A 72,089-nucleotide genomic window follows, 5' to 3' on the forward strand; every position below is an offset into this window, starting at 1 on the left:
TATGTCTCAAGACAAAGGGAAGTGGAAGGAGGTGGTAGAGTCAACGTATGGGGTGGAACTAGTATGTCCCCATCTACCAGTAAAATATCAATCTTGGTGGTGGAGAGATCTAGTAAAGGTGTGTAGGGAGGGAGGTGGAGAAGGATAGTTCTAGAAGGACGTACATTGGAAATTAGGTAGGGGAGACAAGGTTAGATTTTGGGAGGATGTGTGGATTGGTGACACAAGCCTCAAATTCTTGTTACAGAGACTGTATTCCTTGTCGGTTAATCAGGAGTACAAAGTTGAAGATGTAGGGGTGTGGGAAGGTTCGGAATGGAAGTGGAGGCTAGAATGGAGACGTGATAGATTTGAGTGGGAATCGGAGTTGGAAGCAAATCTACTTGAATATCTTGTAAGGGCTGATGTAAAGAGAACCAAGAATGATATTCGAGTATGGGGGACAGAGGAACTGGAGACGTACTCAATCAATGTAGCTTATAAAAACCTATCTAATGGAACCGGAGGAACATACCATGCAACTTTTGAGTCACTTTGGAAAGCTAAAGCGTTTCCCACTATCTTGTCAACAACTTGGAGGGTGTTTGTAAATAGGATCCCAACTAGGGAGGCGTTGAGTAGAAGAGGAGTTCAGATGAGTTCTGTAGCTTGTGTGCTATGTGAAGTTAAGGAGGAATCCTGTAAGCATTTGTTCTTAGAATGTGTATATGCACAGCAGGTGCGGTCCTTATGCTTGAATGGTTAGGTATTACGTTAGTCCAACACAACGACCTTAAGGACCACTTTGTGAGTTTCCACATAGCTCAAGCCAATAGCAAGCAAAATTTGGTCTTGAAAGGAATTTGGGCTGCTATTGTGAGGTGTATTTGGGATCAGAGAAACTCAACTCTATTTAAACAAGAAGTAGTTGATGCTGAAGAGATTCTGCAGATGGCACAACTAAAGTCGTGGTTGTGGATGAAGCATAAAGCTGCTTTTCATTCTCATTCGTTTGCGGATTGATTGCCGTTTGTTTGCATAAAAAGCATAAAGTAGAGGGGCACCTCTCTGCAGGCTGAGGGCGGTATGGGAACATCTAAAAGGAGAGGAGGTAATTGAGTGTGGGTGAGTATGAATGAGCAAAGAGGTTTCGGAAAATTGGAAAGAGGTCTGCCATAGCTTCTGCAGGTCAGCTGGTCCTTGGATGTAGTTATAAAGAGCAAGTTTAGTGGACTCGTGGGGGCTTGTTTTTAGTATAGATTTTTCTATGATGTTTCAGACCCCTAGGGTGCACCTTGGAGGAGATGGTACGAATGGGATGCACAGTTCTACCAGATGAGTACATCACTTGTTCCTGGAGGGGCCTTGCTTGACATGGGTGGGAGGTGTTCACACCAGGAAGCTTTGAGAGTAGCAGCTGGACGTTGTGGAGGTTAGAGCACATTGTTGCTGCAGATGTGGCTACTGCTGTGATACAAGTATGTTTAGCGGATTCAATGGGGTTGGTAGTTATATGGTGGTCTGCAATTAAATAATGATGAAGTCATAACCCCATTTTTTAAGGCAGATGTTAGTAGAATTAGGGGTAGCAGAAGAAGTACATGGAGAAGTTTCAGTTGTGACTAAGCAGCTTTAAGGGTTTGGTCCAAATAGACCATCAATTGTTCTGTTTAAACAATGCTTGATGAAAGGTATGGAAGTGACTTGGCTGCCAGTAGTGTTGATTCTGGCTGGAGTTAATGGCTGGTATGGTGGTTTGCTGAAGCTAATAACACTGGTTGGCTGGTTCTGTCAGCTGAATATGTTGGAGTTACTGGATGGTTTTAGGGGTGATGGTTACCCTGTGTGCTGGAGGTCCTGGTTAGATGCAAATCAGAGCGTCTAATGAGAGGAAAATGCAGGGCAGATTTCTTATGCCTATGGTGGACTGCTGGTTTGTGTTAGGATCCCTAGATGGTGTTTTCTTGTGATGTTAAAGCTGAGTTGGGAAAGTGTGGTAGGATGTTGCTCCCAGCGTGATCCAATGAAGTGGAACTAGCAATTGTCTCCTTTATGTGGATGTTGTGTTGATGAGACACATATACCTTATATAGGGGTTGTCTTGAAGGAAAGCTAGTGTTGGAGCAAGTCCTAAGAAATTATCAGTAGCCAGAATTTTTTTAGCTAACATTGTTTTGTAGTCTATGCAGGTACAACATAATCCAAATGCTGGAATGTAGGGTGCTATAAACTGAAGTGTTGGTGCTCTCAGATACCTAAGTGGTTGTTGTCGTTAAAAATGACTCTGATGGCAGTTGCGACAGTCCAAGGAAATTTTTATCCAAGGCCAAATCAGAGTGTGCAACAAGTTCTACAATTCTTTATTATCTGGTATATGGTTTGATCTTGCCTTTTGGTTTTAGGCATGTTTTTCGGCTGATATAATTGAAGTTGTGGTTTCCTGGAAATAGACTTAGGATGCAGGAGGAATGTATTTTCTGGGTCGTGTTTGCTTTGGCCAAAGAACCTCATGTCTCACATGCTTAAGGCTATGTTTTAAGGATTTACAAAAGCAAATCGACAAAACCTATAATGGAATTGAAGGTCATCACCCCTGTGCTGTAAAAGAATTATGTAGGAACAAAATAGTGATCATGACATGAAGTAAGAAAACCTGGGAATGGCTTGCAGTAGAGACTGGGGTTACCGTGGGCATTTTCGAATATAATCAAGATGCAGATGGCCTAGTCATGTTGTAAAGGGATGGGAGGGAGTTCTTTTCTCATATTCAAACAGTCTATTTTCTGCTAGTGTATGTGCTAACCAAATTTCCTTGGTTTGGGAATCCTTTATAGTTTAAGTTTTCTAGTGTTAAGTTCTCCCTTAACTCTGCTTTGTATTGTTGTTTGTTTAAACTATGAGGGTCTTATGTATAAGAGTTGGGACACCCCTTAAGTGTCTCTTTTTATTCTATTAATTTATTGCTGATAAAAAAAAGGATAAAATGTGTGTGGAGCTTATTATTCATGATTTTTGGAAAAATACTGTTGTTGGTTGTCTTATGTATATTTTGCAACATAAATTGAAAAAGTTAAAAATTGAGCTCATACGCTAGAATAAAAATTCTTTTGGTAATGTTTAGAAGGAAATGTTTCTTAAATAGAACACCACACAGGTCATTAAAACTCTTATTTCCCACGAGAATACTGTTAAAGAGGAGCTTGATCATGCCCTTCATTGTCAATACTTGTTCTTGAAAGAGAAGGCTTTGGTTTAAAGATGGGGAGAAAAAACACTATTTTTTGACCATTTTTTTCCATGTGGTGGTCAAAAACAAAATAATTCTAGTTGTTAATTGAGGATCCTAAGCTCATTGAGGAGCCTATTTTGGCTTTTTACATAAACCTCTATGCTGATTTTAATCCTAATGATCACATTGATGGTAATATGAGTGATTTTATTGGTACATATGTTCCTTCCATGGTTTCTTCTGTGGAAAATAATATATTGACCAAATGTCGAGATGATTTGGAAATCAAGAATGTTGTTTTTGATCTTAATGGTAATAGTGCCCCTGGTTATAATGGCTTTGGTGGTGTTTTCTATCATTCTTGTTTGGATATTATTAGGACAGATTTTTTAAAAATGTTCAGCAATAGTAATACGGTCTCCCTTATTCCTAAAATTCAAGGTGTTGCTTCCATTAAATATTTTAGACCCATTGATGTGGCTAATTTCAAGTTTAAGATCATTTCCAAAATACTGAAAGATAGACTTGCTATGGTGGCTTCCAAAATCATTTCTTCTAATCAATATGGGTTTGTGAAGGGCAGACAAAGTCAAGATTGTATTGGTATTTTTTTCTCAGGCTATTAACATGCTTTCTAAAAAGGTCAAAGGTGGTAATGTGGCTTATAAAGTTTATATTCATAAAGCCTTGATACTCTAATTTGGAATTTCTTATTGCTGGTATTGAAGCACTTTGGATTCCATCATTCATTTGTCAGTTGGATTAGTACAATTCTTAAATTAGCTATGCTTTTTATTAGGATAAATGGAAGTTTTATGGGTTTTTTTCCTTGTAATAGAGATATGAGAGACAAGGTGATCATTTATCTCCCTTACTTTTCTGTCTTGCGGATGAGGATTTGAGCAAAGGAATTCCTAAGCTTGTGAATGATAAGAAGATTTTGCATATGGCTAGTCCTAAAGGTTATATCACTTCTTCTCATATTTTATATGTTGATGATATATTTGTTTTTTGTAGGACGGATAATAAGTCTCTTAAAAATTTGAGTATTTTTCTTCAAAAATATGGTGATTTTTCTTATCAATATGTGAATAATTCTAAAATTAGATTTTTCTCCACGGATAATTCTGCAAGATTCATTACAAAAGTTCAAAGACATCTCTCTTGCACTCATGGCTCTTTACCCTTAAACTATTTAGGGGTGCTTATAATTGTTGGTACTCCTAAGCTCATATTTCTTCAACTTTTGGTTGATAAAGTCAAATTGAAACTTGGATCTTGGAAAGGGAAATCTCTTAGCATGATGGGTCAGATCTGTCTTGTTAATATTGTGGTTACTGTTTTCCTTGATTATAGCTTTAATGTGTATAAATGGCTTACTTCTCTTCTTAAGCAAGTTGAGCAGCAGAAATTTCATTTGGATTGATGACATTATGAAGAAAAGCATATCTACAATTAACTAGGCTAAGATTTATTCTCCTCTTTAGAATGTAGGATTGAAGATTAATAACCTTCAGTATGAGAATAATGTTTATCTTCTCAAACTTACTTGGAACTTTGCTTATAGTAATAAGTCTTGGCCTCTTCTCCTGAGAGTCAGAGTTCTTAAATCTAAGTATCAGCTCAACTTGGCGTATAAATCCTCTTTTATTTAGATTGGGATTAAACAGTTTTATGGCACTATTCTTGAGCATACCTCTTGGACTGTTGGTACAGGTAATGATATTAATTCCTGGAATGATATATGGTGTTATTTAGTTGTTTATCAACCATTGCAGGGGTACCTAATTGTTCTAAAAGTTCTCAGATGAATACAGATTCCCAAGCCTAGAATGGTAATGATTGGATTATTCCTTTGACTTCTCAACAGGTGGATCATTTTTTTGAAGATATTATTATTAGGAAAGAAGAGGATACTCCCAATTGGACTCTGAAAGACTCTGGTAATTTCACTCTAAAATCTACTATGAAGTTTTTCATGGATCCTGAAGTTCCTTGTGGTTGGGGTAAGATCATTTGGTCTAAATATATTCCTCCTTCCAAAACTCTGGTACTTTGGAAACTTTTTCATGGATGGCTTCCTACTGACCAACACATTCAGCACATAGGTTTGCATATATGTTATATATGTACTCTTTGTGAAAAGTTGGAAGAATCCATTCAGCATTTATTTTTTAATGTCCTCATGCTTTGTATATTTGGAGATGGATTCAACAAATTTTTCTTAATGCTCATTCTCTAATGTATGATGGTAGTCCTTTAGTTAATTTGATTCAACTTAATGTGATTACCTTCTTTTATTTGAATGATATGGCGTATGAAAAATTATGCTAGATTTTAGGTTAAGATTGATCTTTCCAAGGTCATTTTCACGATTAAAGACTTCACTTGCCTAGTGGATAATTCGTCTAAAATCTTCATGAGGAATTATATGTTTGACTTCCTCATGCTTAAGTTCTTTTATATTAATACTCATAGTGGCAAAGCTCTTCATCATCTTCTGATAGATGGGAATTTTCTTCCCCTGGTTGGGTTAAAATTAATATTGATAGTGCTCCTAGGGGTTGTCTTGACCTTGCTGCTTGTGGTAGTATTTTTTGTGGGAGTATGGGGGAATTCATTGGTGGTTTCTCTGCTTTCCTTAATATCCATAATGCTTTGGTTGTTAATATCCATGCCATTGAAGAAGCTAAACAAATGGGTTTTTCTATTTTATGGTTTGAATGTGCTGATTTGTGCTGATTTTACTACTAAGACTATTGTTCCATGGATTCTTCGTAATAGGTGGAACAAATGCCTTAATTATTGTGGAAAAATCAAATTTAAGATTTCTCACATTTTTCGTGAAGGCAATGTTTGTGTTGAAAAACTTACTACCTTAGGTTTTATTCATAGGGAACAATTTCATTGGTATAATAGACTTTCATCTAGTTTATTCTTAGAATTCTTTATTAATAGGTATAGACTACCTAAGTATCACTTCTATTAGGTTTTATTTTATGGGTTTTGGCCTAGTCCCCAATATTTGCTTGTATTTCCTTTCTTTTCTTTTTTATTCTTTTTTTAATAATACTTTCTTTATGTGGTGACATATGTATAATGTTGAAACTTGAGATATCAATCTAGCTGAGATGTGAAGTTTCATAGTGATTCTAACATGATAATTTTATTTTTAAAAATGATAATATTTTTTCAATAACACATAAATGTTAGTATTTATATTTTTCACATCCAATAAATTCTCTATTTAATTTGTATTTATGATAAATTCAAAAAAAAAATCACTTTTTATTATTATGTAGAATTGTCCCAGATCAAATTATTATAGTTATATGTCAATCACACTTCTGGGCAACTTTATATGATAACTTTATAGTTTGGATGTTGTAATCCACCCTTTGATTAAATCTAAAGCATAAGCATCTCAATCTTTGTGAAAGTAAAATGTTTTCAAACTAAGTTAAAACAACCGATTGTTTTGTCGAAAAAATCGATTGTTTATACTTAGGTGTTTTGAGAAAAAGATTGAAAACTGTTTTTAAAATAGTTGAACTGTTAAGTACCAAAACAACCAATTGATTCGAGGAAACAACCGATTGTTTGTTTTGGGACCATAACAGAAAAACTGTTTTATCTTTGACTGAGCTTTAAATGTTTTAACTGTTTACGCTCCATTCATTAAATGCTTTGACCAATCTTTTAATGCAATATAAGAGTTTGTTAAGATTTGATAACAAACTACATCTTTGAATAAATTCAGAAAAACAAATTTGACAATTAATCTTTGACAAGTTTTTGCTAAGATTTTTTGAGATTTTCAAAGAGCTGAGATTGCTAAGAGTTTGTGATTGATCAAAGTGTATAGAATAGGATTCTGCTTGTATTGATTTCATATTATCTTCTGTAACAAGTGTAATCCTTGTACTCTGATAAACAAGTTTTCGTTTATGTGTTTGCTGAGATTGGTTGTGTGTTCTTGAGGGGATCAAGATCAGCAATCTTAGTGTTGGTGTGTTAGCCAAGGAGAGTGTGTTTCTTGAGGTGTTCAAGGTCATTCTCTTGGTTGTTGTGTAAGTGATCAAGGTGTGATTGCTTAGTGGATTTCCTCAGGGTTCTGAGAAGACTGGATGTAGCTCTGGGTTTGGAGTGAACCAGTATAAACAATTGTGTACAATCTCTCTATCTCTAACTCTTTAAATTCAATTTTATTTTGTTGTTTGCTCGTATAAACAACCGATTGTTTCTGCGAAACAGACGATTGTTTTTCTGGTACTACAGCTTTTGCTTGCTGTTTTGGCAAACTGAATTTCTAAATCAATTGTTTCTTGAGATAATTTCATTCTTGTTTGAAGAGTTTGCGAAAATCCTCTTTAAACAATTCAGCCCCCCTCTAGTTTAAAGCCATCTATTCTAACAATTGGCATCAAGAGCTTAGTTCTTGAAAGTTATTCAAGTTGATCCTAAAAACCTTTTTTAAATGGCTGATAGACTACCTTTTGGGGAAGGTGCTTCAATTAACAGACCACCTTTGTTTTGTGGTTTGAACTACCAATTTTGGAAAGTAAGAATGAAAATATTTATGGAATCTCTTGACAAAGGAATTTGGGATGCAATTGAAAATGGTCCTTTTGTCCCAAAGTTTGAAAAGGATGGATCTGTCATTGAGAAACCATGGTCTCAATGAACTGATGCAGAAAGCAAAAAGGCCAAATTCGATTGCATTGCCAAAAATATTATAACCTCTTCTTTAAATTCTGATGAGTTTTTCAGGGTCTCACAATGCAAATCATCAAAAGAAATGTGGGACACTTTGGAAGTCACTCATGAAGGAACAAATGAGGTGAAAAGAGCTAGAAAGCATGCTCTTATCCAAGAGTATGAAATGTTTAGAATGCTTAAAGGAGAAACAATCTCTGAGGTGCAGAAAAGATTCACGCACATCATCAATCACCTTATGAGCCTTGACAAGACCTTTGATAAAGAAGAGTTGAACATCAAGATCTTGAAATGTCTTGATAGAGCATGGAAACCAAAGGTAACTACTATTTCCGAATCTAAAGATCTAACATCATTAAGTATTGCTTCTTTGTTTAGAAAGCTTAGGGAACATGAGCTAGAGATGAATAAACTCAATGTTCAAGAGAGTGCAGATAAGCACACAAGGAGCATAGCCTTGAAAGCATCCAAGCACAAGGGAAAGCAAGATTCCAGTGATGATAGTGATGAGGAAAACCTTAGCTTGCTGTCAAGAAAGTTCAGCAAATTCCTAAAGAGAAACCGCAACAAAGACAACAACAAAGATAGATATGGAAACAAAAAATCCAATGATTTTAATTCAAATAACTATACTTGTTTTGGTTGTGGTGAGCAAGGTCATATAAAGGCAGATTGTTTAAACAAGAGCAAAGAGAAAAAGTCTAACTACAAAGAGAAGAAGGGCAAGACAAAAAGAGCCTACATAGCTTGGGATGAAAATGAGGTGTCATCATCAAGTTCTTCATCAAGTGAAGATGAGAAAGCAAACATATGCTTGGTAGCTGAAAATGATGATGAATCTTGCAGCTCAAGTGAGGTAAGTTCATGTGCTTCCTTAAATGAACAAAACTACAGTGAATTGTTTGAAGCTTTTCAAGAAACACATGATGAAGCTAATAGATTGGTTCTTTCAAACAACTGATTGAAAGATCTTAACAGTTGGCTTGAAAAGAGAGTTAAATCACTTGAAGAAGATCTGGAAAAAGCAAAAAGTGATTTTGAAAAATTGGAAAACCATTTCAAAAATGCTTCTTGCAAGTGTGATACTCCCATTTGTGAAAATTGTGAAAATCTTGAGAAAAAGGTTCACTATCTTGTTGAAACTGTGGACAAGCTTTCAAAGGGGAAATCTAACTTTGAGAATGTCTTGGCATCTCAAAGCTATGTTTTTGGAAAGGCTGGTTTAGGCTTTAATCCATAGAACAAGCAAGATAATTTTTCAAAAAGTTTTTCAAGAAAATCAGAAAAACAATCGATTGTTAAGACGAAACAATCGATTGTTACATGCTTTTACTGCATGAAGAAAGGTCACTCTGTTAGGTTCTGTAAAATAAGGAAATATTCTGTTCCAAGAGGTTTTATGAAATGGATTCCAAAGGGATATGAAGTTTCTAACTGCAAAGAGAAGTCAAACGGACCCAAATTTGTAAGGGGACAAAATCTTGCTACTTGAAATCTTTTATGCAGGAAAACTAAAGAAAAAGAAGGGACTGAGTCATCTGATCAAGTTCTTGAAGAAAAAGACAGTCATTGAAACTGAATCAATGTTGTGTAAAAGACCTCAACAGTGAAAAGAGGCTTCTTGATCATAAAGCACATGGCTCATTGAAGAATCAAAATAAGGATAAGACATTCCTTTATTTGTTCTTAATTTATGTTTCAAAGTTCTTTCTCATGGTTAAACAATCTTTTTATGATCAATGTCATCTGCTTTGAACTCCTTCTGCTCATAGTTAAAATTCAAAAACAGTTTTAACTGCTGCAGAAAAACAACCGATTGTTTTGTGTCTGACAACACTATGAAGAAATTGCTTTAATTGCTAATTTAAATTTCTATCCGTTGCAGATCAATTCAAAGAGAGAATCTTGGTCAAAGAATCTGTGTTGAAAGTTGAACATGTTCAAAGAGAAGTCACAACAGTCATAAAGGAAAATATTCCAAAATCTTGGAAATTCAAGAGCCTTAATGACTAGTCAAAGATCACATGTGAAGACCATGTGATTCTCAGCTTTTTCTGACATTTTCTGTGCAGAGTAGAGTCAAGTCCTCTCTCTCTGAAAATCAGGTACCCACTAATGAAATTAAATTCAAATTGATTCCTTTTTCTGCTATAAAATCTGGTGCAGATCTCTTCAACAAGAACAACCAATTGCAACATCTCTTGCAAAAACCTGTGAAGTAAGTTCTTCTCTGTTTTCGTCTCTGCCATCATGGAATCAACTCCTCCCACTTCAAAGAGAGTCAAATCCAGAGTTGTAAGGTCTGGAGGAAGACTAGAAGGCTGGTTTTCTGGAGACAATGATCTCATTGAGAAGTATAGGTATGAAACAAGTATCGAGAAGATAAACAACCCCAAGGTTGTATGCTTTGATTGGCTGAAAAGTCAAAAGCTTGATAATGTGAGAAGACTGCTCAAGGATCAATCTCTTAGAAAGTTCCTGGAGATGAAGGGAAACATATATCCATATTTGGTGAGGGTGTTCTACACAAACCTAAAGTTTGAGGGAAACAATCTAGTTTCTCATGTGAAGGGTGTAGAAATGGAGATAACTCATGAAGTGTGGATTGCTGTTGTTGGTCTCAAGTTCTCTGGTCTTAGAATCAACAAGGGAAACCTTAGAGTGGTGGAGGATTTTAACAAAATCCAATTCTACAAGAGTTGCTTGAAGAATCAACATGCTCAAGTAAGTACATGTTCGGTTGGAGGTCTAAAGCTTGATGAGAGATTGCTTGCTCTCATTGTAACTTGGATTCTAACTCCAAGGGGGAGTAATCATTTTGTGCTAACTGAAGAAGATTTGGTATATATCTTCTGCATCACCAAGAAAATCAAAATCAATTGGATCCATATCATCAAAGAACACATGCAAAAAGCCATGAGGTTAGGTGATTATCATTATCCATATGTTGTTTTGATATCTAAATTTCTACTCTATTTTGAAGTTAACCTTGAAGATGAAACTTTTGAGTTGGTCAAGTCAACTCAAGAGTTGAACAATGGATCACTCAGCAAGATGGGTTTTACCAAAGTAGGTGGAAAATGGATTAGTAAGGATGGTGATCATGGTGCCTCATCTAGTGGTGCTGCTAATCTTGAACAAGATGAACCTGCTGATATGGATGTTCAACATGAAGATCCACCTGAAGATTATCAAGATGCTGGACCTAGTGCTGGTGCTAGAGATCAGGAAGATGGAATGCCAACCATGTCTTCTTTTGAAAGATACATGATCAATAGGCTTGATACTTTTGGGGAGAATCAAAGGAATCTTCATGATCTGTGTGTTAGCAACTTCCAGAACATTGATAACAGATTCAACAACATGGATGCAAGGTTCATGTCACTGGATGAACAGATTGAAGCTGTCCAGAATCAAATCTTTGATCTTCAGTTTGCTGATGAAGAAGAATGAAGGAAAAACAACTGATTGGTTATCAAAACAATCGATTGTTTTCTTGATGTTATATCTAGTTTTTAAATTTCTTTCTTTCTGTTGTTGCTGCTTTAATTCTGATGTAATCAAAACAATATCTTGTTTTATCTCTTATCTTTGTCTATTTGTGAAGACAAATAAGGGGAGATATATGCTGTGTTTAAGTTTCTGTTTTTGTTTGTTAAAACAAGTTGGGATGTGTAATATTTTCTGATATTTAACTCTGAAGTTTATTACTGTTTATCTGTGCTAACCAAATATCAGAAGTTTTATGCTTTGTTCAAAACTGTATTTTGCAGGAACTGCTTCAGATTCAATCAGGTACAACACAAGCATCAGGGATTTGTCTTCATCAAATAGGGGGAGATTGTTGAACCAAGTGGTGTTCAAGTTTTGAAGAATCCAAACCCTTTGAAGGATGTTGAAGCCTCTATTGTGCTTGATGTTGTTGTGCTAGTTTAGCTTAGTTCTAGGGTAGTTTGGATGTTGTAATCCACCCTTTGATTAAATCTAAAGCATAAGCATCTCAATCTTTGTGAAAGTAAAATGTTTTCAAACTAAGTTAAAACAACCGATTGTTTTGTCGAAACAACCGATTGTTTATACTTAGGTGTTTTGAGAAAAAGATTGAAAACTGTTTTTAAAATGGTTGAACTGTTAAGTACCAAAACAACCGATTGATTCGAGGAAACAACCGATTGTTTGTTTTGGGACCATAACAGAAAAACTATTTTATCTTTGACTGAGCTTTAAATGTTTTAACTGCTTACGCTCCCGTCATTAAATGTTTTGACCAATCTTTTAATGCAATTTAAGAGTTTGTTAAGATTTGATAACAAACTACATCTTTGAATAAATTTAGAAAACAGATTTGACAATTAATCTTTGACAAGTTTTTGCTAAGAGTTTTTGAGTTTTTCAAAGAGCTGAGATTGCTAAGAGTTTGTGATTGATCAAAGTGTATGGAATAGGATTCTGCTTGTATTGATTTCAGATTATCTTTTGTAACAAGTGTAATCCTTGTACTCTGTTAAACAAGTTTTCGTTTATGTGTTTGCTGAGATTGGCTGTGTGTTCTTGAGGGGATCAAGATCAGCAATCTTAGTGTTGGTGTGTTGGCCAAGGAGAGTGTGTTTCTTGAGGTGTTCAAGGTCATTCTCTTGGTTGTTGTGTAAGTGATTAAGGTGTGATTGCTTAATGGATTTCCTCAGGGTTCTAAGAAGACTGGATGTAGCTCTGGGTTTGGAGTGAACCAGTATAAACAATTGTGTACAATCTCTCTATCTCTAACTCTTTAAATAAAGTTTTATTTTGCTGTTTGCTGATATAAACAATCAATTGTTTTTGCGAAACAACCGATTGTTTTTCTGGTACTGCAGCTTTTGCTTGCTGTTTTGGCAAACTGAATTTCTGAATCAATTGTTTCTTGAGATAATTTCATTCTTGTTTGAAAAGTTTGCGAAAATCCTCTTTAAACAATTCACCCCCCTCTAGTTTAAAGCCATCTATTCTAACAATGTTGATGTTGTTGAAGAGTTATTAGCTAAAGAAAAAAAAAAGAACAAGTGGTGATATTGTTGAAGTAAATTTGAACCAATTGACATCTATTAATTTGTCACAATTTAAATCAAAAGATGATTATGTGAAAATCCAATCAAGGAAAGTAACCAAATACTTAAATCTTAGTATTAATAATATATCTAAATTAGAAATAAGTTTTTGAAAAGTGATTTAATGTTAGCTGAGACAAATTAATTTATGTTGCGAATAGTCTTGGGGTTAACAAGGAATTGTTTCTTGGTTCAAGAATTGATACAGACGGGTTAAAGAAAATAGTTTTTTATTTCCTAAAAGTGTTAGGATGCAGGAGAAATGTACTAATTATGTTTGCACATTGCATACGTTTGCACATGTTTTGGAACTGTGAAAAAGGACCCTGTTCCATTTGTTAAATCATTAGTATACTAATTTTATGGAAATGTTGTTTTGTTTTAAGCAAGTCTTTTTGGTTGATTGTTTTTAAGCTTATTATGTTGGTTTTTTAGTGTGAAGTTCTTTACAAGCTTTATATTCACATATCCTGGTTACCAAAAATACCCTTAGTTCTTAGAGCAAATTTACTACTTCACAGAACTAAAATTGTTGAGCTAGAGTTAAATTAGCCCAATCTTGCAAATAATTTGATGCCTTATCCCGGACCAGGCCAGAAGGACTGCAAAAACACACCTGAACTCACGGCCATAAGAAAATAATCTCATTCCGATCACTGCATGCCTTTTCCAGGTGAAGTCTTCATAACCTTTCATTCAGTATATTGAGAAAGAGTTTAAAGAGGCGTATTAGTAACATTTCTCAAAAGTTAAATACTCTAAACACTTGGAAGATTACATCAACTGTTATAATTTGACTGAGAATTTTGTGGAAGGTATATACAGGGAGACATCAGAAGAAAGACCTTTAGATACTTCAAATCAAATCTACCATATATATAACCAAGACCTTGTCACAAACCTAGAAGTATATTACGCAGAGCGAAAATTTTAGAATGATTGAAGTGGCTTGCAAATGACCCTACACAAAAGTCTAAGTTGGTTCAGGGATGCATATTGGCAAAGCTTTTAATTCTTATTTACCAACCATTTATTCCATTCGCACTAGATAAAGCAAGTATTTGCTTTTGATGCAATTAGGTTTCTTGTTCCAGCCAATATTGTTGGCTAAAGAATCAAGATATTCTGAGTAACTCTTTAGATCCCAAAAAGAAAGCAATTCGAGTAGCAGGGAAGCAATAGCACGCTGTCTTCCACGGCTATGGGCTGCCTGAAAGGATTTAACTGAACCTACATAATAGTGCAATGGATTATTAGAGGATTATGCTGATAAACAAGGTTAAAATAACCACTATAGGCCTTTATTAATACACATTGGTCCCAGCTAAGCGGATAGGAACTAAAACCTTAGAAACACAGTAACAACAAAAACCAATTGGTACATAAACAAGAACAGGTACCTAAATGAATGTCAATTAAATGATTAATTTAACTTCTAAACAATTATTTTCTGAGAAAGCATAGTATGAATAAAAAGCTTACTGGCAATTTAAGAGGACGGTCAGATATAGTCTTAATGCAACTTGCTGCAAGATGACATGCTTCCTCGCAATAATCAGTAAAAACAGCTGGGACGTCAATCTTTTCAACTAACTCCTGAAATTTTGCAAGAAACAAAGAAAATGAAGAAAAACCATCTAGTAATGTTACCTTTTTAAAGGCAGTATAAAAAATAAAATAATGCCTAAGTCAAGGATAAGCACAAGGTGGGAGACATACAATACTTGGTAACCAACTGGAATAGGCAGCAATGCCTCCATTTGGAGCAATTATTAGGTGAGGGGAGGAATCCTGTAAGTGAAACATTACTTAAAGTAAATTGTAGATTGGGACTGCACAGAAAAAGATTAAATCAAGCTTAGATTAAATGACTATAACATACGAGAACCCTTTCAAATGTTGCAGCATACCTTAACAATATCTCTATATCGGTCATGATAGAATCCAGGCCAAAGCTGCAATGTCACTGATGAACCAGACTCTGTTCCTAAAACTGTATTTTTAATTGCTATTTTGCACTCACACTCATCTTCATTGCAACAAGCATACTTGGAAATGTGAATTTTCTCGCCATCCCTGTTCATTGGGAAGCAACAAGGACAGATAGTTAGACAAAATAGGATCAGTATCAGATGATAATTCAATCACTTATGAGAATGGATCAGACCTTTCAGGAGGAATTGCAGGTCCAACAAGTTCTATATGAATATCTACACCAGGGAAGAGTGCCAGTAATTCTCCAAACACAACAAGTTGTAGCAGCTCTTTCTCGGGTCCTTCCATAAATAATCATGAAGCCAAGTTATATGTCGATAAATCAATAGTAAGAAAATGCATAACCAAGCCTTTTTAAATAAAACATTTGTATTTTTCAAAAGTAAACATTGTATTCATGATCAATAAAAGATAAAAACTGATAAAGATGAGTAAAAAAACAGTTTCATAATCATAACTAATCTTGAGTAGTGTGAGAATGTTTAAACAAACTTTTAACAGCAGAAAGAAACCTGAAAACTGCATTTTACTTTTAAACAAAAAGTAAAAAAAAAGGCTTATAAAACCTTACTTCTACTTTTACATCTTTAGAGGAAATATAGAACATACATGCATTATGTCTAATGAAGGAGAAGCAGCGTATATGGTCATTACTCATCAGACAACACTAGGTTATTTGAACTAACTACAATATGAAATAAAGACATTTCCCATATAAGTGAAAACATGACAGCTTGGAAAATCTATAGTAGCTAATATTAAGGCCTTTAACCCAAAGTCAGCAATAAAGTATCAGTGTTGTACCTACAGTCTACAAGGAAAAAAAAGTAAGATGATTCTAACTTAATCATGTATGTAAGGGTATTTATCAAGTTAAAGTGCAATTATTTCGTCTTAAAGCAAAAGCAATGTAAAAGCTACAAATGAGCCAATCAACTCCATGTTTGCATCTTTTACTTTGAGTAGCTTCTGTGAGAGTAAACAAGCACCATTGTAGAATCTTTTTCTTCAAGTAGCTTTTTAAAAATTTTAACTGAATAACAAATATCCCTTGGCCCTCAGATACATTCATATACTAAATATGTATATAATGGTCAAAGTATTTTAGAGAAAACTTACACAATTCAGGTCCCATTCCTAACATATAGCATAAAAGATAACTAATGAAAAATACTCCAAATTTGAAATTAAAATGCTTAGAGAAAATTTATAAGTGATGATATACCAAGGTAATGTATGTACAACTTTTCACTGATTTCAGGTTTCACGGCTGTAATTCCAACAAGATGAGCAGCATGATATATTGTAAGCGGCTGAAAAAGAGGCAATCCTTTAATTCTGTAAAAGCCGAATAATTAAAACAAATGTAATGATGAAAATATCTGTAACTACATGTCTATGCTTATGATTGTATTGAGGCAGTAAATTTAGTAGGCCGTTCTCTTCTATCATAGTAACCAATGGGACAAAGATACATTCCCCTACAGATTTAACAGGTGAAAGCAGACACTTTTTTATGGTACTGAGAAGGGAGTGGAAGGACTAAGCTTCCCACTCCTTGTATTTTGACTGCAAACAAAATAAGAGCCAAGCCAACTCCACATATCATTACTGCTGATTACATACAAAATGAGATAACAGATTCCCAGTCAAAAAATTGAAACGAGAATAAAAGTATGGAATTTCCTAGAGCTAATTTTAACAAAAATTTACACAACCATACCCAATGAAGAACCAAAGCAACAGGCGAGTCTAGTGGGATGCTTCTCCACCTATAGTAGTCTCTCCAACTATGCAATTGTTCTAATACCAGAGAGTTTGGCCCTGACCAATTATAACATTGCATATAATTCTGAATCTAATTAAAAAAGAGGAAAGGGAAGTTGAAGAAGATGAAGCTAGACAAACAAACCTACCACATGGACATAAAACACTTGGGAGATCCCAACCATTATTTAACCTGCAAAAAATAAAATTCAAAACCTGAAGTGCAGACGTTGTAACTACATTATAATCATAAGTTGGAATATTCTTCAACTCCAAAAGGAACTCATCTTGATATGAATTGAAATTTAATTAAATGAAGTTTCAGGATATGAAGGAAATAAGAGGAAACCCTAAACAATCAAATGAAGCAGATGATGCCCCACAACCGCATTCATGCATCCACATTCCCACTTTATGAAGACCTCTGTGGCTCAAAAATGAACACCTACCTTCCTGCTTCACACAAACCTGTTAAAACTACATGAACATCGTTAAACAACAAAAATTTAAAAATAAATAAGAAATTATATAGTTCAAAAAAGCGGTATCGAAAAGGAAGAAGATGAGTGATGACCTGAAACGTGGCTTCGCGAGAGAAAGTGAAGGGAAAATCGTTGAGTACTTCAACACTCTTCATCTGTTGTTGCAACCTATCACACTCGTGTTTGTGACGACTCCAGTGTGCAATCTAAGAGACCAAATGCGAAAGCAGTGAAGCTATGTGTGAATTTACAACCTAATGGAGAAGATACGCAAAAGAAGTTGATGCAAACCTGGTGAGCGAGAGAGCAATAAGCGACGGCTTCGCAGCGAGCGCAGAGACGCGTGGCGGCACCGCCGCACCGTGCTCCGCTCCCTTTCGCCGCGCACTCCATCCCGTTCATCTCTCCGACCACCGCAAGCAATTAAGTGCGGGCAATTTCTCCGTGGCATCATTTAACTGATGCCACAACCCAAAATTTAAAACTCAACATTTTCTTTCCCTTTATATATTTTAAATTTCAATATTTGGAAGATATTTTCGTATTTTATTTAAGTTTTTGAAAATAATTGTTAAAGGAGAAAATTAGATAGTCCCTTGTGTCTACAATTTTTAATTATATATGTCTTGCAAGGTTCTTTGAAAGGAGAGACATCCTTGGCACATGCATAATGGCTCCTCAAAAGAGAAACTTCAAGAATAAAGAGAGTATGTGTGTTTCTCAACTTATCTTTTTCTACTTATATATGTGTGGTTTCAAAGGAAGGAGAAAGAATATGTGTGATGTTTTAAGAGAAGAAATTTAGAAGGAATGGCACGTTGATGATTCAAAAGATTTTGGTGTACTTATGGTTGGGAATGTGCTAAAAGTGAAAAAAAAAACATTTTTTCCTAGCTGATTTGCTTTTATTGTCATCGAGTTATGAGGATGGGATATGTTGTGTGGAGACTATGAATTTAGATGGTGAGACCAACTTGAAGATGGTCTTTTTGAAGTGCTCTTTTGCTGGTATTGCATATGTTGTGTGCTCCACTGAAGTTGAACTTATTGCAGCAAAGCAGAAGGCTTCTGATATTAGGGACCAGGATCTAAGGTTTTATAAAGAAGTGTCAATGTAGGTCAACTTGTCATTATTGGGTCATTCATGTACGATACTATGTTGTGGTGGGTTAGTAGAAAACATGGGTCATGTTCATGATGGAGGTTTGGACTTGTACGCTCGCAATATGGAATTGAAAATATCCAAGAAAGTTGTTCCCAACAGCTACCCTACCCTACAAGTGTCAAAAAGAAGTGTCACTCACTGACAGTGCTAGTGTTGTTAGCATTACTAATACCTTTGGTCTTCAATATTGGGTAAGGCAAAAGAGTTAGCATTTAAGATGGGTAACACAATTAAGTTGTATGGATTTCCTACTTCCGTGACAACGCTTGATGTGAAGGCATTTGTAGAGAATTTCACTGATAAAGGAACTATTTCAATGATGAAGGTAAGTCATGGCAAAAGTCGAGTTCCAAGAGCATTTACTATTATTCAAATTCATCATAGAAGAGTGTGCTACATCTATGATGTCGATAGCTAATAAATTTGATAACATTGTGGTATGGAATGACCTTTTTAAAAACTCGGGTACTGGAAAACGATATTGATATTGATGCAGATAGGAATGGAAAACGATATTTAAGGTGTGAAAGTGTATTCTGACTGTCAGACCTCGAAAGAAGGATTTTCTGTTTTGATATTTTTGTATAACCATGTGCAATATAAATTTGAGCTTTCATATATTTGAGTTTGCTCGACCACAAAATAAAACTGCATGTTAGCTCCTTGTTCAGTTCTTGGTTCTCCCCGGATATAGTTGTATTGGGCAGTCCTCTGTCATATGTTTGGACACAGGGTTGGTATATACTCGCAGGGTTCATATCACACCTTGCAAAGTTTACTTTCGTGACCAGTGTGAGAAGGAGTATCATGTTGGTTGCTTGTGGGTCATTGATTCTCTTAGTCTATTTGTGAAGACAAATAGGGGGAGAAATTTGTGGTTTCTTTGTTGTAATTTTTATACTTTATGGTGTGTTAATTCTCTGATTAAACTATTGCTACCATAAGCTTTGATACTCCACAGGTTTTACACACTGATTCTGCACTTGCACATGCTGTCAAAACTAGTTTTTTTTCTACTCATGGGTTATGTAGAAAACTAATTATGTGTGTGTGCCTTCTGAAATTGTTTTAAACCTGTTGTTATGCTTGCCTTGTATGTGCACAAACTATGTTTTGCAGGATATATCAAGTCAAAAACTACAACACAAGCAAACCAGGGATTAGTCTTTATCAAATAGGGAAAGATTGTTGAACAAGGTGCTTTGATGTCTCCAAATCCAAGTAGAAAGCTTGAAAACCTTGTTGTTGGTTGTGTGTGTATTGTCTAGTAGTCTTTGAATTATTAATTCACTCTTTAAGATAATCTAAGGTTAATTGAATCTTAATCTTAATCTTTTTGAAAAGATGAGTTTTCTAAAAGAGTGTGAAATTTCAACTTGTTGTTTGACACTTAGCGTGTGTTTGTAGCCAATTTACTCTTATCGACGACGAAAAGTGAGAAACAATTACATTTGGATCTATTAATTTGATGAGAAATGAGAGCGAGTGGGTGCATAAATATGTACTGTTCACATCTTCAGCAAGATGCAACGAAAAATGAGGGAACCACGTCAGCTTCTAACAAAATACAATTATGTCCTTTTTATTTCTATACATGACAATAAATTTTAATAAAAATCATCAAATTATAATCTAAATATAAAGTATTATTAATACTAATAATAAAATTATTAAAATAATAATAATATTTAAAATTAATTTATAAAATAATAATAAAATTATAAATAATAATATTAACTGAAATAAATTTTTAAAATAATGATAATAAATGTAAATAAAATAATTTTAATAAATAATAATATTATTATTATTACTAATTTTTTTTATTTTGTTTTATTTATATTAAATATTATTAATGTTATTAATAATAATAAAAATAAATATAATTATTTATAAATGAAACTTAAAATTATTTTAATTAACTAAAATATGCACACAAAAAAAGATTAATCATTATTTATTCTTCTTTTATATACAAGGGTAAATTTGTAATCTTACAACTTTTACTATTCAAAATAATTTATAATATTCTTACAATCATCACATCACTCACCAATTTCAATAAACTTTCCTAACACATCCACTCTACCATACCCTAATCCAAACAACCTCAAATTTCTTCACACTTCCACTTTCTCACACCCTCAACTTTCCACCCCCACACCCTCTAATCCAAACAAAGCCTTAGACTCTGTTTGGATTAGGGGGAGGATGTGTGAGGATTTGAGGGAGTGGATGTGTGAAGAAAGTGATGGTATTTGGATTATGGTATGTTATTGTGGATGTGTGAGGAAAATTTATAGGAGTTTGTGAGTGATGTGATGATTGTGAGAGATTTTTTTTTTTAAAAGGTGTGAAATGTTACTTTACAGATTTACTCTTGTCTATTAAAACAATTAATAATAAAATGAGTTGTTTTTGTTTAAAAATAAACAACTTTCACATATTTCATAGATTTAAAAATTATAAATAGAAAAAAATATATGTTAAATATAAATATGTATAATATAAAAATTATAATTATAAAAAAAATATGTATTCAACAAATTAAATAAAAACAGAACTTCAAGTAATTTCTTTAAAATATTAAACATGTAAAATTGAAAAATAAATCAAATCTTATAAATAAATAAAATATTATTTTTTAAAATTAAAAACCCTGTAGTAGTGAAAAATAAAAATACTAAAAAAATATAACTTAATTAACAATAGAAAAACAATTATAAAAAATTATAATAAATAAATTATAACTTATAAACCTAATAACATTACATAGAAATATATTAATATAAACACAACAACAAATTAAATAGAAACATAACTTCAAATAATTTCTTTAAATATTAAACATATACTATAAAATTAGAAAATAAATCACATTTTATATAAATAGAAAATTACTATTTTTTAATATTAAAAAACCTCACAATAAACAAAAATATACCTTAATTAACCATAGAAAAGAATTTCATAAAAAATTATAATAAAAAATAAGGATAAAATAAAATGAAAAATGTTTAGTATTGGTGATGCCCGTGATCCAACCCAGGTAATATTTTCAATGTTAATTAGATATAGTATATTCATTTCTTTAAACAAAACTAAATCCAACCACATTTAATAAAATATCTTATTAGAACTTGAAAAATAGGTATAATCTGATTTACTCTAATAACTAATATATAAATGGAAGATTTTATTTAACTATATTTTTTTTACACTGGTTTATCATTATTTACATAATTAATATTTTATAAAATAATAAACAAACTTAAAACTTTCTTAAAATTTATGATGATTTGTTTTTTTATTTTAAATATTACACACACACACATATATATATATATATATATATATATATATATATATTTTAAACATTGTACAACAAAAAAATTTAAATACTAATACATTCAAATGAAGCATTGTGACACATTTAAATGAGGGTAAATTTGAAAATAAGGGATGCTGACATGACTTTTCCTCTACATCTCTTCATTTTGATAGGAGAGGATATTTACTTTTCACAGGTATATCCTCTCCCTTTCTTCCTCACAAAATCATAGATCCAAATAGTTGATATCCCCTCATTTTTTTGCCTGTGTGAACAGTACATTCATAGAAGCAAACAGGGGGTTAGTGTTTTTAAAATGGCTTGAAAAAAGCTTAGCTTTATTTTAGACTTTGTTGTCAAACAGATTCAACCGGTTGTTTCATTTTTATAATATGTTAAAACTAATTCAAACTTCATGTTGAGATTGGTTCCTAATTAGCTTTCTCTTCTCCTCTAGTGAAATGACTATATCTGCTTTATATATATATATATATATATATATATATATATATATATATATATATATATTAACATAAAAATAAATAAGAAATAATAATAATATGATTCTTTTATTATGTTATTAAAATGAAACAATCTCAAAAGTATTTTTTAAAGTTATTTTTTTTTCTTTTCTCACTTACATTTCTACTTTTCCTTTTTTGTGTTTCTCTCTATTATTGAACAAACTTTAAAAGAATGTAAACTGTACACTATTTTGGATCTTATAGTTAAAACCTGGTAGCTAATTAGATACTAATTTAAAAGCTATTTATTAATAATAGAAATTAATTTAGATATCAATAATTTTGTTTTCTCTAAAATAATATCAAATTTAGTCATATCAAATTGTCTCTAAATATATTATTTGTCTTTTATGTATTATCTTTCTCTACTCACTCTTTTATTATTTTTTCTTGCGTTTTATTTCTTTGCAATATTTTGAATTTTTTTTCTAGAGATTTTTTGGATTGTATAATTTTGGCATGACTTTCAAATGGCAAAATTTAGAAATGATTTTCTGGAACGTTGATTTTTAGAGTGTCTAATCTGAAAGTTGCTTCTAATTTTCAAGTCTCTTTTAGATTGAATAATTCAAAAGTCAAAATTAACGTTAAAATTATGTTATGGATGGTACCATTTGAAAATCAATCTTGATATCCATAACTATAATGCAAAAGTTAAAATTGTGTTTTGAATTGTGCAATCGAAAAGTCATTTTTTTCTTTTTGAATTATACATTTTGAAAGTCAAAATTGATTGATAGATTGCACGGTCAAAAAAATCAAATTGACTTCTTTTACATTCAAGAAGTAATCACTTTTTGGTTTCCAATTGTATAATCCAAAATAAACTCTAACACAAAAACACACCGATTAAATAAAAAAACAAAACTTAAATAACTACTTTTATTCAGATTTAATGATCTTCACGTTAGTTAAAATATTGTGTAAAGATCTACCTATCAACACCAACTTTAGCAAAAACCTAACAATGGTATGTAATAGAAGAAGGATAAGCTACAATAACTACCGTTACTAACAAGTACTACCTTAAAAATTTTCCCTACCTGTATTTTCAAAATATCTCATATATATATATATATATATATATATATATATATATATATATATATATTTTAGGTTAACAGACATTGGACTAATAGAAGCCCATTTACTAACTGCACTGCCCTTATTACATTGTTTAATCCTTCATCCATGAAGGTTGTTTCTGTTGTCTATTGGGCCTCCCTATAATGTTGGGCCCTTCTCTGTCAACTATCAATATGTGCCTACGCCATTGCCATATAATATAAGAAAGGTAAGTGTTTATAGGATGCAAGTTGAAGCTATGGGGTTGAAAAAGAAACACCCTAATATTTGATGAGAATGAGCTTTAAAGATATTGGGCTAACGGTTGAAGATTATTTGGGTCAAAATACTTCAGCAATTGGGCTTTTCTTTGGTGGGATGGGACGATCCAAGTATTCTCCTTTCTTCCTAATGCTCAATATACATTGTTATAATGTAAAGAAGCAAGTCGTAGAAAATTGGGTGAATAATAAAGAGTGTATATTCAATGTGTGTGACTATAACATGTTGGAGAGCAATAGATTGTATCCAAAATAATTTTTCGTAAAATAGAAAATTCAATTAAAATGACTAATTAATTTTTCGGTCAAAAATAATCATTCAAAATATGTCAAATATTTATATCAATAATAAATGTACATATAATTATAAAATAATTATACGTTTTACATATAGGGGGAGAGAAACTCTGTTGTAGAGAACATAGAAAATATCAAAAAAATGAAGATATGTGCATTTTGTTAATATTTATTAGTTTACGAGATACCACATAAATTGCTAGTTCAACTAATATATTATGTGTTTTGTTATTTGATAAAATGTTATTGTATATTTTTAAATAATGCTTACATGAATACAATGTAGTTTGAGTAATATAATAGTATTAATTGCTAAATAAATAAATAAATCCAACCTAATTAAGTTTAATATGACTGGATGAAAAATAGAGAAAAATTTGATGCAATTCAAACCATTTACATTATACTTTTCATCTTTTCTTTTTTCTTTTTTCTTTTTTTACATGGTTGTCTTTCCTATACTTAATAGTTTTTAGATAACATCACTTTTTTATATCCATATTTAAATAGACTTTACATTTTTAATCGCTATATTTTAAAACTAATATTTTTTGTCTTTATACGTATAAGTTTAAATTTAGTTTCTCTGATTTTTTTTCTCATTCAGAATAAAGTTTCTACGACTATAGACAGTAGAATTAAAAGATATTAATATATATATATATATATTATATATATATATATATGAACATAAAGGGATCAAAAGTATATCTATACGAACTAAAATAACACCCCTAAGAATTAAAATTGATAATTTTGAAATATAGGGGTAAAAAAAAGATAAAACATTTATAGCTACATATACCAAATAAGTAATTCATCTTAATTTTAAAAATGTATCAAACTTTTTTTTTAGCATGTCATTTTCTCCTTAAAGTTCACCTAAAAAAGGGTTCAACTCTTTTCCTTAACAGAAAAAAAAAAAAGATTTTACATATATGTATGTATATATTTGTGCTTTTATTTAAAGTTTGAACAAGTTCGAGGGCACTATAACTTTATTAAACACCAAAGAAGGCTTTTAACCATTGAATTTGGAAAGGTGATTTAGGTGAGCCATTAAAATTGAAAACCCTAGGAAACATTGGTATTCCTATAATATTATAGCATATCCTTCAACTCCACTTTGTTTGTTTGTTTTGTTATTCTGCTTGACAGAAAAATGCTTTCTGCTTTTATTACCTGTTTGGTAAAGTGAGATCCAAAGTTCCTATGATATTGCCATAGTACAAGCAAATAAAAAAGATACCCCAAAATCACACCCAATATTGAAAAAAAAAAGATGCCAAATCTTGATCAATCAAATAAAATACCAACTATTCGGTGGGTTCCTTTTTTTCCCCTCTAAACCCTTTACAAAAGGTAGCTGCCATTTGTTATTATATAAGAGTCCTTGATTCTATTGAATATTTCAACCTCAAATTATATTCATCACATCTAATCCAAACAGTTTGTTCAGTTGGTCGGGCATAATATGCATTAATTCCATTACTCAATCAACATAATATTTTATGTAAATTCCAAACACCTCTTAATCAAACTCTCTAATCTTTCCAAATATTCAAATCCATATTCATGTAGCAAGAATTTGTGTAATTTTTATTGAGTAAAAGTAAAGTTATTTTTCACTTGTACAATACATATATAATATGCAAATGAGCTATGATACATGTTAGCCAATTGACCCCAATGTTGCTTTCACCAACAAACCTCTTTCACAAAATTATGTTCCCAAGGGACAAAAGAAGATGAACTTCACCTATTCAACTATACAAGAACGGATGAAAATAAAATTATAAAAAGAGGGAGCCGTAAACTTTTGGGGTATGAGATTTTGTTTGTGTTTAACCAATAACAAAGTGTAACATTAAATTTTGATCAATTTGCACCAATGTTAACTAGTTCTTTTGGACTTTGTTTATAACTCTTGTTTGAAAAGGTTAACCAAAGTAGCTAGGATTTGGAGATTACCAAGAAATTACACTTAGGCTTGCTCTAATTTGTATCTATTTATAATTTCTGATGTCTACATATATTATTTGCTTCAGTGCATTAAGCCACTGTACAAGTCATTTCATTGCATTGCTCCAACATAAAATAATAAATAAAAGGTGTAAGTTGTATGATATATATTAAATAAATTTTTTTAAGAAAAAAAATAATTTAATGACTATATTAATTAAATTAAATATTGTTTTAGATAAAAAAAAAATTATGAATATTTAAATTAGTCTTTTTAATAAAATTTATAAATTAATATTTAATTAGTTATAAGACATTAAATTTTAAAATTAATGATTGAAACCTTGATAAGTAATTCAATATAAATTGAGAAATTAATTTATAAATTTTATTAATAATGAAAATTATTTTAATATTAATGATTTTTGTAGTATTTAAAATATTATTTAATTTAGTTAATAAATAAATTATTTTAATTTTTAAAATTATTTTTTATTTAATATTTTCTTTGTAGTGGTAGTTGAGATTCTAAGTTTGAAGAACCTGGAAAAGCATATTATAGATTTGGAGTCACTAATAGTTCAGAATAGATTGGTTTCTTCAAATTTTTATCCCTTTTAAAATCGATTTTGATAATTAAAAAAAGGGGAAATCATGAATATAACATGCTAGAAAATGGCATGTAAACCGACTCGCGATTCTTGATTTCAGTCGGTGCTAGTTTATTAGTAAATTCGGTGGTTGGTTTCTTTCTTGATTCCTGTATTATATGATTTTACTTTTCTTAATATAATTTTTAAAACTTAAGTCAATTTGTAGTTGAGTTTGGTGATTTTGAGGACATATAAATTTACTTGTGACAATTTTAATTGAGTTTGGGAGAAGTAAGATGGTTTTATCACTAAAAAAAATGTTTATAAAAGTATTTTTGAATTACTTATAAATAAGCTATTTTTAGTTGAAAGTATAACATTTTTAAATAATTTATTAATAATACTTTGTAAGAGCAATTTTGGATTTTCACGAGGAAATGGTTCAAACATAAAGTTGTTCAAGCCCTTAATGAACAATTACTTGTAAATAATTATCTTACTATTAAATCAGTAAGGGTAAAAGATATATATGATAGTAAAGAGAATAATGACTATATAGGTTAAAATGAGACGTAATATATAGATATTTAAAGCCTTTATTTTTAGGATTAAATATATGAAGAATGATATAATCAATATTATTTAATAGGATTTATTACAATTAACATTCCATCGGAAATCGGGATATTAATTTGTTAAATTTTATTTTTTTTATGGTTAACAAATGCTTTATTAAAAAAAATGTTTTATAAGATATTCGAATTAGATTTTGAATTGGTCTTCGAGTTGAGTTTCGCTTTGATTTGTCTCTACTTGGTGCTTCAAAACTTTGTTCCACTGGAATAAAGAGAACTCTACCTATTGATTACACTCCGACGACCCAGTCAGTGAGAACATTCAAACTATAAAATTGTTTCAGTCTAGAGTATTTAGAAAAGCTTAAGTTATATTTATTTTTTTTCAATAAAAAATTAATATGAACAATTATAAAATAAGTAACTTATTATAAAAAGTATTTTAAAAAATTAAATTAATTTTTTTAAAACTTAAAATATACAACAATGTAGAGTGAACCATGGGAGTCAACCTACAACCTTTTAGAAAAAAAGTGTAGCACAAACTAGACATTTTAGCTTATTAATGTATAGACTCATCTTGCGTATCTTGTAGCTTGTTTATATCAAAGTGTGGACCGACTCACATTATTCTACTCTCCAACTCACATTATATTTTTAATATTTTATTATTATACAGTATAGTTTGTGTATTGAATATAATAAAATTTTAATTCATCATTTCATTAATATCATATATTCAAAATTTAAAAATATAAATCTATATTTTATTTTATGATTTATTTCAGGCTGATTCTTCTTGCACCAATCAATTTAGACACACCCAATTGTGTATGTAAAAATACTAAAATGCCCTTAATGAAATTGAAATTAGGTTAAGTGAAATCTACACCAATCACAACACCCAACCCCCTTCATTTCGTAGGCAATGCAGCAGTCGCCATCGCTTCGTTTTCGTTTTCGCACTCAACCCAGCAGCCACTGACGTTTTCCCATTCTCCCATTTGCATTTCTCCTCTAAGGCAACAGAAGTTTCACTTGAACGAACCCTTCAAAGAACACGAACCTAGGAGCGAAGGACGTCCATTGTTGTGGTCACTAAGGCATCATCTATGAGGAAGTTCGACAGCGACCGAGAATGAAGGCACGAAGAAGACAAAGTGAGTTTTAACATGCCCTGTGCGTTCCAGATACTTTTATGCGGAAATAATTTTTTACTTCCAGATTTTCTTATCCAGAAGTGATTTATGTGCTGCGGATGGCTTCGTCTGAAAGGTTGTGTGTATACTTCCGCATCCCCATATCCGAAACACATTTAACTCTACTGGATATATACATCCATATTCCATCCATAAGCCATTTTCCTTCTATGGACATGGGCGTCCAGAAACTTCAACTGCAAATATTAAAAAGGATAAGGACAAAATGAGGTTTTAAAAAGTTCGGTGCATGAAACAATTGATTGGGTGCAAATTGCCTTTATTTCAATATAAAATTTTCATATGTTTTCTTATTTACTTGTAGAAATTTTAAATCTAAACTTTAAATATTTAATCTTATAATTATCAAGCTATAAAACACTTAAATTTTAAATTAAAAAATTATAAAGATTTTTGTTGATTTTTTTTATATTTAATATAGATTGACCAGGAGACCCACAACTCCATAGTTATGTGAGGTGGACCAGTATTAGCACACAAATCTTACATATATGAACTCATTTCTACTATTTTTGATGAACAAATATGAAACTGATCAAAACAAGATTGGTCCACATTGTCACTTTTGTAATTTAAAAAGTTAAAAGTAAAATTAAATAAGATAAGAAAGTTTAACTTTAATTTTATTTACCATAAAAGTATATTATATTATTTATCGTATTTTGAAAGTAATTAATAAAAGAAAACCCAAGCGAGTAAAAACTAAAAGAAAGAAGAAAAAGTTGGAGTATGGGTTGTTGGGTATATAAAATAGGGACACCTGATCCTAAGGAAGGAGGCAGAGTGAGTGAGTGAGACATTCTCCAATTACCACAATTGGGTCCTCAGTGTCTCTTGGCATTCAATGGCGGATTCAACTGTATATGTAACTGATCTGACACCAGATATTGATTTATGAATAAAATCAATCTTGGAAAACAACTCCACAAAATAATAAATATCCATATCATTGATTTGATCTCCCACTGCCTCAATCTAAGGGCATTCAATGAATGAATCACTTCTATCATTCACAAAAGCTCCAACACCATTCCAATTTATTTCTTTAACATTTTCCCTTCTTTACTTTTATCAATTCCACTTTTTTTCTACCACTCTTCCTTTATCTTTCTTGCACTATTCTAGGATTAATTCTCATAATGTAAATTTTTATTTTAAAACTTCCATGGCTTTATATTTTTATTGTATCAAACCTTACATGTATTGAATTCAAATATTTCATTTTTAATAAATAAATGTGTTTACTAAATTTAAATCTCTTAATTGCTTTCATTGCATCGTCTCATCAATTTTGCTACAAGTCTAAGTGATGCCTTTTTTCTCCATGCATATTTTGTGGATTATATTTGGATGGTGATGAAAGGAACTTGTGAAAACATGGAGGAAAGAAAACTATGAACCGATAATTGAAGTAGAGAGGTGGAAGAAAGGTTAGACCAATTCACTAGGAAATGTTTTAGGGGAGGCTTAAAGGAAGACTACCCTAGAGACAGAGAAAGCTTAAGACAAGTGTGTGAATTGATTTTTCAGCATAACACTAATCACATATAAGTTGAAAAATACAAGGGTTAAGCTTACTTATTTATAGTGTATTGGTAAGCCAAGAAATGGAGCCAAATTCAAACTAAATGCATACCATGTTATCCAACTCCCTTTGGTGCGCTAAATGCATACCATGACCAACCTAAGGTTTTCTTTGGGCCAAAGGAAGCCCAAATAAAACCTTAGGTAGCTTTAGAACCCTAACTCTAATCTACCTTAGGTCATAATACAAGATAAAAAATTCTACTTTACTTGGCTAAAATACATGACCCAATTTATTTAACAATTACAAACTCAAACAAATCATATTCTACTCTATAGATTTAATAAAACTAAAGTTTGACCAGAAATGATGTTGACTTATCTCCTCTTAAGTCTATTGAGACTCAATCTTCTTATGTTCTCTAACCATCGCTCTACTTGATGTTTTGGATAACTTGGAGGTCTTCTTGGATATGTTTTATTTCTTCTTTCATCCTAGTTGTCCTCTTTAGTTGATCTACAAAAGATAAACAAAAGTCCAATTAGAGGCATATGTGCTAATAAAAGCTTTAGAAAAAAAATCTAGGTTTTCATCCTTCTTATTTTGTGAGGGTTTGTAGTTAGACGGTTTCCATCAACACATTTACCAATATATAATATATAATATATATTACATGTTTTGAAAGTGAAGTTCTAAATATAATACATTATAAAGTATATCACTTCGTATAAATACATCAATGATTACCTAACATTTTAAATTTATTTGCGCCACATAACATTTATTATATATATTATAAAATACATGTATATTATATATATATATATATATATATATATTATAACTCAATCATTTATATTTAATGTTGTTCGCTTGTAATAAGTGAAATAGTCATTTTTTATTATATACCAACATCTAACTTATCAAAAGTATTATGAAAATCTATTAACTTTATTTGCCAAGGTACTCCATACACATCATAATAATTTGATTCATAAACTTTTTTTAACTTCTAACAACATGATATTTTAATCTACGTGATTATATCACTAGTGAAAAATAAAATATTTTCTTTCTTTAATACTAGATCCTTGGAACCATATTATCATCCTTGGTATCCTCAGTACACCCATAAAGGATCACACATCTACAAGGGGGTAACACAGACATAAATGGTCGCACTCATGAATGACAACATATAATAAAAAGATTGCATACAATATGTGTGTGTAATTATCAATACTTGAGACACCATATTGTAATATGAGCATTGACACATAGTTAGTTATATGGTCTCACACATTCCAGAACCCGAGACACCATTGTCAATACTCAACATTTGAACGACCACTTTATCATTTGAGCCTTTCTCTAGAGGAAAACAAATTGTCTTGGTCTCTCTCTCACTCAAGCTTCAAGTTATCACTTGAATGATAAGTTAATCTTGTCTGTGATCCACTATCATTCATCCAACAAGTTTTGTACACAATGAAACACAAAGAAACAAGTTTTGTACTCTATACAAACATAATAATTAACAAGTGTCACATAATAACATAAGGTCAAATATTTCAATTTTTAAGGATAACAAAAATTGTATAACTAAAATTAAATTTGCTTATTTTAGTCATTTAATATTTGAGAAAAATATTTCTATTTTTGCTTTTTAAATTATGAATATGAGATCAGGTGGTTGTGGGACAAATATAGTCCCATGTGATTTATATCATATTTATTATTATCATTAAATATGGAGTTCTTAAATATAAGAAAATTGAGCTGTTATATTATGAAACCCATGAGTTATGCAAAAATTTTGAGCTACGTAGATGAAAAGAGATTTTGAGACGAAAATAGAAATAAATTAATTTTATGGGTAAAATGTAGGAAGCAAATTTTCATTTAATTTTTGTCACTTTGTCGAAATTATGAGGGAGATAGAGTAGGAAACGTGATATTATTATATTTCTGAGACTGATTATTCTTTTTATACGTATAATATGTTAAAAATGATAAATTGTATAGACATATATAGTCTTCTTTGTAACACTCCGAAAAATACATCTAATTATTACAATACAGGTTCTACTTATTTCTATACAAGCATAAAGTTTTTCAAAACATTCCTAATACATGATTAGGACATATAGAAATACAAATATTTACAATATAAGTTTCATAATCAACGCCCTAAAACTCTTCTGATCCGCAGACACCTGTAAGATCATCTGCTCGTGTACGTAGTACAGTCATCGCAGTTCAAACACAACCAGAAAAGCAAGGGTAAGCTAGTGAAAATAGAATTTTATAATATACACAATTAAATCAAAAGAGAAAACCAAGTTACATGATCAATTTCTCAAATTATTCAATCTTCTTCAAATCTCAACAATAAAACAATCACATAGATCTCACATGGATCTACACATCCAAGATATTCAACAAACAACGTCTTCCGGAAGACCCGTATTAAGTAAGTCCTACCAGAGACTAACACCTGATCCAAAGATTATCAGCGAATCCAACAAAAAGGATCAGGGTAAGTTCAATACAACCCAAGCCGTGCATCTCATATGTCGCGGTGTGCATGAACTCCCCCATCAGCTTCTCACCACCTGATATCTTAGTCTATGTGACTTAGATCATCAGTGAAGCTCGGAGATCTCTGTTACCACATAGGCATCAATACTTAATACACAGCAAACATCAGTCCATACATTATCCCGACATCAATACTTAATACACAACAAACATCAGTCTATACATTATCCCAAATGTATGAATCCAATTTTCATACCATTTCGTCATACAATATCATTCAAAAAGTTATCCACAATATTCAAAATTTTATTTGACATAAAAAAAATACACTTTAATACTAAATCATCAAAACCCAATATTTCCACAAATTTAAATAATATATAAACAAACAACCCAATATAAATAAACACACAACATCCCTGCAAGAGAAATTGAATATTGGGACCACGTCCCTTCCGCATTCAGATCTTCTATCCTAGGGTGCTATTAAAAATTAAATTTAGCTTCCCTTACCTCAATTGCTTGCTTTCCAAGCAACTTTTAGAATTTTATTCCCCACCGTTTGGATAAGCTTCAAGATTTATAGGCCTAATGCAAATTATCCAAACAGAACAAAAATTAAGTATATAATAGAATAAGTTGAGAGGATTAAACTTCTCAACTGACCCCACCAAGATTGATGACTAAATAGTAAGGAAAAACAGAGAACAAAGGATATTTAGAGTAAAAATGAACTTATTCTGTTTGAAAATCTGATCGGGTAGAAATGTTCCTTAACTCCTCTGCTACAGCGTGGTATGATCAGATTCTAAAATAAATGAAGATTGGGAGAGAAATTAAGAGAGAGAGAGAAGAGAATTGGAGAGAGAGAGAAAAAAAAAAGAAAATGAAAGGCACTGGTGGTGGGGGGCAAAGCTTCTGTTGGTGTTTTTTTTTTTTAAAACACGCTGTTACATTCTTTGAATTAATGATTTTTTTTTTTGTTTTACAAATTTTTAAGTATTGCTTAATGTAACAGCCAAAAAATTACAGAGAAGTAGTGTGTTGTTAGACTTTTGCTTAATCACATAATATTTAAAAAATTTAAGTTATTAGTCGCAAAATTTAAAACTAATAACTAATATTAGAAATTGAAATAAATTAAAAAAGTATATTTTTTTTTTAAAAATTTTAAAATATTAATTTTTTAGATAGATTATATATCCATTTATAAAATAATTTTTAATGAATAAATTGATTTTTTATTAAATGAATCATATTAAATAATTTTTTTAACTAAAGTAAATCAAAACGAAGTTTTCAAATAAATTATGGAGAGAGAACATGCAAACTAAGTGAAATTAATGTAGTTTTTTAGGACTAAAACTTGAATAAATTGATTTTAAAGTTAAAACTGTAATTTATGAAATTTTATAATTAATATTATGTTATTTTAAGAATAAAAATGGCTAAGAAAATTATTATAAGTATAATTGATAATTTCAATAATTATTCAGAACTTAAATTTATGAGATACTATATATTTTTACTATGTATTCTCTTCAAGAAACTAATATTTTTTTAATAGAAACTAACTTGTTTTGGTGAAGAAAAATATTATTCAGTGTGTTATAGGTTTACGTGCTAGAACTTCTAGATATTTTTCTTATTGACATTATAATTAAATCACAAACAAAATTGTATGTATTTCTTAACAAATTAATAAAAGATTTTGAAATTAAAATTATGTTTTACAATAATTGTTTAATGAGAGTCATGAGATACCGGTCTTTTTAACATTGAAAAATAATTTTCCAAATGTTTTTTAACATGTTTGCATGTTGAGCTACTTATCGACTTGATTTATTCATATTTTTATAAATTTACTGTATTCTCTAAGAATTTTTATTTTTGTTATTTTTTATTTTTTATTATAAAAAAAGAGTTTTAATAAATTTGTATAAAAATTATTTTTTAGCTGAAAATTTTGTATAAATCCTTTAATAAATTAATTCAATGAAGATAACCTTTCAATATAATCTTTATTAAAGTATATTTCTAACTCATGGAGCTTCATTGAAGATAATTGGACTATAAAAATTAGAAGTGATGAATTAAAAGGAGCAAATCATACAAATCTACTTAATAAAGGAAGTATTAAACGATTTAAAAGATGAAAGATAGTTTAGTATAAAATTTCTTTATAATGTAGTTTTTCTTGGACCCACTTCGGTGCAATTGCTTAAACCCATTCGTTTGTGCTTTCAGAACCTTATAAATAGGAAACTATAAACACAATTAATACATACTCATACACTTTAGATACACTAATTTACTTACATTTACGTTTTCACTACAAAAAAATGTGTATATGATGATGGTTATTTTTGTATAAAGTTGCATTTGTAATTGTCACAATATACATGTGTGGTGATCCCGCGTACCGCTAGAAAGTATAATGTGACGGTCTATTGCGAACTGTCGCAACATGCGCTATATAATACCTTGTATAAAGTGACAATTTTAAGCGTGTAATTTATGTTAGTTATAAATGTCGTATATTTTATGCTTTTATAGTTTAATGCAATTCAGTTTTTATGTTTTTACCTTTAATGCAATTCAGTTTTGTCTATTTAAGTTCTTCAACTTTAGTGTCTTCTACTTTTCTTTACAGCTTTCAATTTCGTAACTTTACATTTGGAAGATAATTGAATTCTAAATATGGATAACAATGAATTCAAAATTGTGTTGGACGATGCTCTATTCAACTTGTTTTCTTTGAAACTGTTTTACAATTTTGTTCTTGATTGAAAATTATTTTATTTGAATATACAAACTGATTATATATAATTATATTTTTAGTATTTTGTGAAGTTAAAATGTGTTGCTTTAAATTATAAATTACCATATGTAATAAATTGATAAAGCTTCACTCAAATAAGTGTTTTACTATAATCAAGTTCTTTAATTCAAAGATGCTAAAAGAGTTTACAAAATAGGGTTTTCTTTAAATAAGTATTTCATTAATAGCAGCAGTTTCTTTAGGTTAAAGTCGTTATAAATGTTTTAGTTACACCCTTATTGGAACCAAATATCATAGCTATTTTGTTTTTCTTCATATCAAATTCAGGATTACAATGAAGTCTCTCATTTGATTACTGATATTATTGTTCATCATCCTACCATAGGTCATGGCTGCTTCCTTTTTTTCCACTTTGACTGTGTTTGTAGCTTCTCTTCTACTTGAGTGATTGTGCAGGCTTCCCAATTTCCAGTAAAAATAAAAAATAAGAATAAAATTTGAAAGAAAGGGTTTGTTATGTTGGTTGTAGCCCTATGAGTTTTAAACTGCTTGTATAGTCTTGATTTCTTACTTGTAGCACTTATGCATATTCCCTTCTAAAACTGATCTTAATAAACTTAAGAGGTGTTAGAGAAGATAAATTCCATGACTTTGAAACAATATTGGCAGAAGCACACACAATTTGATGGAGAAACCCATTTGTTTTGTATTAGTTTCAATGTAAAAATAAGAAAAAGTAAAGAAATAAAAACAAAAATGGATTAAGACAAGAGAATAAATATGAACAAGTCACCTTTAATTCAAGAACCAAAGGATAAGTGCAAGAAAATTCAGAACTTGAGAAAATTTCTCAAGATAAAGAACGAAAGCAAGAGTAGAGAACACTCAAGACTTTCAAAGTGAACTCACAAAAGAGAATTTCATTCAATATTCAAAAGTGTATTTACAAATGGAGGAGACTCCTTTTATAATGGAGAAGCTCGTGCAAGAAGTGAAATGGATAAGTAAATAAAGTTAACTTTGTTAATCGGCAATTAACACTAAGCATGATTAGTATATCTTAATCCCTTGAAATTAGGGAACACACATAGGTAGTTCTTTAAATATAGACAGATGTAATGATTACATGTGAAAAGTAATGACGAGTTGAGTAGAATGCACAAGGGTGACAAGAAGACTCTTAAAAGCTTGAAGAGTCAAGTGAAAGAGTTAAATTAACCCAGGTACACATGAAAGTAAGATGTGGTAGTTTAGAAGCTCCAGAAGATACTTCTAATTCTCTAGAATTCGTCCAAGGTTCCCTAAAGTTCCACTTATCAAGTTATACCTTCTCTCAAGTTTCTCCAAAGACTAAGAAATTACCCATGTATAAGGTCTCTAATCTTACCTTCCAAAGCTTTAATTCCTCTAGTTAGTCTTTCTTAAAATGTCATTTTATTTTTTCTTCTTTGTCATGCTTCTTATCTTTATTCCTTTAAATTTTTCTCTTCTTTCTTCAACAAACTCTTTCTTTATCCTTATTTACATCACTACCTCTCTTCCTGTTGTAGCATTAGCATATGGAGTAGGAAAAAGAAAATAACTTTTTGGGAAGAAATATGTGATTATGTTCAATCTTTGGTTAATGTTAAAAACTATGCTTTGTATAATAGTTATTGTTTCTAAAGTGCCATAAATTATTGAATTTTATGAGTAATTTCTATTGGATGGTAGAAAACATGTTATCATATCTCGACTTAATCTCTAAGAATTGAGATGCGTAAGACTAAAGTATACTAACACACCCTTCCTATATGTGTATCAATAGTGAAAGAAAATTCTTAACCTTAGCACATCATCGAGTTAAATCATTAATTTTCTTCAAGAAATTTGACATGTAATTTTTAATAGAGTTTCTTTTCTCAATCACATCTTTTTATCAGGATATTGTATAAGGAGTTCCAATATATTATGCTTAACCTAACACCTTTCTCACATTAGAAGATAAAATTTGAAAAAAATAAAAAAATACTTAAATATATTTTTAATCTTAAATATGACTGATATTACTTCTTGAAAGAAATATTTATTAGTTTTAAATTATTAATACTTTAATCTTTTAATAAAAATACAACTTAAAAATAAGTGATTAAATGAAAATGTAAATATAACATTGATAATTACCTAATTTATATAAAAAAGACAAATATATTAGAGACTAAAAATACATATTTATCTTAATTTAAAGTAATATTTTTATTTTAATTATATTAATTAATATTATTTATTTTAATATTGAACTAAGTATAGTTAACTATAATATTAAAGATGACTATTAGAAAATATCAGGAGTTTAATAGTGTTTGTCACTTAGTTAAACCCTATACAAAGTGAAGATGCAAATCAAAATGACTTGGTGAACCTCCAATTTTTCTTAATGAATATATTTGCTTGTATTTTTCTGTTGGACTACGTTTTCGTGATCTTTTAATTATCTTCTTAAATATATTAGAACGGAGTATGATATCCCGTTTTTGGTAAAAAAAATATTTTTTTTACAAAATGTCTTATGAGAAATTAGAGTTTTACATTTTTATTAGACATATTCATTAAGCAACATTAGAGAATTTTAAACTAGATTTAAAGTGAAGGAATTTAAAATTTTTCATACTCTTAAATTTATTTATAAATGTATAATTTCCGTTTTAATTTTCTGTGTATTATGTCATTATTAGAAAATTATTAAATAAAAATAATTTTTTTAAATTTTTTTTTGTTATTATATAGATTAATTATATACTAATTTAAAAATTATTTATTAATAATAAAAATTAATTTAGATATTAATAATTTTGTATTTTTTAAAATAATATTTAATTTAGTCAATATAATAACTAAATTTTTTATCTTTAAAATTAATTTTTATTTAATATTTTTTTAATAACATGTTTTAACTATATGTGTGTTTGTGTATATACATATTTTTGTTAATGAGACATATTTGATGTTTGATGATTTTAAAATTATTATAATAAAAACAACTAATTATTTGGGTAATCATAGACTTAAAAGCATTTGATTTTCATACACTAGGTGCAACTAGGGATTATTTAAATTAGTATTTTAGAAAGGTTGGAATTTGCATTATCTCAAACTTTGGTATTTTCTTAACTTTATGAAAATTAAAATCATTCCATGTCCTTGAGCCGTACAGGTCATTGATCTTTGCATGTTATGATTATGAATTAGAGATACTCAAAGTGATTAATAAAATGAATTGAATTATTGACATGCATAAAATATAAGTGTTCATTTTAATTTTGAGCTGGCATTGTTTCCGGTCTTTGACCAATCTTCATCAATTATTCTCCACAATAAACAAACAAATCTCTTGTAAATATCACCTCTATGAACACAAGCTTAAACTTAAAGTTCAGAGAATCAATTCAAAAATCCCAATAAAATTTCACTTAATGAACAACAAGCTTTTACCATAAAACATATTTATGGACATAAAAAAATAAAACAACTCACGAGGTTGCACGTGCATGATATCGCTTCCAAAAAGATTAGCATAGATACTCTACACACTTAAATTACAATCCCACAAAAGAAGAAACATAAACACACACAAAATCAGAAAATCATCTTAGCATTAATTAAGGAGTTCTCTTCTTTCACGACTTACTAAACGAGGAACGGTGAAAAAATGACGTCGGAAATTTGACGGCGCTGTTTGGTTCAGCCTTGACTTCGGTCAACGCTGTCACACCGCACCAATCACTGTGCGACGTCGTTCACAAACTCCCAAGATTGACCAAAATCACGCGAGATTTTGTTTGGGACGTGTCATTAATACCTTACTTAGCCATGGATCAGAAAAAAGAAAAAGGAAAAAAAAATTCCGTTTGAGATCACAAACCAAAGTGGATTTCAGAATCTCAGCGCCATCTTCCAAAAAACATAAATAAAAAGAGAAGATTTTAAGATTTGATTTTTCCAAAAGAGACTTTATTATTATTATAGCATTATTATAATTATAATAGCAATAATAATTATTAATAAAAAGCTGTGACAGATGGATATTATGGAACAACAACATAACATGTCACATAGCCACATTCATTAATATAACACTGTATTTAAGATTTGTTCACCCATGTTAAGGAATCCTCTTTCTGTTCTTTTCTTTCTTTCTTTCTCTTTGCTTACAATTCCCTCTGCACTTTTCAATGGACACAGACGGCTTAGTTTCCTTCGATCATATCTCGCCGGAGGATTCCCACGAGGTTCATGTTTTGGCCGTTGATGACAGCCTCGTCGATCGAAAGGTCATTGAACGCTTGCTCAAAATCTCAGCTTGTAAAGGTAATTAACTGTTCTTTAACATATCAAAACAAAACACACTGTTGGGTATTTTCTGTTGTTTTTTTTTTTACTCTTTTATCTGTGTTCTGTTAAGGAGTGTTTTTTTTGGTTGGAAAAATGGCAGTTACAGCTGTTGATAGTGGAATCAGAGCACTGCAATTTCTGGGGTTGGACGAGCAGAGAAGGACCTCTGAATCTGATGGTTTTGTCGTATGTATCATAAGATTTTTCGTTTCATTTTTATGAACTTCCGTTTTATTTTCCATAGCTTATTTTCTGCTCCATGTTTTTGTTTTTTTCCTTAGCCGAGTTTGAAGGTGGATCTAATTATCACAGACTACTGCATGCCCGAGATGACAGGTTATGAATTGCTCAAGAAAATAAAGGTTCATTAATTAATAATTAAATATTCTAATCATAAACCCTTGATTTTTCCGTGTGATCGATCATACTGAGTGAAAACTTTTATTTGATGCAGGAATCGTCCATGTTCAGGGAAATTCCAGTAGTGATTATGTCTTCTGAAAACATTTTGCCTCGCATAGACAGGTATTGTCATTATTGAGTTATTTCCTTCATGCTACATTTTTTCTGATACTAGTTAATTCAATGAACATGTATTAAAGTTTTTTGATGAATTTTAGAAGATTGAAACAAACTGAATTTTTTTTGAAAATATATAGATGCTTGGAGGAAGGTGCAGAGGATTTCATAGTGAAACCAGTGAAATTATCTGATGTGAAACGGTTGAAGGGGTACATGACAACGAGAGAGGTTAAGGTTGGAAGCCATGACAGAGGAAGTGGTGTTGAGATTAACAACAAAAGAAAGCTGGAAGAAGAGGAAGAGACCTCTGACATGTCATCATCGCCACCGTCCATGTCTACACTTTCATCATCACCGTTCCTTTCATCACCATCATCTTCTCCAACATCTTCACCAACCGTGCTCGCTTCACCAATCAGACGGCTTAAAATGAGCACCATCGATTGACTCTCTGCGATGCCATCCACAGCAGTATTTATTTTTTTGCTCTTAAGATTTATTGCTTTGCTCTCTATGGGGTTGAATTGCAATTACCCGTTGTTGTTGTTGTCGTCGTCTGTAACGGTTTTTGTTGCATTGCCCCTCTCTTATCTTTTGCTAATTTGTTTGTACGAAGGTGGGTTAAGGTTATGGAAGCATAATATTATTATGTGGCAAAAGAAAGTGATTGAAATAAATTACTTTTGCAACGTTTTTGTTGGATTAAAAAGATTGTGCCCTTTTACAAGAACGTGCAATGAAAGGTAGGAAATAAAATAATGGATGGTGTGTAGAAGGGGTGAGTGAACATTGAATTTGGGATTGGAAATGATGTGAAACAGATGGAATAATAGTTTGCAAGATCTTGTCTGGTGTAAAGAATAAAGAAATGTGAATTGGAGATGTTGGAAGTGTTCCCTTAAGGAAGAGGGTGGGAAGGTGTCGTGGGGTCTTGGAACTGCTGTACTTGTCTGGTTGTCTCTGATGGAGGAGGTTCGGCTGCAATAAACCTGCAATATCAGAAAGCATTGCCTGTGTCATGTGGAAGAGGAACCAGAATATTTGGTTGTTGATACTGGACCATGCTCATCCACATGTGCCCTCTTCACCATTGCCTTTTTTTTCATCTTTTTTCCACTGCTCGCCCCTTTAGGCCTCAACACGACATTGACTACCACAGGGTTAAGATTTTGTGGTTAGAGTTTAAGAGATAACCATTATCATCAAAACTATAAAAAATCAAGCAAAACAAACAGCTGTTACTTGTAACATGTGTCACATTGACTTGGTTAGTGAACAGATTTCTAGAGATGCCAGATTTCACATCACAACCTCTTGCTCTTCTTCATCTTCTCCTCTTCCAATGTGAGTTGTCTTTGTGTTCTTTAGAGGCTCCAAATACTTTCTTCAAAACACTATTTTATTTTAATGTTTAACCTAGTTGTGTAGGCTAGAAACCAGCTATGAGATAATTGTGGGAGTTATAAAACTCCAGCAACTGCAACAAAAGTTACTGAACTAATGTGGCACCCCATGTGCATAATTGTTAAGTTGACTGGTTTGACCACCTTCCCTTTTGTGTTGTAAAGCATAACAGGAAGCAAACTTCAACTACTGGTAGCCTTGTTAATTTGTCATAGGAGTTCTCTAACCTGCAAACAGGAGAATCACACTTTCCAAAGCACTTGTTTCAAAGATAAAAATTATCAAGGGTTGACTGAACAACCCTTTAGTGAGGGTGCCGTGCCTGCAATGCCAAAACAGATTATTGCAACTTATAACTAAAGCTATCTACTTCCACTCAGACAATGTTTTCCTAATCTCCTATTTCAATTCATATTTGATGTGGTTGCAAAGATTTTGCTGAAACTAAATTCACCATAATTGGATGAAATGCTTTAGAAGATACTCTATGCCAGTTTCAAAGAGTTTCTTCTCTGGAAATGTATGTTTAATAATACTTGAAGAGTGGAAAAAATGGAAATGATGAAAAGAAAAGAGGGTAGATGTGAAGTTGGGCCTATATGATTAAGAGGAAGGGTGGTTTTATTGGGGGTCCATAAAACCCAAATTGCAGGGCATAATAGTAGAAAGATGGAGACAAACTTTCTACTGGCCACCAATTTTGTATCTGTCGGTTGGCCCCATAATCCAAGTGCCCTTTAAGTGATCATTGTGAGAAGTTTGGTTTTAATTATGTCCCTCATGTTTGGCAAAATTCTGATACGTAAAATCACCTTTCTTTTGTTTGATTCTGTCACTGTGCCATATCTAATATCTGGGCCTTATCATATTTGTTGTTACCATTGTAGACAAAGTTCATTATAGATGACACACAGACTCATATCTAAAAGCATTTTTTGTTACCTAATTGGGCTAAATTTAGATGCTTAATGGGGAATCCTCATGAACCAGTTGCCTAAAAAAGAAACTCCATCACATGCACCCACCAATCAACCATTATTCTGCATGGCTAATGGATGTTTCTGGTGGAGTTATATCAGAGAGATAAAACACACCAAAAGTTTTCATATTTTCAACATCATCAAAATTTTAAATTGTCTAACCACTTTCTGAAACAAGTTTTTTATTTATTTAATTCAATAATATCCTTTGCCAATGTTTAAAGTTCTTAATTACAACTGTTTATAGTTCCAAATACTAGTTAAGTTTAAACCTTTTCAGCCCTTCAAGGACTTATTTAATATTTAAAGGTTTGAATTCGTGATAAAATATTTCTGGGAGGCTTAACTTCATTGACAAATCTATGTTAGAAGATGTAGGACAATTGTCCCACTATCATCTTAATTTTTTACTTAAAATATCTGTGGTATTTTCTTTTTCTTCTTAAAAGCACTAGTTATTGTCCCCCAATAAAGTAGACTTATTGATTTTTTTAATGTGAAAATTAAGCAGCGTGTATATTCAACTATAAATTAATTTTGGTATTCATAATACAAAATTGATTCAATATTTTCAAAGTATGAAAATGTGTACAAAGTTATAATAATTTTTACAAAACTTAAATATTTAAGATTTATTTATCATGAAAAGTGACTTAAATGACAAGTGAAAGTTTAGTTAGAAAACTTCTACAGTTATTTAACCGATATAAATAATTACTTTTCTATTTGAGGTATAACCTGTATTATACATAAAATTATTTATAATTAATTTAGTAATAATCTATATACGAAAAAAGTTTCATCTGAAGTTTTCTGATTGCAAGCACGCATGATATTCATGGTTAGTTACTGACCTAAGTTGATTATGTTTTGGACCTCATTAATTATTAGAGAGAGACTCCATTAACATTAAACCACTTCAGTTACTATTTTAATCTTTTATTGCACCGTCCCTTTTTCCTATTGTTAAAGAATTTATCAAAAGTGTGTTTCGATTCAAATAAAAAAGTAAACAAATAATAAAATTAGACAAGCTAAGGTACCAAGTTCATCAACAAACTTATCTAAATTATGTCTTGGACAATTTTTTAAAGAAGACAAATAATATAATTTTTTCTGTAATTTATAATTAGCTTTGAAAAAATAAAATTTTAGAAAAAATATTTAAAATAGTTTCTATAAATTAATTTATTCATGAAATAACTTTAAGTTATGTACTATTTATTTTTTATTTTATTTATACTTAAAAATCCTTATAATTTTTTTTTTCCTAATTAACTATTGAACTTGAGTAATGTTATGGACTATATAATCCTAAATTTCAGTCTAATAGATCTCTCTCTAGATATGTTGTAAATATTAATGTTTTTTTTTTTACTTTCATAGTAGAAGAATATTGGTGTTTATATAAACTTATACTTTTAGGAAAGAAAAACTAAAAATATTTTTTCTATAATAAAATTATTTTATGCATAAATTAGTTTGTAAAATTGATTTAATATAAATTTTCTAAATTTTTATTTTCAGTTTAGTTTAAACTAAATTAGTTTAAACTAATTTTAATTAATAAAAAATTATTTTTTAATTTTTATTTATCTTTCATGTAATAAATTGTTCTTAGAAGATCAAGATGATTTTCACAATACTAATAGTAGGCTTCAAATCCAATATTTTTATTTTCTTATCCAACTTTATCTTCTAGTATCTCTTATCCACTGATCGAGATGTTGGAATGTGTCTGTAAAGATAATCTTATATAATCTTATGTCCAAGTTAACTTTTATATATATATATATATATATATATATATATATATTAGTAATTGTACAACTAAAGAAGAATGTTTATCTTAGAAACATCATTACTTAAATTAAGCTTTTGCTAATATGGACTTTTGAAATGGTCTAATCCGTACTTCGACCATATGATTAGCAATTAGATACCTCCTAACTTATCCTAGTACTTTTGATTAGTAAGTAATTTTATTTAAGTTCTTTAAACGTATTAAAGTAGGAACACCTCAAAATATTTCATACATAAAGAAAAAAGTCTAGTCATACAAACTTTATATATATCCTTTCAATAATCAATATAATAAAGTTATATAAGGAAACTAATTGTCATTGTGATAAGGGATCAACACAAACTCCGTAAGTATGATGATTAGATTGTGTAACCAAATCATAACTATTAAAGCTTTTTTAACAAATTATTCTTATCGTGACCCTATCCAATGTCATGTAGTTGTTTATAAGAGTTACTTAAAATTAAATAAAATTGTCTAATAAAATTTACTATTAGTGTTGGAGATACCACATCGACTAATAATAACGTCAATTTATAATATATAAGTGGGGACAACCCTCACTTTATAGCCGGTTTTGAGAGGATGAGTTAGGCTTAAGCCTACTTCTTAATATAATATCAGAGCTTATCCTAGCAAAGTTTGGTTAGTTTATTGTGTCACCCGCTATTAGACCACCCATTTATCTCAACACACTTCTCCTAATCCTAACTACTGTTGGGTTTTTACCATAACGGGACATACTTGTTTCCGTTTGAGTTGGTCACCAAATCAAACATGACTATGATACGACTATTAGAATTTTTCTACTAGGATAGATTGGGGAGATTCACCACCACTGAGGTTAAGGGTGGGCAAAAAATCCAAATTACAAAATCCAATCCATAATTATCCATATCCATATTAGTTTTAATCCATTTATATAGATTTATTTCAAATCCAAATCCATATTTTTGGATTTTAAATCCAATCCATTTAATTGGATATGGATTAGATATAGATTGGATAAATTTTTAGATTATCCAAATTGCATTTTGGGATAGATTTTGACTTGGCCCGATCCAAATTAAGCCAAGACAATCTAGCCGATGTCGAGCCGAGCGGGCCCAAGCTGATTTCGAGTCGAGCGCGCCCGGGCCGTTGTCGAGCCGAGCATTCCCGAGTCGAGCTGGCCTGGGCTAATGTCAAGCCGAGTTGGCACGGGCCCGCGCCGATGTTGAGCCGAACGGGCCAGGCCAATGTCGAGCTGAGCAAGCCCAGGCCGATGTCAAGCTGAACGGGCTCGGGTCGATGCCGAGCTGAACGGGCCCGGGCCAATATCGAGTCTCCTGGGCCGATGTCGAGTGGAGCGGGCCCAGGTCGATGTCGAGTCGATTGGGCCCGGGCCAATGTCGAGCCGAGTGAGCCCGAGCCAATGTCGAGTTTCCCGGGACCAGGCCAATGTCGAGCTGAGCAAGCCCAGGCTGATGTCGAGCCGAACGGGCCCAGGCAGATGTCAAGTCGATTGGCCCGGGCTTGAGCCAATGTCGAGTCTCTTGGGCTCGGTGTGATGTTAAGCCGAACGGGCCCGGGTCGATGTCGAGTGGAGCGAGCCCGAGTCGATGTCAAGTCGATTGGGCCCTGGTCGATGTCGAGCTAAACAGGCCCGAACCAATGTCGAGTCTCCCGGGCCAGGGTCGATGTTGAGTCGATTGGGCACATGCCAATGTCGAGCCAAGCCGGCTCGAGCCAATGTCAAGTCTCCCGGGCCGATGTCGAGCCAAATGGGTCCGGGCCGATGTCGAGTGGATCGGGCTTGGGTCTACGTCGATTCGATTGGGCCCTGGACAATGTCGATCCGAGCGGGCTCGGGCCGATTTCAAGCCGAGTGGGTCTGGACTGATGTCGAGTTTCTCGGGCCCGGATCAATGTCGAGTCGTTCGGGCCCAGACCGATGTCGAGTCGTTTGGGCCCGGACCGATGTCGAGTCGTCCGGGTCCGGGCCAATGTCGATTCGTCTGGGCTCGAGCCGATGTCGAGTGGAGCGGGCCCGGGCCGATGTCGAGTCGAATGGGCTCGGGCCAATGTCGAATAATTCAGGCCCAAGCGATTGTCGAGTTGTCTGGGCCTGGCATTTGGGCCCGGGCCCATGTTGAATCGCCCGAGCCCGAGATGATGTCGAGTCGATTGGGCCCGGGCCGATGTCAGGCCGAGCCGGCCCGAGCCATTGTTGAGTCTCCCGAACCCGGGCCGATGTCGAGCTGAACGGGCCCCGGCCGATGTTGAGTCGTCCAGGCTCAGGCTGATGTCGAGTCATCCGGGCCCTGGCCGATGTCGAACCGAGTTGGTTCGCGTTCGGGTTGAGTCGTCTTAGGCCCGGTTAATGTAATTGACAAAGTGGATTTAATCTAATTAACAAAATGGATTAAATCTAGATTTAATCCACTTTAAATTGATTCAAAAAAGATCCATTTAAATTTGATCTAGTTAAAATGGATATGAATTTTAAATCCAATCCATTTATTTAGATTCGGATTGGATCTAGATTGGATTTTGAAAAATTCAATCCATGACCACCCCTAACTGAGGTATAAGGTGCATATATAAGATAACATGACACCACTTTCAACTCAAAAAGTGAAGACGATGTGTTTGTGAGTCTTTTTTTCTTATATGTCACTCAACTTTCGTATTTCCATTTAGTGTGGGACTTTCAACTCATACTTGGATTCATAACAAGTTGTCTTATTAGTTCCTTAGAATACTTACGATTTTGTAATATGCCTATTTAAAAAGACTATATCATTCTGATTAAAATGTAGAAAAAGAGAGAAAATTTCTATCAGTGGTATCAGAGCCTATGTTAGCAAGGTTTGTTAAGCCTATTATGTCACCTGCTATCATCCGTACTACTTACAATTATCTAGTTCCACACTCGACATGTATATGCCTCGGTGTGAGGGGGTGTGTTGGAGATCCCACATTGACTAAAGATAATGTAAATTTAAAGTATATAAGTGGGGCAATTTTCACCATGCAAGCCAATTTTGTGAGGTTGAGTTAGGCTTAAAATTATTTTTTACTATGGTATCAGAGAAAATGGTAAGTGAATGATCTTTTGTGTAGCCAACAACCATTCATTTTGATGGTCAATATGACACTTGAAAACAAAAAAAAAACTATATTATTTCAAACCATTGATCAGTCTATTTTGTAAACCATTATCTTCAAAGAATAAGGATATTTGAGATTCAATGAAGAAGAACTATCAAGGATTTGCAAGATTAAGGAGACAACAACTTCAAGCTCTTCGTGGTGAGTTTGAAACAATTTGGATGAAGTTTAGAGAATAATTCTCAAATGAGTTTAATTCTTTTTATAAAGAACATGACATATCAAAGAGCTTATGATTGTTATACACCACAATAAAATTATGTATAAGAGAGCAACAATAGAACAATTCTTAACATTGTGAGAACTTTGTTAGTACAAGGGTGAGTTCCAAAGACATTTTGGCCAAAAGTTGTAAATTGGAGTCTTCAGTGTTAAAGAGAAGTCCAACTTTTATTGTTCAAAATGTGACATCCAATGAGGCTTGGAGTGAAAGGATTTTGATTGTAGCTCATTTCAGAATTTTTGAGTGTGTTGCATAAGCTAATATTTGAGATGAAAAGATAAATAAGCTTGATGACAAAAAAAAAATACATTTAGTTTCTATAAATTAATTTATGCATGAAATAAATTTTAATTTAATAGGATTTTTTTTTTTCATCTTAAAAATCCTTATAAAAAAAGCTTTTCCAAATTAACTATTGAACTTGATTAATGTATATCTTGTTCATAAAGAGTATCCAAAAGTTCAATGTTCTGGACTATATAATTCTAAATTTATTTAAGAGAATATAGGTGTTTATATAAAGCTATAGCTTTTGGAAAGAAAAATTAAAAAAATTAAAAGTAGTTTTTCTATAATAAAATTACTTTATATATAAATTAGTTTGTAAAATGGATTTTATATGATTTTTTCTAAATTTTTATTTTCAATTTATATATAAACTAATTTTAATTAATAAAAAGATTCATTTTTTTTCTTTTCATTTATCTTTTATGTAAATTGTTCTTACAAGATGACTTTCACAATACTATTAGGTTCAAATTCAACATTTTCCTTTTTTCTTATCCAATTTTCCTTTTTTTTTATCCAACGCACACTATCTTCTAGTATTCCATATCTAGTGACCGAGGCATTGGGATGTATCTGCATAGATAATCTAATGTCCAAGTCAGCTTAGATATATATATTACTTGGATTGAGCTTTTGCTAGTATGGACCCTTTGAAATGGTTTAATCCATACTTCAACCTTATAATTAGTAATGAGATATCGTCCTAACCTATCCATATACTTTCGATTAGTAAGTCATCTTTATTTAAAATGCTTAAACGTAGTAATGTGGGAACACCTCTACATATTTCATACATAAAGAAAAAAATTTAGTCATACAAACTTTATATATATCCTTTCAATAATAAATATAGTAAAGTTATTTAAAAAATTTAATTGTCATTATGACTAAGGATCAAAACTCCCTAAATATGATGATTAAAGCTTTTTTTTGAGAAATTATTCTCATTGTTATCCAATCTCACATAGTTGTTTACAAGAGTTATTTAAATTAAATAACATTGTCTAATAAAATTTACTATTGGTATTGAAGATCCTACATCGACCAGAGATAAGGTCAATTTATAATATATAAGTGGGGACATTTCTCACCTTACATGTCAGTTTTAAGAGGAGGCATTAAGCTTAAACTCACCTTCTAGTGTAGTATCAGAGTCTATCCTAACAAAGTTAGTTGGCCATATTGTTTCACCCGCTAACAGACCACTCACAAATATTCAGTCCTACGCTTGAGATGTATATGTCTCGGCGTGAAGGATGTGAGTTGTGTTAGGAATCCAAGTATGAGTTGAAATTCTCATATGTAGTTCCATATTGAACAAAAAACAGAAATTTGAGTGGCACATTAGAAAAAAAGACCCACAAGCACATAACCTTAAGCTTTTGGGTTGAAAGTGGTGTCATGTTATCTTATATAGACAACTCATAACTCAATGGTGATGAATCTTCCTAGTCTATTCCAGTAAGTATCAGGGGTAGGTTTGACATGGTGACCAACATAGACAGAGACAAGTATGTCCCATAATGGTAAAAACCCAATGATTGTTAGGATTCCAAGTATGAATTGAAAGTCCCATATTGAATAGAAATAAAAAGTTAAGTGGAGAAAAAAAAGACCCGCAAACAAATAATCTTAAAGTTTAGGATTGAAAGTGGTGTCATGTTATCTTATATAGGCAATTTGAACCTAAGTGGTGGTTAATCTTCCTAGAAAAATCTAAACATGTATAAGTGGTGATTATCCTCCCCTTACAAATCAGTTGTGAGGATAATTGAAACAAGCAACACAACATTATCTATGTAAGCAACAATATGTTTTAAATGAGAGAGATTAATTGAGAGAATATTTTAAATACTAATATGAAATTAATGGTAAAACTTTTACAAATTAAGTTAAACATTCACTTAAAAAAATTTAATATTAGAGTAAATTTTTTAGTAAAGTGAAGATTCATCAGCATCTCATCCTCATACCTAACGTCTCATCACCATCTCGGTCATGGAATGTGGAATGGGTATACCCATACTCACTCCTTCCTTACTGTTTCAAATATTAATTAAATATTTTTTTATAAAAAATAAAAAACACAAAAAAAGAAATAAGATATTATGAAGTATTCAATGTCAAAAGGATACACATTTTCTTTTTCAATGTCAAATATCAAGAAAGAAATTATAATAGTATAAATATCAAATGAAATTAATAAATAACAATTGGATAAACGTAAAATAATTATAGAAAAAAGTAAAAAATGATTAAGTGTAAGACCTAGAAATAAGTTACGAAACTAAGGAATAAAGAAAAATTAATACAAGATTTTATATTACCTAATAAATTAAAGGTGTTTGAGTAATTTAAAATAAAAACGAGTATAAGGACAAAGATAAATATTGGAGACATAAATATTGGAGACAGGGATGGAAATGACATACTCATCTTCATTTTCATATCTAATTTAAAAAATCAAGTATCATTAGTACTCATACTTATTCTGGGTCAATGTAGGAATTTTTCAAAAAAATAAGATAAATTCGCACAATACTCAGACGAATAAGTTCATTTATCATCCTACATAAAATAAAAAATAAAAAAAATTCAACTAAACAAGAAGGATCTCACCTGTAAATAATGGAAGAAAATCTTTCTCATTACCGAAGGGATGTGTTTTTGTTTGAATTCGTCAATTACAGAAAAATTACAAACAAGTACAGATAAATAAGAAAATAAGTTAAAAATTCTAAACAAGAAATAGTTAAAGTGGTTTAGATATGCTCCTTCAAATATTCAAATTCAATCCTATAACTTGGAAATACATAAATCTTTTTATGTAAAGTGCATTATTAAGATATTATTAAGATGGTTAATTAATAATTTCTGTAAGTAATACCCAACAATGATAATAAAACAGTAATAGCTTTGTACTTAATTAGCAAGACTCACACCATGGAAAATGACACTACTATATAAGATGTAACTTTTTTTCTTATATATCAAGATACTAAAATCTTACTAAATCCAATTTAATTTTAGTATAAATTATAGTAAACTACAATAAAATCATTAAATAATAACCAAATTCATAGAAAAAAATAGTTAGTCATTTTATTAACTAAATTAGACACTATTTTAGAGACTAAAAAATTATTTATATTTAAAGTGATTTTTATTATTAATAAAAATTTATGAATTGGTATCTAAATTAGTTACTTAGATTTTAGCTAAATTTTAAATTAGTCTCTAAAAGATTAATAAAGACTAATTTAGTATATGAAGTAGTAAATAGTTAAAATCTTGGTAGTTGTTAGTTAAATACTAATTTAAAAATTATTTTATAAATTTTTATTAATAATTAAAAATACTTTAAATATCAATAATTTTTTTAATTTATAAAGTAATCTCTATAATTTTTATTTAATAATTTTTTTATAATGTTAGCTTAGGATACTTCCCTAGCATGAGATGCAATACAAAACAAAACTAAGTACCTAATGTAGGTAAAACTAAGTAGCTAATGTAGGTAACAAATGTAAACCATTATTATCTACTAAGCGTTTAGTTTATAACACTTTTATAGTGAGAACCCAATTAAATATGTTAGAAATTGAATTAAACATTAAATTTCAAAGAAAGTTGAATGAATCCCTTAGCCTCAAGTCAATCTATAGCTTTCTCTTTTGTGGGGATATCCATTAATAATATTTTGATGAGCGTATTAACTTGGTGGGGATGCAGAGATCATGAAGGAAAATTTGAATCAAGTTTAATTTGTGATTGAAATTAGCTAAGTCATCACTCACCAACTTGGAACTATTAACCAATTATTGGAATTTGATTTTATTATAATTTTCAATTCTAGGTAATGATTGTGTCTAAAATGCACCTTTAATTTCAGTTTAGATGAGTTAATCCTCGATTAGTCTTACCAATTAAAAACCATTGTTTTTAAAAAAAAAAAATTAATGTACATAAATTAATATATTATTTACTAATAGTGTATAGTTTTATTATACTTTAATTAAAACATCTTTGTTTTATTATTTTAATATCATTTAACGAATTAAATAATTTAAATTACAATCTCTATAAATCAAATGATGATATGTAGGAATGAAAAAAAAAATTCCACATTAATTTTTTTTAACAAATAATAAATAAAATAAAATGAGAGTACACTATGCTATCCAATCTTTATACAGAAACTCTACAAATTACTAAACTAATCTTAAATATGAAAATGAATGGTATCCTATCAGAATCTTTATAACATATTAAATTCTATAAATGACAATAATTTTAAATAAAGAAATCTAGTAAAATAACATTTAGAATTTCAGAATGCAGGAAATATTAACATTAACATTATATTCCTAGTTGAATTGTTTTCAATACAATAAAGTGCGCGATGGGATTTAAGAATTAAAAAACATGCCAAAGTGGGTATTAGAAAGTGAGAAGTCCGAAACAAAATATCTTAATCACTTATTTTATATATGCGTATTTTCATCTTTATATTTTTCTCATTAAATAATTTATTGTTAGCTAGTGTTCCTAAAGGTGACAATAATATTTACATCAACTTAACGTAATAAAATATTATTTATTTGTCTTGATTAAGTCTAAACACATTTAAAAAAAATAATTTAAATTTTAAATTTCATAAAAACCTTAACATAGACTAGACCGACAATTAGTTATGGATTTTACTTTTTATAATTTTGTGTGGCAATATTTTACATTCATTATATATTGTTTTCACGAATGCTATTAACGTTCATTTTATATTTGACACTTTTTTGTGAAAAATAATTTATATTTTTCTTTGTCGTTGTAATGTTTTATGCAAATTTCATTAAATAAACTTATATTAAACTCTCTAATTCATTTTGAATTATGAACTAAAACCTAGCACAATTGAACAATAACTCCTTTCAGTGTTAGAGTACCAAACTCATTTAGTTAGGCGTAATTAAACTTTTCATTGTTTTGCCAAACTTTTAGGCCAACTCCCAATGTTAATTATTTATTATTTATTCATTATATTTCAATACATTTCCCCCATATTTAATAACAAAAATTACGGTTGAAAAACTTAAATCATAGACATGCAAAGTTAATGAACTTTTTCTTTTTCAAGTAAATTTAATGAAGCCCATTCATACTTATATATAGAAAGTGTGTGGCACTTTCACCCTACGAATCACTTTGAAAAAAAAAGTAAAAGATTCATTTTAAATTAATGAAGAAATGAAAAATTGGAAAAGTGACATGTTGAGGGAAATTAAAGCCATGTTCATCTTCTAGAATAAAATTACCTTTGAAAAAAAGTACAATCATACATTATTTGAAATGGTATGACACTTTCAACCAACGATTCAATTTGTAGAAAAAATATGCAAATGAATGATTCCTTGTAAATCTAACCAATCAAAGCAAAACTAAAAGATCGGTTGAGGAAAAAATATATTAATTTCTCTTCTGGTTGTTTGGAGGTCTCCATCAAAAAATAAATAAATATAACTTTTAAAAATGTTTCAAAAATTTGAAGTAGTATATAGTATTAGGTTATTAAATTATTAGTTAATATATATCTTTAATAAAAAAAATTAACTGTCTTATAATAGTTACTATCAAATTATTTTGCTATATAACAAATTAATAAAAAATATTAACATGGTTGTAATGTAATATTGTGTTACCAAATTATTCTTTATAATTTATAGTAAAAAAAGATTGAACATGATTATAATTTATTATTCTACTATTAAATTACCATTTATAATATAAAGTATACAAGAATAGTATAAATAAATTATTCTTAAAAGAATGGATCTCTTATTAAGGTTTTTTGCTCTTCTAGTTTCTAATTATAACATGATAGTAAATGCTTTCATATTCTATCTATACAATACTTTTTCATTTTCTCATTATAATTTGATAACCTTCAATAATTAAATTTAATTAGGTTTAAATATATTAAAACTGATGTTAATTAATATTTTTATAGTATTCTATTAAGTTATCATTTAGTATAAAGATTGTAATCAGCAAAAATTTAACTGTAATTGTAATATAATATTCTTTTATCAAATTATCATTTAATATAAAAAGACTACACAAAATTTAATATAACTATAATATAATATTATTTTATCTTTATAAAAGAAATATAAATATATTAAAATAAAAAATTAAATATAATTTTAATATAATATTTTACTATAAATTACCATTTAATATAAAATATGTACATTCAGAATAATGTAAACAACATTCTTCTAAAACAAATCGCGTATGTTATTAAGATTTTTTATTTATTTTAATTTCAAATTTAAATATGATAGTAAATACTTTCATCAAAATCATTAAATAAAAATTAATTTTAGAGAGAAAATATAATTAGTTGTTATATTAACTAAATTAGATACTATTTTAGAGAATAAAAAAAATTATTGATATCTAAATTAATTTTATTTTTAATAAATAATTTTTAAATTGATATCTAATTAATTACTTAAATTTTAGATATCAATTTAGAAACTATTTATTATTAATATAAACTAATTTAGATACCAATAATTTTTTATTCTCTAAAATAATATTTAATTATGTCAATATAGCAACTAATTATTTTTTTCAAGAAAATTATTTAGATACCAAAAATAATTAGTTACAATATTGGAAATATTATATATTATTTTAGAGACTAAACAAATTATTGGTATCTAAATTAGTTTCTATTATTCATAAATAGTGATAAATAGTTTTAGCTACCAATTATTTAGATTCTAAAGTTGGTATCTACAAACTTAAGTAATTAATTAGATATCAATTTAGAAACTATTTAACATTATTTATCAAAAATATAAACTAATTTAGATATCAATAATTTTTTTAATCTCTAAAAGAATATATAATTTTGTTAATATAACAACTAATAATTTTTTTATCTAAAATTGATTTTTATTTAATGATTTTTTTAGAAGTGAAATAAGTATTATTTTGAAGCATTAAGTGGGTTTTGAAAGATATCATAAGATCCAAAAATCTAAATAGCTTAAAAGAACCTTTTATAGGAGGATTATGGTTGTTTGTGGGAGTATTAGACATAGATGAATTTGCATATATCATGATGACAACAACTTTCTAAGGTACTCCAAATTTTCATGCATAATGAATTTGCAATCCAAACGAAAGAGTCAAAGCATTAAATATGTTGTTAAAATTCAAGATCTCTTAGTCAATACAAGGGATTTTATTCTCCATTTGGGCAACTTTTCCCTACCTTAACTTATATCAAATTTTGACGGATATCACGTTTCTTAAAGAAAGAGTTATTTTTTGCACCAACTTTGGAAGCAGTTAAGAAAAATCAACAAATTTATTTTGTCTACTATACCAACATTAGAAAGAAAGAAAAAAAAAGAATACTTTAGTTCAAATTCTTCAGATCAGTTAAATCAGAACAATGAAATTGAAAGAAAATGACTTTTAAAAGACATAAAATGCTTTGATCTTCCAAATTACAGGCTACTTTTGAAAAGGTTGGGGTTTTAATAAATGTTTATTAGAAACATTGATCAAAATGGGGTTTATGCAATCACATCATGATGATTACTGGACACGAAGAAAAAAAATTAGGAAAATGATATTTGATAACTCTTATAATGGTATATAATGAGTTTAAAAGTAGATATATATAATAAAAAAAAATTTAAAATTAAATGATAAAAGAAATATTAAAATAACTATATTAAGAATTGTAACGTGATTATATAAAAAATTGAGTTGTAAACATATTATTAAAAAAAATAAACTCCAAGAATCTCTTAGCTTCTAATTAAGGGCTGTCCTATAAATTTTAAAGAAGACAATACTCTATTTCTTTAAATTTTAAGGACATCATTATCTCATGTTAGTGTCTTCTAATAACTAAAAAAATCAATAATTAAATTAAAAAATTATTAATGTTTAAAATAATTTTTACTCTTAATAAATAATTTTTAAATAAGTATTTAATTAGCTATTAATTTTTTAATTATTAATTAATTAAATTATAAAATTGATAATTAATTAAATACTATTTATTAACAATAAAAATTATTTTAAATAAAAATAATTTTTTTAATTTTTAAATAGTATCTAATTTAATTAATATAATAATTAATATTTTTAATTTTTAAAATTAGTTTTTATTTAATTATTTCGAATAGTAGTGTTTATTCATAATCAACTGTGTGTAATGTTGTATAGTGTAAAATCAAGAAAAAGTTTTAAGATCCTTATTCTGGATGGAAATGATAAACTATGCAACTTAACAGAAAATACTGAATTTCAAGAAATGTTTAAAAATCTTTAATTTAAATGAGATATTATTAAAATGTTTTGAATTATTTTGTTTGAAGTAGTCATATTTCTCAAGTTCATAATTTTATCATCACTCCATGTCAAGATTAATATGGAGATAAAGTGCAATGTTGGGATCTATTAAGTTCCTAGACTCATTAAAATTTGAATGCTATGAATGTACTTAAAACCATATAATTTATTTATTTTTTGTTTAAATTCTCCAATATAAAATATATTATAAAAACTATTTGTTAGTCTTTATTTAATCAATTTTTTTATTTTATTAATTTTTCTTTCCAAATTCATAAGTAAATGTTTTGTGAATGAAAAACTTAAGTAAAACTAAATTGGGATGGATAAAGAAAATATGTTTTTATAAAGTATTTATAAACTAATTATAATTTCAATGATATGCATAAATTTTTTACAATTTTTTTTTCTTATTATAATATAAAATACATTTAAAATAATTTATTATACTATTAAAATTCAATTAAATTATATAAAAAATTTGGGAAATAATTTGTAACTTTTATTCTTTACACTTCAAATAAATGTATCACTGTGTTCAATGCAAGTACACACTAGTGTATCAAAGGGTGAAAAATGTTTAATGTATATACAATTATTAGTGAATCTTTAAAATTAAAAGTTATTTAATAATAGATTCATGCACTATAATAATTTGTGAATCTTTAACATTAAAATATATTTAATAATTACATAACTACTAAAATGTTATTTAATAATCCTAGATAGAAATAAAAAGAGGATAAATTTATATTATTTAATCCTACATGTATGTATTAAAAGTTATAAGTTATTTACCAATCAGATGAGCAATTAAATAAAATTATTCTTCATTTGTCTTTTGATTTATCCAACAATTATGCACTATTAATTTTTTTATTCTCATTCAACCCATCGAAATGATAAATTCTCGTTTTTTATGCGAATCACATGTTTAAATTTAAGATTTGAATAAATTTAAAAATAAAAGTATATAATTAATAATGGAAATTAAATATTCCATGTTATCTGAAATAAAATAAAAAATATAAAGAAATAAAATCAAGAAATTTCCGAAATTGAAGGTTGACAATGAATTGGTATTTGTTTAAATTGTCATATTCATTATTGTATTTGATCCTTCTTTAAGGTTAAGCATGATAAATAAATTTAAACTCATTAACATTGATTTGACCTAACCTAATTTTGATGACAAAAACATGTTAGAACCATTAATGAAGGACAATGACAAAAATGGTGCAATTGATAAGGCAATTAGAGAAATAGGCAAGTGCAGTAAAATTTACAAAAATAGACATTTTATGGTTAAAATGGCATGAAATTACCAATGAAATATATGAAATTAATTAAATTCATTAACCTACTATTTATTTACCTTTATTTATTTTTAATTAAAGTCATCAGTTGAATTGTCAATTTCAGTTCAAATAAAATGTAAAGAAATCATACAATGAGAGTTGAAAATTTTAGTGTATTTTATTTTAAAAGATGATAATTAATATTTTTATAATAAAAATATATAATAATATTTTTTTAAAAAAATTATATGACTTGAATAAGAAGGTTTTGAAATAATTTATTTTATAGATAATATAAAAAATTAATTGTTTTATTTAAAAGAATCATATATAAAGTTGAAGAATTAAAACAATTTTTTTTCAAAAAAAATAAACTTACCCTAAATCAAGTTTTGATATATTAAAAATGTATATGAAGTATTTTAAATAAACAGGGTTAAAAATAAGTTGTATGATAAATTAAATATATTGACTATTTTTTAAATATTATTAAAGTTTAATTTTTTTTAAATAAATTATGTTTGTGAATTACATTTTAGGATTGATACAATGATAAATAAATGGGATATGATTTATGTATAATTTTTTAGATGATATAATATGAATGTTAATGAAAGTATATATTATATAGATAGTATAATATATAAAAGTAATAGTATACATGTATTTATGCTAAAATAAATGTATTAAAAATAAATTAAATTATTAAATATAAGTCACTAAAAGAAGATGATATTAAAATATTTAATGAAAACAACATTACAAAAGATGATTCTACTGTCTAAATGAATAATTTTCTTTGTTGTGACCTTCATTGTGATAGTAAGAACATTTTTTGGCTTGTTCTAAATTGGTTGATCCATTTCATTATGCAAATGAGTTGTACTTGGTTGTCCCGAATCTTTGTGTCGCATGTGGGGGTCAAGAATGAAATTTGATCTATAAGTATACCAATAATCCTCGTTTCGAACGAGATGAAATTCAACTTGATATGCCTTTTTAATCGTGTGGGGACTGTAAACTGGATCAACAAATGTCGTCATTTGTAAATGACAAGCGAAACAAATGACAATAACGTGACGATAAAGAAGTCGAAGAGCTTGTAAGTGGCCATAATCACATCACCAATCATTTAATCTAACTGTATATGACTGAGGTCATCAACCATATTGGAGGTGGCTAATTCTTGACATCAAATTCAGAATTATCTCCATTAAACATTTCCACAAAACACAACTGAATCTTGTTGATTTTTTTAGTAATGTTGTGCTATCTTCTAAATAATAATCACTAGCGTGTAACATGATGTCTATGTTGAAGCCTCGTTCCACAAACCATGTTTTTTTTCTTCAAAAGTTGCCTTAACCAAAGCGAAAATAGGCAAGGAACGAGTTCCCTTAAGCATGAAGTTAATATATTCCGCTAGATTTGTGGTCATGTGGCCATACATCTTTCCCCCATCGTATGCCTGAGTCCATTTCTCTAATAGTCTGCATTTATCCAAGAAACTATTTGCTTGAATTCAGATCGCATAGTAGATAACTTTGCCTGTACAGTGGGTTGTTTCATCTCATAAGTTGTCATAAAGAAGTAAATAAAATTAGTTGAATGGTAATCGATTGTAATTATGTATGAGGGAAGGTAAATAATGTTATTACCCATGTTAATCAATTGTCGTTTGAGCTCAACATTTTTGAATTTTTTGTTGAAGTTCGTTGTGATATGTCGTATGCAATACACAGGAACGAGGTTGTCTCCTTCCCATCCAACTTCTTCAAATTGTAATGTTGAAATTATATTGGTTCCTCTATCAGTAATCATGCACAAATTCGGTTGAGGTGTCACATATTGTCGTAATAATTGTAAGAACCAGATCAAGGCCTCTTAAGTCTCGCTTTCAATAATTGCAAATGCCAATGGAAATATGTTCTGATTCCCATCTTGAGCAATTGCGGTCAACAATTTTTCACAATATCTTCCAATTCGAAATGTCTCATCAACTTGTACAATGGGCTTGAAATCGTCAATACAAGGCTTAGAAAGACCAAAACACGCGATCCAACGTGTTATAAGATTTGTCTTGAGCACCTTCAATCATATAAGGAGAAACAATATATTGCACAATTATCCGTGGATTGCTTTCTTTTATTGCTTCCAACCATCTAGGAAGATCATTGTAGACTGTTCCCAATTGCCAAACGTCATAGTAAGAGCTTTTTGTTTTCCTAACCATGCTTTTTTATATGTGATAGTAAAGCCATGCAAATATTTTATTTTTGCAATTAAGCTTTTAATTGGGATTGAGGCATTTGCTTTTACTGAAGTAAGCATCATGGACGCAATATCGGTTGAGTCCAAATTAAAATGGTCTTCCGAAAGATTTTTTGACAAACAAGTACATTGTGCATCAATTTTCTTTATCTCTCATTGTCTTCAGAATTTACTAACTGTGTTTGGATTGATGAGAGGATTTGTGGGGAGGGGAGGGAGTGAATTTGTGAGGATGGTTTATTGTAAGTTTACAAATTTATCTTTGTTATTAAAAAATATTTGAATAATGAATTATGATTATTTTGTGTAGGTTTGAATTAATTAAATTTTTCTAATATATAATATCCATAATTACTTATATATATTTTTAAAATATATATAATAGAAAATATTTTTTGTGTTAAATTGAAATAAATTTATTAAATAAATTAAAATTTATGAAAAATAATATTTATTATTATATTCATTTGTTATTTTATGTAATTATATATGTTTAATTGATATTATAATTTTTTTTTATTTTCATTATTTATAATTATATGTTGTTATTAATAGTATAATTAAATATTTTTGAAATTATAAATAAATTTATGTAATATTTAATTTTGTATAAAATGCATGCACAAGAGTATTTGGGTAAAATACAAGAATTCTACATGAATTCCCACAAATCTCTTTATTTGTGTGAAAAATGAAAAAAAAATTCCCCACCCTCTCCCCCATCCACTCCCCCACTCTCAAAACCATTGAAACAAATAAAAAAAACATTCACTCCCTCCTCCCCCCTCCTTCTTCATACTTGAAAACAAACACACAATTTGCACCCTCCATCATGATGTATGCATCGAACCACATATCATAGGGCACGCAATGAAGAAGTTTCACACACTGTTAGCGACTTTTGTGAGACTGTGTGCACCACCTCGTTTCTTTCCTCACATGGCTACAACAATTCCTACTTTGCTGAGATGGGTACAACAATTGAACAATGGTGTTCAAAGATTTCCTGACACACTAAGTTTGAATTCAAACTTAACATTCACTGGTGCAAGTGGAGATTGCAACTTTAGCATTAAGGGTGGTTAGAATGAGGATCCAACAATTCAAATGTGGTTACAATATGTTAAAAAATTTCACTTTAAATAGGCTCATACCTCAACGTTGTGACCACACTGAAATCCTTATTAGGCGTGCCAAAAAATTATGAATTTCTTAGTTGTGCCAAGTTCCATCTTCTTTAAAGTTCATAACTATAAGAAACGTACCATCTCCAATTTACCTTCAATTTTCAATTCCTAGTTATGCCAAGTTAACATACCTCATCCGGTTGAAGTTGAAATTCGTAGTCGTGGTGTTGTGATATTGTCTTGACGCAGTTTTATAGGTTATTTCTTTCTTTGCGTATTTGGTATGATATTGTCATTTAATTTTTTTGCATAAGTTTAAAGTAATGGCTATTGGTGAATGATTTTTGCATGGAGTAAGTGAGCAAAATTTATCATAACGTGTTTATGCTTCAAAATATTTTAATAGACAATTTATATGTTTGTTTTATACATCTAAAAAGTGAATAAGAAATAGTATTTACAATGTTGAAATACATCAAACCTTTAAAAGAGATTTTGTTTTGCAATTTTATGACTATTTTTATATTATGTTATATTATTACATATGAATATTTTTTTATGGTCTTATGAATATCATTAACAAGGTCTTTGTGTGAGCAGTTGCTAGGATTTTATACGACCCGCTACACCAGTGAAAGAAAATGCAATTACATTGTCTTGGCTTAAGGAACTGTCACATCATGCAACCGACGATGTTATTGCTTAACATGCTCAAGCACACATATTAACACTTATTGGAAGCCTATTGATGCTTGATACTTTAGGTAGTAAGGTACATTTAATGTACATATATTGTTTCCTGACTTGAACAATGTTAGAAATTATAGTTGGGGTCAGTTGTATTGGTTTATTTGTACCATGCGCTCGATCACGAAATAAACTTTAATCATGATAACATTGGCTCGTCATTTCATCCAAAATCATTTATTATTCTTTATTGACTCGTCCAAAATTAACACATATTTTCAAAACAATATGATATGCCACCGGAAACTACATATAACCTCACTATCAACATCATGTTGGGTCTTATTCTCATGTTGAATCGTTTCAACAACAGTCTTTTCATCCACCGGGTACCCGATACAGTTGTTCGGATATATGGATCAACCTCACATGTCATTCCAATCGTCATTTCATCAACCACCTTTCAACTACTCAACATTTCCATCTCAACAATAATTTATTATTAGTCCATCAAATCCCTTTGCAACCTCTACCATGACCCCCCAATCTGTCTACAATCGAATGTTATCCATGTAGTATTAGAGACCAAAAATACCTTCACAAGTGTCCAGAAATCAGAATGATGAAAATGAAGTCGAAGACATGATGACATTCCACCTCCTGCCCGTCCTACCATTCCATCCAACAACACCCACAAGGACGACCACGAAGACAACAAAGAAGACCACCCTGTGGCACAACTTCTCATAGATGACAACTTTTCCTACATTTCTATTTTCTAAACATGTATAACTTGTACTTATTTATTATTTTATAGATATTGTTTAAACACTACCCCTTTTATTTATAATCATATCAACCCTAACGTTACTTCACAAACATAATTTCAATTTTTTTTAAAACAACAAAAATATTTTTAACTTTAACAATATTTAGAAAGTACTAAATTTATTGCATAACCTACTTTTAATTAGATTTATTTAAAATACTTCATATATTTTTTTAATATATCAAAACTTGATTTAAGGTAAGTTTATTTTTTTCAAAATAAAATTTAGCTTTAATTCTTCAATTTATATGTGATTTTCTTAAATAAGACAATTTTTTTTTTCATATTATCTATCTATAAAATAAAAAAATTCACAACATTCTTATTCGGTTCATGTAATTTTAAACAATTTCTAAATTATATATATGTGTATACTTATTTATAAAAAGTATTAATTATCATTTTTGAAAAGCAATTTTAGTTTAAATAAAATACACTAAAGTTATCAACCCAGTGTATGATTTCTTTACATTTTATTTGAATTGAAAAGAATAAGTGGCAGATTAACGACTTTGATGTAATTGAAAAGAATAAGTGGCAGATTAATAGGTTTAACTAATTTTGTATATCTCCTTAGAGACTTCATACCATTTTGACCACGAAATGCCCATTTTTGTAAATTTACATGCATTTATCTATTGATGTAATTGCTTTATCAAATTGTCAAATTGCCATTAATGACAAGACATCGACTAATTTGAAGAAAATCCAACAAAATGAAATTAATAAGTTTAAACTTTGAGATACTAAACACACACTTACTTCTCATTCGATCAGAAATATAAATAAAACAAAGGAAAAGATTATTAGAAACACAAAATGTATTTATATATATCAATCCTTGAAAATTGTTGTAAGAGGTAAATGTAATCTCAATGTAAGTTTCTCACACCTATATTATTGTTTCATAATATTTTTCTTCTTCTTATGAAAGTCATCATAATGTGATTGTTTGATAGGTTTCATAGATGGTAATTGTTTGATTAGGATCTCATGTATTTTACAATGGATCTCATGTATATGAATTACTTAAAGTTAAAGAAAAATAAGTTAGAACAAGTTACTCTTAGAGATACTAAGTTACTCTTATTAAACTTAATCCTTGAATCGGATGAATTATTCTAAGAAGATCATTTAACCGTAACAAAAACTCTGAAAATTTGAGTTTTTCTTATCACAAACTTTTTCCTTTACAAGCTTTTTATTTCATAGGTAATATTGTGAAGCTATTAAAAATGTATAAACTTAGAAATGGAGAAAGAACAATTTGACAAAACGACTTTAAAATTTTGTATACTGGTCCAATCGAATTATTTAAGATTAAGAAGTGAAGGAAATAATTTTACCTATAATACCTGCTAAATTGGAGGGCATTAATATATTTTGTTTTTCAATCACAATTTCCTCAAAAGTTGACCTTCATATTCTTAATTTGACAAATGAGAAAACATAAATTAACTATAAATCATTTATAATAAACTATATATTGTTAAAGTTTTTTTTTCCAATTATTTGTTTAGATATTTACATGTCATATTCATATATATATATGAATGAAGAAGGTACTGTCTTAATGTATGCCACCCTATTTACATTGTTCAACCACTGCACCTTATTGTTAGGCCACTCTCTTGAATACTGAATATTGAAGATGGGGTTGGCCTTAGCAAGACCATTAAGTCAACCAAATTTGGTGAGGTTCATGAGTCAACTAATCCTGCAGCTAAAGGCTTTACAATGGAATTGGTAGTTACCCTTATTTTTGAGCTTTTAAATCAATAATTTATGAAAGGCTGCTAGTATTTCATAATCACGTTTGTATAAAAAAGCTAAGTCAGACTTTTAAAATTGCTGTACTGACACATTTATGGCATTTGAAAAACCCTTTGTACCACTTCAAACCTGTACCTTAATAAGAATGTAGAATGTTTGACTTTGTAAATCTGTTTCCACTTGTGCATTTCAAAGCATGACCAAATCTTTAATGCAAGTGCTAAATGACTAAACCATCCTAAACTGCAGCATTTACTCACTTCAGGGTAAGGGTCATGTTGGTCATTGCCATGTCAAATTGGAATGCACCTGGAAGCCTAATAATATTTAACTTGATTACTTCTTTTGAAATTTTCAGCTACCAAAACCAATAGCGCAAGACAATGAAGGACAAAAACTTGCAATGATCATCAAGCACAATATCTAATTTTGTGGAAACCTAATTGTATTTGTAATCTTTGCTCCCCAGTATTCGTGTCTTTGAACATGATGTTTCTTCTTCTTGTGAGCCTTGTTGTTTTGCAAGGCTTTGTAATACCAACCTGCTATTGCCAGATCAATAATCCTCAGAATATTGAAACATTTTATCCATTACAAACTTCAGAACCACCCCTCCCAATCCAACCTCCTGATGCACCGTCAGAGCCTCAGGCATCACCACCGTCATCAGGACCAGTGGCTGCAACAAAAGCCTCTTCATCGAACAGTAAGGTAGGAACAGCAGTAGCTGCAACTGCAGCAAGCACTCTTGTTGTTTCTGGTTTGGTTTTCTTCTTGGTTAGAAGGTGCTTCAGAACAAGGAAGAGAAAGGAGACAATAAAGAACGCCGCTTCTGCTGTAGATAGGCGTGTTGCACCTCAGGTAGAGGTGTTTGAGAGAATGGAAGGAAACGTGAAGGGACTGATCCTTGATGAGGATGGTTTGGATGTTATTTATTGGAGAAAACTTGAAGGTAAAAAAATGCCAGAAAAGGGTTTCCAAAGGGAGGTTTTGGATAGCCCCAAAGATAAAGAAGATGATCATGAGGGAAATCCAGGGAAAAGAACTGAATCCATTCAAGAAACTCCTCTTAGAGAGAGATCTTCAACTTCCCACATGAACATATTTCTTCCAGAAGAGTCCTACACAATCATGAGAATTCCACCTCCTGCTCCTCCTCCCACTGTTCCTTCATCATCAGTTGGAGGCTCTCCTACACAACCATCTTCTCCTTCCTTTACCCCTTCATCACCAAAACCACTCTCCACTTTTTTCTCAACAATTCCGAACATTACAAATTCTGCAACACCAATAGCCCCTCCAAAAGTACCTGATAAAAAGAATGAAGCTCCAATACCAGCATCAGCACCACCACCTCCTCCACCAATCCTAGATAAAAAGAACTCGCCACAACCACCTCCTCCTCCTCCTCCACCAATCCCTCCAAGAAAGAGTCCTGCACCACCACCTCCTCCGCCAAAGGCAAGTGGTTTGAAGTCGTCATCAAAACCGCCACCTAATCCTATTGAAAGAACAGCAGGTACCACAAGTAAGCAAGGAGACACTTCACCTGAGGTAAAACTTAAGCCATTACATTGGGATAAGGTGAATACCAACCTTGATCACTCTATGGTGTGGGACAAAATAGACCGTGGTTCTTTCAGGTAATCCTAGTATACTAGATTTTGTAAATATCTAAATTTTGATTCCTCCATTTTAGCATTGGTTGATGATTTATTAAACTACAGGGTTGATGATGATCTTATGGAATCTCTCTTCGGGTTAATCGCCACCAACCGAAATGATAGTGCCCCCAAAGAAAATAACTCAACGAGTTCTAGCAGGGATGCTTTGGCTCAATCATCAAATGCCTTCCTTCTTGACCCAAGAAAATCACAAAACATTGCTATTGTTTTGAAATCTCTGACAGTTTCTCGTAAAGAGATTATTGACGCGCTCATTGATGGTCAAGGCCTTAACATAGAAACCATTGAAAAGCTTGGTAGGGTAGCCCCAACAGAAGAAGAGCAATCACTTGTACTTGCGTATGAAGGAGACCCTTCAAAACTTGCTGAAGCCGAATCTTTCTTACGTTACATTCTCAAAGCTGTTCCTTCAGCATTTAAGCGATTGAATGCCTTGCTATTCAGGTTGAATTATGACTCTGACATTCAAGAAATAAAGGAGTTTCTGCAGACCCTTGAGATGGGGTGCAAGGAGCTTCGAAACCAAGGAATGTTTGTGAAACTTCTTGAAGCAGTGCTTAAGGCTGGAAATCGCATGAATGCAGGCACTCAGAGGGGTAATGCTCAAGCTTTCAACTTGGATTCTCTAAGAAAGCTCTCTGATGTCAAGAGCACTGATGGAAAAACCACATTGCTTCACTTTGTGGTTGAAGAAGTTGTTCGTTCTGAAGGAAAACGTGCTGTTCTGAACCGCAATAGCAGTTTGAGTCGTAGTAGCAGCATGAATAGTAACAACAGTGGAGCGTCTCAGAACTCTCCTTCTTCAAATGAACAAAGACAAAGGGAATATATAACACTAGGATTGCCAGTTGTGGGAGGGATCAGTTCTGAGTTTTCCAACGTGAAGAAAGCTGCGGTTACAGATTACAAAAGTTTTGTTGGTTCAATCTCATCGCTCTCGGCGAGGATTCTTAAAATTCGAGAACTTGTTTCCGAGTGTGGAAGTGATATGGGAGGGAACTTTGGGAGAGAAATGAACCGTTTTCTTGAAAATGCTGAGGAAGAATTGAGATTAGTGAGGGAAGAGCAAACAAGGGTGATGAAAATTGTGAAAAAAACAACAGATTATTATCAAGGAGGAGCTTCAAATGATAGTGTAGATAATCTTTATCTATTTGTCATAGTTAAGGATTTTCTGGGAATGGTTGATCAAGCATGCATTGAGATTGCTCGTAACATGCAGAAGAGGAAGACACCTAAGGTAAATTAAGTCTAACACTGTAATAGTCTGCAGAGGTACCAGCACAGAGGACTTTGGATAACATTGCATGTCATCGAAATGATAACATCACTCGCTTTGTTTCATTCAAAATAAGAATGAAATAGCTCCCAGTTTGTGGTGAGAGGATCTTGTGCAGCAAAGTGCTAACCATTGGAGGTTTGAAAATACTATGAGGGAGTGTGTGCTTTTGCATTGATACGGCCAGTTTGTCTCTGTCAAATTCGGAAGCTAAAACCATTCTTGTAGTGTTAACAATTTTCCAAATTTTAACCTCTAAATGTACGTGTCACTTGTACAGATAACTATTGTTCTTGAGCATTTTAAGTCTCATGTGTATATATAGATCTTGGATTCTTTTGTTATCAACCAGAAGTCCATAACGTGCTCCGTTTCTTCTCATTTTCTATTGTATTTGAATTGAAAGTTCGACGAATGGATTTTCTTTTATTTATCAGAGATATGACACCAGAGAAGCTGACTTAGCATTGCTCAAAAAGTCACTGACCATGCGCATGAACTAATAGACCAACGTAGATAGGATGGACAAATGAATTTATGTCTTCAATGATTTTTTTTTAACATTATTCATCAAGACAATGAGATTTTCCTCCGCAAAATACACGACAAATTTGACATTACTATCTTGTCTGCATAGTCAGAAGACATTCATAGATTGAATTCCCGCTTACAATTATATCTGCAAGTTTCTTTCAGCAAGTTTCCTCTGTATTATAAAGGTTGTGCGGTTTTATATTTTCAGTGATAATTGTACCTTCCTGTTTATGCATGCATTTGTGTACATGCAAAAGTATTATCCGACAACTCCATAACTGTACGCAGTTATACAGGTTTTTTCTTATAAACTAAAATAAAGGGGAGAAAAAGAAAGGATAATAAAAAAACAAAAGGCAAAAAGTAGGAGAGGGAGCCTATGGTACAAGTTCAAATTTTCAAGTTGCTAGCATAAGAATTCTTCCTCGTATAGGAGCATATCCAGCAATATTTATTTCTAATTAGTGTATATTGGAGAGAACATATGTCAAACTTGATACTGAAATTAATCTGCTTTGTGTATCCCACTTAATTAGTGTTGTTCCTTGGTTCTGAAAATTCTTCAATCATGTTTCCCAATGTAACAAAGTCTTGCATCATTGCATGTGAATGGGGGAGATGGGCGAGTTGAACTTTAGACAACGTTTATATCACCTTAGCTTCTTAGGGATACATGGTCTACAACACGTTAAAAACCATATCAATCACCCACATAGGACGGGTAGAGAAGCAGAATAATAATGCAACCAATGACAACAGATATTTGCATTTCTTACATTACATACATTATACAATACTATTTCCTAATCAACACAGTGCCTAGAGGGCTGCAAGGAAGAAAATTATCATCAATAAATGATGCCTACTCCTTCCTCCTTCTCCTCATAATGTTCATAAGCTCCCATTTAGGTTGATCCACTGTTGCTTACCAAACATGAATATCACAGCATTGAGCTGTTTTCACAAACATTTCCTTTGAACATACAGGTCTACCACCATGGGGTATTTAACCTTTTCTCCTTCTTCACCTTTTTCACTTGTGGGGCCACCGAGGATTCTAACTTTTACTTTTAGCATCACCCTGAAATGACAAATAACAGTTAATGGAATAAGCCTTCCTTTAATCGCATCTTTGGCATTCCCCCACTCTTTTTTTTTTCCTTTGGTACGTATTGATGTGTATAAATAATTGATATAGCACATTAGTAGTATTAATAGAGTTATCAAAAGTAAGGCGCACTACTACATAGCTTCACTTCAAAAAAATTCTACAGTAAAATACAAATCATGCCTCAAAACTCATTTAATTTAACATAATATGCAGTCAACAAATATATTTGAGGAAAAAACCAGAAGCCATCTTCAATGCCTAGATTTTGTCTGAATGTCTCTGTGTTGTTGAGTTTAGGAACCTAAGAACATTATTTATATGGCTTGACAGGAAATAGTTGAGGTTAATTGACAAAATATACCAGCGAACATTGGTATCATTCATTCTTAATGATACTGTAATCCTAGAAATGATGTAAACAAGAACTTTTATTATCATCTCTAGTATGACCATCAACCACATTGCTCATTTGTCAAGAAACAGGTTCATTCTTACAGCAAAACAAAACAACTAGGTCACATTGATCTCCCTTGTCAACAATCACCGGACCAAGTTGAGGAACACAAGTTTCAGCTTACTTCAATTAAAATTTAAGTTTTATTATTTTAATAATTTACAGTTGTATTTGTGTCTCTAGAAACAGAATGCAATCAATAGTAGCTGTTTTACATATTGCTTTACAGCATTAAATATAAAGAAAAGAAATAATCAATCATTACCCCAAAGTGAAAAAGAAGGTAAGAATTTAAGAAACAGTTTGCAGACAAACATAAACTACAAATTTATTTAGGGTACATATATCAGATCAAATGTACAACTTGTACCTTTTCTGAACGACTTTTTACTACTTTTTGACCACGGTAAGAAGCTGGTGTGGATGTCCCTTTGACATTATGTTTTGACCTTGTCATCTCTGCCTCTTTTCTTTCCTCCTGTGTTTGATGCACACAGAGTTCAGGCAAGCCATTTATGGATCAAAATAGCAATGCCCATTTTTTATTAGTACCTTAGCATCATGAGTGTTGGAGTACATTGTTTAACAAATACTTTATTATTGGTTAAATTTTCTTAAAAACTATTAACTCATAACATAAGCGAAGTTTCTTTAATAAGTAGCACTCACAAGGTTTTGTGATTTCCAATAAATATCAGTTGACAGCAGGGAATATATTCAAAAGAGGGTGTTTCTGGCATTTTTCCTAGTACACTAGATATATGCAGATACACTTAAGTGAAACCAAAGGCAAGATGGAATGTAGGATACAAAGAGTGCATTTTTACCTTTACTTTTGATTGAAGACGCATTCTTTCTACTTCTTTTGCATTAGATTTTTCCTCTATTTTTCTTGAAGACTGATTAAGAAATAGAAAGTCGAAAGGCATAAGTTGGTTGGTTGAACTCTCATATCATAATCTTATGAATATTCCCTGTTAAATGTAATACTCAAATATCAAGAGCTTGTCCTACCTCTTTTCCTCTCTCTGCTCTGATGTCACTTTTTGGGCCAAAAGTAGTTCGTACAACATTTCCACTTTTATCCGCACTCCCAACCTTAGTTGACCTATTCAAAAACAACTTCGCGAGGGTCATATACAGAAAATTTCAACTTAAGGAGAAATTTCAATTGAAACTACAATAGATGTGTTAGACAAAATCACAAGTTATAAAATATATTTGAATCAATTTGCATAACAATAACTCTCTACGTTTCCTCCTCTTTTCTACAATATCCGTAGTTTTCTTGCTAAAAATTCTCCCAAAGAAAGCTACCAACAAAAAAATACCTCATCAAATGGTAATCTTAAGCGCACCAGTAGGATGAAAGCGACAAAGAGAAAAGGACTACGAAATATACATAAAGGAAAAGAAACTAGTGCAATGAAAACTCATTATCAGAGCAGATTAAAAAATTTACCGTCCATTTTCTTTCCTCAAAGGCGTAGGTGTTGGAACCTTTGACACGATCCCTCTTGAAGGAACCTGCCCAGCAAATAAAGAAGAAAACATTTTTAAATCAATATGATTTTGTACAGTTATATAGTACTATTTGCACTGTATAAAAAAACATTTGTCAATGATGAACAGTAGTTCATAAAGATTTTTCAATTACCTGCTTCTTAATCAAAGATTTGTCTTCACCAGGAGTTTTTGGCTGGTTGAAGCTGTTCTGGAATGTCTTAAATGCTCGTTTGACTATGTCCTTATCCCCCATTTTCTCCATGATTAAAGATCTCCTCATGGTAGCTTGAGGAGCTGGATCAGGATTACTTGGAGCCAAGCTCAGAGACATGTGCAAAGGTTTGTTAGCAAATTTTCTGCTCTCCCCACTAGAAGTAATTTGCCTCCTTGACAAAGATGGAGAACTTCCCTTTTTAGTTGAAGAAGCAGGTGTTACTGTTTTGGTAGGAGTTGATGCAGGCTTTGAACTTCTTGGTGTGGAAATCTGGGATGCCTTAGAAGTGGATAGCATTGGTTTCTTCTTTGTCTTGGCTGCATTGCTGCCCTTGTTCACAGAGGTAACCTGTCCAAATAAGAGGGAGAGAAATTAAAATCAGGCTAACCAGATTGCCAACCCTTAAAAAGAACATGAATCTGATGGATATATGAGTTAAATCAAACCTTAGATTCCTTTGGATGAACCAATTTCACATCGTTTGCTTCGACTTCTGAAGCCTTTCCTGTCTCCTTGTACACGACGTGGGAAATTTCTTTCACATCTTCAGCTTCAATGTTAGGACTTTCTTCATGTTTCATGCATACATCTTCAGGTTCATCCATCTGGAACGAACTATGTGATCTACTTTCCAGTTCCTTGTTCTCCATCTCAACTGGTGAACCATGGTAACCTGTTGAAACTGCAACTTCCTCCTCAGAATCATTATCATGGGTCCTATGGATCTCACCAACAGAACTGGTTTCTTGCGTAACCCCTTCATTGAAATCTTGAGTGTCGGATTTATCAAGCTCTGCATCAGTATTACCACCCAGATCTACTTCAACTTGATCTTCTGATCTGAAAGAATCTTTTTCCCTTTGCTTCTCCTGAGCCAGCAATTCGGCTTTCCGGGCAGCAATCTTCTTGTAATGGGCTTCAAAGTAAGCTTTTTTCTGAGCCACTGATCCAGGTGTGGCACACTTCTCGACTTCTTCTAAGTACTTGTTAGGAGAGAAAGAGGACCATCTCTCCCAAGACAAGGAATCGTTCTCAAATCTCCCAAATGAAACAGACACTTGCAGAGGAGGACTGGAAGCAGCACTTT

The 72,089-nt window shown here is 30.8% G+C and overlaps 5 protein-coding genes across 8 annotated transcripts in view; 3 read left to right on the forward strand and 2 right to left on the reverse strand.

Moving 5' to 3' along the window:
• Positions 1 to 1,002, forward strand: part of LOC137809050 (uncharacterized) — a 1,011-nt gene extending 9 nt beyond the window's left edge. The window contains exons 1-3 of the mRNA XM_068610192.1: positions 1 to 118; positions 177 to 680; positions 746 to 1,002. The exon at positions 1 to 118 is cut by the window's left edge and continues 9 nt beyond it. Of these exons, the coding sequence (XP_068466293.1) occupies positions 1 to 118; positions 177 to 680; positions 746 to 1,002 (879 nt within the window). The remainder of the gene's footprint in view (positions 119 to 176; positions 681 to 745) is intronic.
• A 12,735-nt stretch (positions 1,003 to 13,737) lies between these two features.
• On the reverse strand, positions 13,738 to 17,837 carry LOC137810681 (zinc ion binding protein). Of its 3 annotated transcripts, none has more exons than XR_016518449.1 (11): positions 17,544 to 17,756; positions 17,345 to 17,458; positions 17,120 to 17,238; positions 16,920 to 16,963; positions 16,727 to 16,827; positions 16,229 to 16,316; positions 15,176 to 15,284; positions 14,919 to 15,084; positions 14,728 to 14,840; positions 14,491 to 14,604; positions 13,738 to 14,238 (listed from the first exon to the last, which is right to left on the reverse strand). XR_016518449.1 is itself a non-coding variant. In XM_068612067.2 (11 exons), exons 1-11 carry the CDS (start codon positions 17,652 to 17,654, stop codon positions 14,146 to 14,148), a joined length of 1,131 nt encoding a protein of 376 aa, XP_068468168.1. In that variant the 5' UTR covers positions 17,655 to 17,837; the 3' UTR covers positions 13,738 to 14,145. The 3 variants fall into 3 exon arrangements, 2 of the variants coding, with proteins under 2 accessions (XP_068468168.1, XP_068468169.1); XM_068612067.2 differs by having other exon boundaries at positions 14,728 to 14,799; positions 17,544 to 17,837; XM_068612068.2 differs by having other exon boundaries at positions 14,728 to 14,799; positions 17,120 to 17,223.
• Positions 17,838 to 38,983: 21,146 nt separating this feature from the next.
• Positions 38,984 to 40,715, forward strand: LOC137810682 (two-component response regulator ORR3). Its single transcript, XM_068612070.2, has 5 exons — positions 38,984 to 39,460; positions 39,585 to 39,670; positions 39,766 to 39,846; positions 39,939 to 40,009; positions 40,144 to 40,715. The coding sequence occupies exons 1-5, from the start codon at positions 39,325 to 39,327 to the stop codon at positions 40,451 to 40,453; spliced, it is 684 nt and encodes a 227-aa protein (XP_068468171.1). The 5' UTR covers positions 38,984 to 39,324; the 3' UTR covers positions 40,454 to 40,715.
• Positions 40,716 to 64,575: 23,860 nt separating this feature from the next.
• LOC137810683 (formin-like protein 4) lies at positions 64,576 to 67,531 on the forward strand. The gene is made up of 2 exons (XM_068612071.1): positions 64,576 to 65,862; positions 65,947 to 67,531. Exons 1-2 carry the CDS (start codon positions 64,706 to 64,708, stop codon positions 67,151 to 67,153), a joined length of 2,364 nt encoding a protein of 787 aa, XP_068468172.1. The 5' UTR covers positions 64,576 to 64,705; the 3' UTR covers positions 67,154 to 67,531.
• Positions 67,532 to 68,344: 813 nt separating this feature from the next.
• The window catches only part of LOC137810684 (neurofilament heavy protein), a 5,332-nt gene continuing 1,587 nt past the window's right edge, over positions 68,345 to 72,089 (reverse strand). For both annotated transcript variants that reach the window (XM_068612072.2, XM_090298281.1), the window contains 7 exons: positions 71,449 to 72,089; positions 70,940 to 71,350; positions 70,745 to 70,809; positions 70,297 to 70,390; positions 70,110 to 70,181; positions 69,653 to 69,760; positions 68,345 to 68,798 (listed from right to left, as the gene is read on the reverse strand). The exon at positions 71,449 to 72,089 is cut by the window's right edge and continues 7 nt beyond it. In XM_068612072.2, coding sequence (XP_068468173.1) covers positions 68,775 to 68,798; positions 69,653 to 69,760; positions 70,110 to 70,181; positions 70,297 to 70,390; positions 70,745 to 70,809; positions 70,940 to 71,350; positions 71,449 to 72,089 — 1,415 coding nt within the window. In that variant the 3' untranslated portion in view covers positions 68,345 to 68,774. The remainder of the gene's footprint in view (positions 68,799 to 69,652; positions 69,761 to 70,109; positions 70,182 to 70,296; positions 70,391 to 70,744; positions 70,810 to 70,939; positions 71,351 to 71,448) is intronic.

Source organism: Phaseolus vulgaris, chromosome 2 (assembly GCF_051622355.1).
Source record: "Phaseolus vulgaris cultivar YP4 chromosome 2, ASM5162235v1, whole genome shotgun sequence".
NCBI lineage: Eukaryota > Viridiplantae > Streptophyta > Magnoliopsida > Fabales > Fabaceae > Phaseolus > Phaseolus vulgaris.

What these genes read in the sequence shown, in the direction of transcription:
- LOC137810681 (XM_068612067.2), bottom strand. Translation starts at nt 17,654, where the DNA reads ATGAACGGGATGGAGTGCGCGGCGAAAGGGAGCGGAGCACGGTGCGGC. An exon ending in ATTGCTCTCTCGCTCACCAG is followed by an intron (nt 17,459 to 17,543) that starts GTTTGCATCAAC and finishes TTGGTCTCTTAG; the next exon opens with ATTGCACACTGGAGTCGTCA. An exon ending in CCAGTTGGTTACCAAGTATT is followed by an intron (nt 14,605 to 14,727) that starts GTATGTCTCCCA and finishes GCAAAATTTCAG; the next exon opens with GAGTTAGTTGAAAAGATTGA.
- LOC137810682 (XM_068612070.2), top strand. Translation starts at nt 39,325, where the DNA reads ATGGACACAGACGGCTTAGTTTCCTTCGATCATATCTCGCCGGAGGAT. An exon ending in CTGAATCTGATGGTTTTGTC is followed by an intron (nt 39,671 to 39,765) that starts GTATGTATCATA and finishes TTTTTTCCTTAG; the next exon opens with CCGAGTTTGAAGGTGGATCT. An exon ending in AATTGCTCAAGAAAATAAAG is followed by an intron (nt 39,847 to 39,938) that starts GTTCATTAATTA and finishes TATTTGATGCAG; the next exon opens with GAATCGTCCATGTTCAGGGA.
- LOC137810683 (XM_068612071.1), top strand. Translation starts at nt 64,706, where the DNA reads ATGATGTTTCTTCTTCTTGTGAGCCTTGTTGTTTTGCAAGGCTTTGTA. An exon ending in ATAGACCGTGGTTCTTTCAG is followed by an intron (nt 65,863 to 65,946) that starts GTAATCCTAGTA and finishes ATTAAACTACAG; the next exon opens with GGTTGATGATGATCTTATGG.